Source organism: Schistocerca cancellata, chromosome 6, assembly GCF_023864275.1.
Source record: "Schistocerca cancellata isolate TAMUIC-IGC-003103 chromosome 6, iqSchCanc2.1, whole genome shotgun sequence".
Lineage (NCBI taxonomy): Eukaryota > Metazoa > Arthropoda > Insecta > Orthoptera > Acrididae > Schistocerca > Schistocerca cancellata.
Window position 1 is genome coordinate 417900204 of NC_064631.1, and position 72089 is coordinate 417972292.

Genomic DNA, 72089 nt, shown 5'->3' on the forward strand with positions numbered 1-72089 from the left:
TCACTAAATATATACAGATAAATTCAACTGGGACAGGTCAATCAAAACACTTCCTATATCTAACATGAACACAAATAATTAATGATCAAATATCAAATAACACTAAACAGAAAAGCGTATATTTCACCTGTGCTAGCAAGCTTTCATCTCGCTTTACTCTGCGCTCAGCGTTCTGTCTTTCGGCTTTATTTGTGGATCCAATTACATCACTTGCGAGTCTTTCCTCTCTTTTCCAAGCGTCAGTTAGATTAGCTCGTCGTAGTTGACATGAAACAGAGAACAAAATTATTTTAGCAACGTCCAAAAACGTGTCCTGTCACGGATTGCCCATTTTAACATTTTTAACTGTTCGGATAATAAGTTGCCGTGTCTTTAAACCCAGAATAGATTATCAATGCAGCCAGCCGCTATCTCTGTGTAATGTCTTGTCTGTATAGAGGTGTATCTGTTGTCTTTAAGATCCCTTCACCTTCACACCTAAGTCTATACAGTAAAGTAAGGCCCTCCCAGTTCTTGGCTGATCCGTGATAAGACAGGCGAAAAATTAGACTAATGGAGGATTATTAGTATTATCTCTATTTTCATTCGCTCACTCTCTTTCTCTCCTTTATCTATGTACAGTTTTTAATATAATATTTCATTACGTGAAATCAGCCAATTAGAATCTTTAGTGGAGCCCTTCGTCTTGGTAATCAGCGGCTGGCTTGCTGTAAGAGATCTTTACATTTATTATTACTGTTAAACACTGCAGTCAGTCAGGAGAATCAATCGTTTGGACAATTTGTTCCTTTTACGAAATATTGCGAATTCCAGATGTGTACGAAGCCTTTTTGGACGATTTAACACAGACTCAGTGATTGCAGGCTCTCTTCGACAGAACTGAAACTTCCCCACTAATTACAGGGCCAACGTGATCAACAAATGATTCAGAAAAAACTCATTCATTCATTCACTCCAGAACAAAAAAGTCACAAACCTTATTTATGGAGGAAATCGTGTATTAAATCCATCTCCATTACATGTCCAAATCTCCGGTGATTCGCGCCTTAATTATTTTCCTTTTACAATCTCTTTCTCTTCAAAACAAACCGCTAGCGGCACAAATGTTAATTGGCTCGCTTTTGCGAGAAGAAAAGCAGAATATGTATCTCTCAGAAACACGTCGATCCCTCAACAGATACTCCCGAAGCTGTCCTAGTTACCACTCTAACAACCATGGAGAATGCATATATGCATCTCTGTTATTTCAAATAATAAATGCATTAGAAAATACTTTGGCGTCGATGAGCTGTCGCCGCATATATTACTAGAAAATCAGATCAGATAACTTTCCCAAAGTGAATGAATGTGGATCGTTTGATTGAAAATGATTAATTGGTGCGTGGTAGAGGGTATTTGCTGTGGGGACATTACAGTCTCTTTAATTTTCCTGTAGGCAGTATCTATCTTACCCCTAGAGATATACGCCTCTACATACTTACATTTGTCCTCTAGCCATCCCTGCTTAACCATTTTGCACTTCCTGTCGATCTCATTTTTGAGACTTTGTATTCCTTTTGGTCTGCTTCATTTACTGCATTTTTGTATTTTCTCCTTTCATCAATTAAATTCAACATCTGTTCTGTTACCCAAGGATTTCTATAAGCCCTCGTCTTCTTACCTACTTGATCCTCTGCTGCCTTCACTATTTCATCTCTCAAAGCTACCCATTCTTCTTCTACTGTATTTCTTTCCCTCATTCTTGTCAGTCGTTCCCTAATGCTTTCCCTGAAACACTCTACAACCGCTGGTTCTTTCAGCTTATCGAGGTCCCGTTTCCTTAAATTCCTACCTTTTTGCAGTTTCTTCAGTTTTAATCTACAGCTCATACCCAACAGATTGTGGTCAGAGTCCACATCTGCCCCTGGAAATGTCCTACAATTTAAAACCTGTTTCCCAAGTCTCTGTCTTACCATTATATAATCTATCTGAAACCTTACAGTATCTCCAGGCTTCTTCCATGTATACAACCTTCTTTCAAGATTCTTGAACCAAGTGTTAGCTATGATTAATTTATGCTCTGTGCAGAATTCTACCAGACGGCTTCCTCTTTCATTCCTTACCCCGTTTCATATTCACCTACTACGTTTCCTTCTCTTCCTTTTCCTACTATCGAATTACAGTCACCCATGACTACTAAATTTTCGTCTCGCTTCACTCTCTGAATAATTTCTTTTATCTCATCATATTTTCATCAATCTCTTCGTCATCTGCGGAGCTAGTTGGCATATAAACTGGTACTACTGTGGTAGGCGTGAGCTTCGTATCTATCTTGGCCACAATAATGCGTTCACTACGCTGTTTGTAGTAGCTTACCCGCATTCCTATTTTTTATTCATTATTAAAACTACTCCTGCATTACCCCTATTTGATTTTGAATTTATAGCCCTGTATTCACCTGACCAAAAGTCTTGTTCCTCCTGCCACCGAACTTTACTAATTCCCATTATATCTAACTTTAACGTATCCATTTCCCCTTTTGCCCGCCGTGGTGGCCGAGCAGTTCTAGGCGCTACAGTCTGGAACCGCGCGACCGCTACGGTCGCAGGTTCGAATCCTGCCTCGCGCATGGATATGTGAGATGTCCTTAGGTTAGTTAGGTTTAAGTAGTTCTAAGTTCTAGGGGACTAATGACCTTAGAAGTTAAGTCCCATAGTGCTCAGAGCCGTTTGAACCATTTCCCTTTTTTAAATTTTCTAACCTACCTGCCCGATTAAGGGATCTGACAGTCCACGCTTCGACCCGTAGAACGCCAGTTTTCTTTCTCCTGACAACAACGTCCTCCTGAGTAGTTCCCGCCTGTAGATCCGAATGGGGAACTATTTTACCTCCGGAATATTTTACCCATCATCATTTAACTATACAGTAAAGCTGTACGTCCTCGGGAAAGAATTACGGCTGTAGTTTCCCCTTGATTTCAGCAGTTCTCAGTAGCAGCACAGCAAGGCTATTTTGGGTAATGTTAGATGGACAGATCAGTCAATCATCCAGGCTGTTGCCCCTGCATCTACTTTGGCTGCTGCCCCTCTTCAGGAACCACACGTTTGTCTGGCCTCTCAACAGATGCCCCTCCATTGTGGTTGCACCTACGGTACGACTATCTGTATCGCTGAGGCACGCAAGCCCGCCCACCAACGGCATGGTCCATGGTTCATGGGGGGGGGGGGGGAGTGTGGTGCGTACCATACCTCGGATATATTTAGCGCTATGATCTATTTCTGGTGGAAATTTCATTACTTGATTTGCATAATGTTTGTGTGTGATGCTCAAACGTTGGAAATATGTTTTATTACAAGGAAGGATCATCGTAAGGTGAAGGTGAGTGTTTTAGCGATCTGTTTGACTCCTGTGCATTGTTAAACAATTAATTTGAAAGGTTAGGGCAAATGACTTATTTCAGTCTCTTTTTGATAACGAAATTGCATCAACTTTCCCTTTATCTTCATCATTAGCCAATAGGGACACTGTGTTCTGAGGAGAGATGAAATTCTTCATCTGCATGTTTTGTGACGTTGGTTTACACAGGCAAGCAGGGCGTGGCCTCTTGAGAAAGACAGAGACAGGAAGCGAGTCTTAGATATCCCGATCAGCAGAATGCCGCCACTTGATGCTTTGCTTGTGGGGCGCGAGATCAAAGGAGGTATTTATCATCGTGGTCTCTAATTAATTAGGACTTTAGGTGATTTTGGCCTTCGCTTCAGTGCCCTGACGATATAGACATGCACGGGAGGCCTCAAACGGTGGCTACTATACCGCACTTCATTCCATTCATGATCTGTAGCCCACTATTGCAGGGTTTGACAGTGCAATATGACTGGCGTTTGTTTCTCGATCTGTACAAAATTGTTTGACACTGAAGTGACGGTCGGTTTCGAAATGTGTCATGAACTTTTAGATACGTAATTGTTCTAGTTTTCCCATCTCCGCTTAGAAACTAGTGTGCTTCGAAAAGTGAGGAAAATAAATAGTAAGAGCCTTAGCATCCCTGCCTATGGCAGCAAATATAAACAGCTTACTCAGGGTTTCGATGTGCGATCAGAATAAAAAAGCGGCACAATTGTTTAAATAGTCCATACTGCCTTGGCACCCACAATCTCTATATATAAACAGTATTCCATACAGTGCAGTCAGTTTCCCAACTAATTCTTTAACTGAATAAGTAAATTATACTCCAAACATAGCCTTGTCTCGCTTAAATTATTTAAGGAAACAATATTCTACACACTGCAACCGATTTTTTGTCAAATGGCCAATCAACTGAGTCTTTTTCCTGTCAGTTTCCTGGTGGGAGAGGGGGGACTTGGGCTGGGAGGTTTTCCAGAGTGGGGATTTAATTAATTCATCGATTTCATTAATTATTTCATAGAACTGATATCAAAAGTGTGCTTGTATCAGCGAGGCGAGTTTCCAGAGAGATGGGGGAGAACGAGGAGGAGGGGAGGGGGTCACAATAAGTTAAGGATCTGTCAATAAAAAGGAAGGATTATTCCCAGAGGGTCATAATCTGTCAATAAAAAGGATGGATTATTCCCAGGGTGTCTTAATCCTCTTAGCAGAACAATAAGTTAAAGACCTGTCAATCAAAAGACAACAGTATGTTTGCCCCTGAATGCATACTTGCCCCTGAATGTAGGCAACCCGCAATGTGGGGTGACGACGTCTTTGCCCTACTACTGACATCATCACGACACTCTTTTCAGTTACACATCATATGTATTTAAAGCAGTAGTATCAGTTACCTTCTGCCTCCTCATGCCGTTCATCAGTGTTGGTTCTTCCACCTTTTAGAGGCAGTTTCTCCAAACGAAAACAAGAAGGCATTCCGAACCTCTGCCCACTCGTCCACCCTTCTTCGGTAGATCGTTGGTAGAATGTGTGTGACTGCTTCTGCTGGAAGTCTTCATCCACTATTCCCATTGTCTTCTATTCAGATTCACGCAATGGCTGTGATTGAACCCACATCCTTCTGCTTGCCAGTCTAAGATGATGTCCGGAGACACTGTCCATAGACCACATCATACTGAACCAAAAACTGGCCTTCAGTTTCCGCAATTCATTGTTTCTTGAGATGCTCCAAGAACACTACTTCCAACACCAATTTAGCGATCAGGACTGGTGGGTTAAGACGATCAATCGGTGGCCCTTCCATCTTTCTGACGAACAGGTTCCATTTAGCAACGTATAAATGTCTGGATTTCCTAATGGAAATCATGAACTGTTTCTTGATTTGGAAATTTTGACAAATACGACATCTTCAACTACAAAATCACAAGACACTTAATTTTTTAAAATAGGACATACGTAAAACTATTGATCTGCTCTGTTTATATGAAAAATTCCTACCCCTACAGTTTTCGAATTACACTCTTTAAACTCGTTACATTGGCAATAACTTTATAAACACGTGTAAAAGTAACTTTAATATAAGCTAATATACCTTAGCATATCCTGGAAATTTTATGTACGTCTTTCAATTAATTACGAGAAAACTATTGAATCGATTGATATATAATTCGGTGGGTATGTATAACTCTGTGAATACTGTGTACACTGAAATAAATTAAAATGTATCGTACAAACCCAAAGTTACCAAAAAATAATTTGCGTAATATAGAAGCTCGCCATGATTGCTTGATCGTTCTTTCGATAGGTGCGCCCTCCTGCAGGCTTGTAAACTATGATCGCACCCGAAGGCGACCAATCAATTGTTTTCTTTCAGAAGTACATAAGCCATTAAATGTAATTCCTCATTTTCTCGTTGTTACTCATACTGAGGGCTGGACTGAAGCTGCGTGATTTGGAATGATGTCTTCGTGGGGGTACTGTAACTTTTGTACATTATTATCGAAATTATACATGACAAAACGTGACATAAATACTTAATGAGACAAGTAATTACTTAACATTCAGTCGTAGTTCAGTCGCTGGTCGTGGGACAGTGTGAACATAATCGATGATTCAAAACCGGAAACGCAGAAAACATCCGCAGAAGGCTCTGTCAAATTCTTGTGAAGGAAATTGTTGTGCTACATGCGAAGAACTCCTTGACACCGACGATATTTCACTAGCGGTAGTATTCCAAACCTTGAGAACTCTTTTAAACACGTTTAATAGTTCTTCGATTCGGGTCCCTCACTGCTTGACTACTGGACAAATGTAGGAAGGGATGGAATTTGGATCCTCGCTGAAGCAAAGCTCTGAAGCTGAAGGTAAAGCATTCTTGAATTATCAATAAATCAATAAAGGAGTTGGAGGCTGAGCCGCTGTTGAAATCATAGCGTGGAGAAGCGTAGCTTCCCCACATAACAGAAGCCTACGTGCTCAGTTAAATGAGCGATGATCTTATGATCACCGATGAATTCTTATGGCACAGTTTCATATGCAACAAGGATCACCGCAATTTGTTACTGCGATTTCGTGTAAAAAATACGGAGAAAATGCTTAAAAATACAGCCATAGCCGTTGCAAGTATCGCTCGCATTCTTTCATTCGTCGATGATAATTAGGAAAGCCACGGGTATTTCAGAAAGGCCCAACGGGGGCTTGAACACTTCTTCTCTGTGGTAGGTCCATTGCTTTAAACAGTGTGCCACACCACGGCATAAATCAGTGCAAAATCGTGAAATTTTGCGCGAAGACTGTTACTAATAATAATAATTACTATAATTATAGTAATTATTATGTCTTACATACTACACTAAGTATAAAACATTTTGTTTAATCGGTTCCAAATACAGTAGTGCTACATAAATGAACCGTAAATAGCAAAAAAAAAAAAAAAAAAAATGTGGAGTAAATTACGATGCAAACATACAGAGTACTCAAAGCTGGAAGTGGAGAAAAAATAGGAGACATATCAAGGCTCCAATTTTTAATAAGAAACGTAGTTCTTGGTATAAAGCAGTAGCCGCGTCTGGATATTTCGCTTTCACAGCCATTAATAAGGTAGGTCAGTTGCCCTAGCGCACATCAGTTCGCAAAGAAGTCGCTTTTTCCGGACAACAATAAAAAAGACTCCTCTTTGAGGCCAGAGCTAGTTGCAAAGTAAACTGTTCCCATATATTTCCTGCAGTGCAGATAAGCGGTAGATCTGCCAGCGACACGTTACAGCGAGCTGTGCGCCATCACTTGTAACGTGTTTCACATCCGGTGCAGTGCCGTACTCTTGCCCAAGAGGACGCCATCATCATTTAACCATACAGTAAAGCTGCATTACCAGCACAGCAAGGCCGTTTTGGTTAGTGTTACAAGGCCAGATCAGTCAATCATCCAGACTGTTGCCTCTGCAACTACTGAAAAGGCTGCTGCCCCTCTTCAGCAACCACACGTTAGTCTGGCCTCTCAACAGATATCCCTCCGTTGTGGTTGCACCTACGGTACAGCTATCTGTATCGCTGAAGTACGCAAGCCTCCCCACCAACGGCAAAGTCCATGGTTCATGGGGGGAAAGGAAAACTATGGCCCCCATATTCATATCAGTGGTATCAAATTATATAATTCGCATGCATGAATACCTTTAGGGTTTTAAAATAATCTACCTTCAAAAAGATATTGAGTGACTCATGTTCAAACTTGAGATACAAATCGTAAGTTCTTGGAATATGACACATTATCAAACTCACCGAATCAGTTATACAAAAAAAGTGGCAGTTTTAGAATATTGCTCCTTATTGCAGAAAGTTATGCGGACTGATGTTCCTGCATTGTTAATGGCGCCCGTTTCGGTCCGTCCCGAACACTCATACACTTACCGTGTAACTCCTGCTTGATAACATAATCGATAGTAACAAGAAATACCATATTATGCTACTGGAACTGCTATTTAATAAAAATTATAGTGGGTGACATATGTCGAAGATGAGGAGCGTTGTTGATAAAATAATATTTGCTAAATTTGAACTCCTCCATTATCAGGTATGACTACAACCCTGCATGTCAGTCGCTATAAGGAAACTTAAAGCTAAACAAATAGAAAGTGGCGGAAGAGGTGGAGAGAATTAATTGAGGCCTTCATAAGGAACCATCGCACCTTTTAGTTCAAAGCACGAGAGAGCTAAATGTAGATGGCCTTAATGGGTTTTGGAACCTAATGCTCACGCTGTCTAATGCATAGTACCCTCTCGTTCGGCAATTTTGTTGATAGCCCCATCATCAAGTACGAATACTCACGCTTCTGATCAGAAAGAAATCAGTGATCAGGATTCACCTCAGATTGTATTCCTTCTCTCCTCTGCCGCCACCGCGCTACAACAACTTGGAGAGTCCGATACACCTTCCTAATGTCACTGGCTGTTTTGATTACAGGGAATGTGGTTTGAGCAATTTTTATGTTTTCAATGTGGATTTGGTTATTCGACTCATACTTATTGTATAAGCAGATGACATAACTTGCAATGAAGCTCCACATCAACTGCACAAGGCATTTGATATTCATTTCTGTGTTAGTACCTTATACAGTTTACTAAGCATCTTGCAGAAGAAGGCACATGGCGGGAAAAGCTTGTAAAGGGCATTGAGCGTAGCGTTTGTCATCTCCTGGCACAGTACTATCTTTTACAAATAGGCCTCTCGTAAAGCCCTGCCTGTGAGAGTTATTCCACGGGGCTGCCCTTTCACAAATAGCAGCCTCAGTTCGCTTCTTTTTCTGCCTAGTTTGTCGACAGATATTCACTGTTAATGACTGTTAGACGTGGTGCTGGTAATTCTGAATCTGAAGAGTCAGGGGAGCTACGGAACCCTGTTCAGAATGTGTAACGGCAGGAAAACAGCGCAAGATTTTACACGCATGGGAGCATTCGGATGTAATGTCAGCCTATGCATTTCAAACGAGTTTACACACGGACGCTTTGTTCCTTTACTACGTGAAAACGACACATAATGAGTTTTAGTCGCCCTGTACACTGCCAAACGAAACGTTCGATATGCGCTCGTTTCTGCCTTTTTTCCCTTTTTCATTAAACATATGTGTTTGGAATACGAGGAAAGTAATTACGGTGCTGTAACACAAACCGGGGGTGCCCTTTTCGACTTTCCAGAATTTTACATTAGGATAGGGCAGCGATAACCCTCATTACATTTCGGAACATTGACAGTTTGTGAGTGCTCTTTCAATTCTCTTTCTAGCACAGGAAACGCCTGTCGTAAATCATGGCAAAGGCAGGCAATAACAGCGCAAATGAAGAAGTAAATGATGCAAATGTAATCGAAAAGCTCCGAATCGTACACAATACCCGGTATAAAAAGATCGGACGTGCCGTCACGAGCTTCATGTCGGTACATAAATCCAATCAGATTAAGCGGCAATGAGTTGCAGATTTCTGCAAAAGCTATTTAACTTCTCTGTGCAAGTTATTTTTCCATCATCTGGTACAGAATTGTGTAAACAGAGTTGTGATTATTTGTATACTGGCTATTCGAGGTAAATATTGTGAATCAGAGCAGTCGTTAGAATGTGTACGAATAATCATCGGTACGCACGCAACAGCATGCTCTACGAATATATATTCCAAAACGCCGCGCATAAAAATGGGATTCTTCCAGGGCTCATACCTCGGGTTCTGTTGGTGATAAAGACGTAGGGTCAAGTGTTTTCGATAGCACTTGGGCTCGGGACAATTTGGGTACACCACAGAAGTATCATATTAGTGTCCGAAAACGCAGGATCAAGGTATGAATATTACACATATCCTTTTGCTTTGACAAATGGTTCTTTCTGCATCTGATGTGCTCTACTGTCGGGCTTAAGAAGCTTAAGGAGGCACGACTAAATCATGGGTGGTTCCTTAGAATACCCATAAAAGCGGTTTTTTTGCTATTTTTCCGTATCAAAACTGAGCCGCGGATTTCACGATGGCTGTGAACAACTAATGGCTCAAATTTTTACGATATATTCCTGAGATACCGATCTCCAACAATTTTGAAAATTTTCTTGATTTCTTTATCCGTTTACGAGGTACAGAGATTCAAAGTACCTGCTTGCATACGTAAAAAACATACCTAAAATCCGGTGTGAGGCGGAAACGTAAGTTGTAAAGGTATTTAGCAAGGAGAAATGTGCTGCAAAGTGTCACAGTTATTATCAGAAGGGTTCTGGGAACCCCATGTGCCGTGCGGTTCTAGGCTTTACAGTCTGGAGCCAAGCGACCGCTACGGGCGCAGGTTCGAATCCTGCCTCGGGCATGGGTGTGTGTGATGTCCTTAGATTAGTTAGGTTTAATTAGTTCTAAGTTCTAGGCGACCGACGACCTCAGAAGTTAAGTCGCATAGTGCTCAGAGCTATTTGAACCATTTTGAACCCCATGTTGTGGTACTTGAGCCGTAGTAAAATTTGCTGTTTTGAAGAGCGCGCCGCAGCGCGTAGTGTAAAGCAGTCGCCTTCCGCTTCTGGCGATGGCGCCGCTGTGGCAATCGCAGCTCTGGTGTCTCCCTCTGGTGGGAAAGGGGAAAGGATGTCTGTTGTGGTGCATTTAAGGGGCACTATGAGCTCGGCAAGGAGCCGAGTGGGAGGCAGTTGGTCAGCCAGGGAGTCGGTCAGTCTGAGTCTAGTCAGTTGGTCAGCCGGCTTGGTGTCGGGCAGTCAGTGTCTGTCTGTCTGTCTGTCGGTCTGCCGTACGTTAACAGCTTCCTCTATCATGTCGGATTCGGTGTTAACGAATTTATAGAATTAAGGTAAAGGCCGAATTCCTGAAATATGTATTTTTATCTGCCTATCATCTTGCGAGGCGGTATATGTGTAATGTATAGCATGTCGTACACTTTATGTAAGTCTGAATTTCATGGGTTTTATTTAGATAGTCATTTTTAACAACTTGCCACCCTTCCACCGTAAGAGCCCTTTTAAAAACAAATTGCATTTTTGGTGGCAAATAATTTCTTAGTGTGAGTGTTTGTACCATTTCCATCTCTCTTACGGGGTGCATAGTTAATGTGTTTGTGTGAGTTGTTGAAATTTTTAGTTTAAAGTAATCTGGTGTGTTGCAGATTTGCACCAGTGTAGTTTCCAGAGGTCGTCGTCAGTGGTCGTGACTACGGCCGTGTTGAAAGGGAGCGGAAGTTTCTCAGCCCGAAGGTTCAAAATGGTTCGAATGGCTCTGAGTACTATGGGACTTAACAGCTGTGGTCATCAGTCCCCTAGAACTTAGAACTACTTAAACCTAACTAACCTAAGGACATCATACACATCCATGCCCGAGGCAGGATTCGAACCTGCGACCGTAGCAGTCGCGCGGTTCCGGACTGCGCGCCTAGAACCGCGAGACCACCGCGGCCGGCTCTCAGCCCGAAGGCTCCTACTGTAAAAAAAAAAAAAAAAAAAAAAAAAAAAAAAAACTGATTGTAATTTTAAATCTGTTTTTGAAAAGGCTTTTAGAAATAAAATTCACATTTGTTAAAGGTAATTTATTTTCCATCAGTTACTTCCTGGCAACTACTTCCACGCTCACCTAGTGTGGTTAAATGTGTTAATGTTCTTGGTGAATCGCTAGTAAATAAAGTAAATTCTTTAAGAAAAGAGTTTGAAAAATAAAATTACGGTTCAGTACTTACGCACATAAAAAATTTTCGTTTACGTAAAATCTGGTCCGATGTGTAAAATTAGTTTTACATTAGTTCAATTTCACATAAGTAAGGGACATGCACTTCTATGGCAGGGAAAATAAGGGAACCAGCGGAAGCAAATAAACAACGTGTTGGCGGCCGCTGTGGCCGAGCGGTTCTAGGCGCTCCAGTCTCGAACCGCGCGACCGCTACGGTCGCACGTTCGAATCCTGCCTCGGGCATGGATGTGTGTGGTGTCCTTAGGTCAGTTAGGTTTAAGTAGTTCTAAGTTCTAGGGGACTGATGACCTCAGATGTTAAGTCCTATAGTGCTCAGAGCCATTTTGAAACAACGTGAACAACGTGTTGGTCCACCTCTGGCCCTTACACAACCCGTTATTCGGCTTGGCATTGACTAAAAGAGTTCTTGAAAGTCCTGAGGGATATCATAGCAAATTCTTCCCATTGGCGCGTTCGATCGTAAAAATTCCGAGGTAGACGGAGGGCTCTCTCCATAATGCTGCAAACGTTCTCAATTGGAGAGAGATCCGGCGACCTTGCTGGTCAAGAAGGGCTTCGTAAGCGCGAAAACAAGCAGTAGAATCTCTCGTCGTGTGCGGGCGGGCATTATCTTGCTGAAGTTAGGCTCAGGATGGCTTGCTGTGAATGCCAACAAAACGAGGCGTAGAATATCGTTGACGTACCGCTGTCCTGTAAGGGTGCCACCTGTGACATCCAAATGGGCCCCTGCTATGAAATGAAATGGCACCCCATGCTATCACTCGTAGCTGGTGGGCCGTAAGGCGGGCGACAGTCAGTTTGGTATCATACATCTGTCTGGAGCGTCTGCAGACACGTCTTCGGCTTCAGAATCTCATTGGCTGAAGTAGACCTGTTTTCAGTGATGAGTCTCGCTTCGAACTAAGCTCCGATGACCAGTTAAGTCTCATAAGATTTCACACCCTGATGACCAGTGAAGATGTTTCTCGAGACGCCCTGTATAGTGTTGAGGAACCATTTTATTCATAACAGCGACCCATTTGGTTGTCATCTGCGGCACCCTTACACCATAGTCGTACGTCGACGATATTCTACGCCCTGTTTTTTTGCCCTCCATGGCAAGCCATCCTGGGCTTACATTTCAGCAAGATAATGCCAGCTGAGCTTTTCACTCTGCAGCGGAGTGTGCGCTGATATGAAACTTCCTGGCAGATTAAAACTGTGTGCCCGTACGAGACTCGAACTCGGGACCTTTGCCTTTCGCGGGCAAGTGCTCTACCATCTGAGCTACCGAAGCACGACTCACGCCCGGTCCTCACAGTTTTACTTCTGCCAGTATCTCGTCTCCTACCTTCCAAACTTTACAGAAGCTCTCCTGCGAACCTTGCAGAACTAGCACTCCTGAAAGAAAGGATACTGCGGAGACATATCGGCGCACACTTCGCTGCAGAGTGAAAATCTCATTCAGAAAACATCCCCCAGGCTGTGGCTAAGGCATGTCTCCGCAGTATCCTTTCTTTCAGGAGTGCTAGTTCTGCAAGGTTCGCAGGAGAGCTTCTGTAAAGTTTGGAAGATAGGAGACGAGATACTGGCAGAGGTAAAGCTGTGAGGACCGGGCGTGAGTCGTGCTTCGGTAGCTCAGATGGTAGAGCACTTGCCCGCGAAAGGCAAAGGTCCCGAGTTCGAGTCTCGGTCGGGCACACAGTTTTAATCTGCCAGGAAGTTTCATATCAGCGCACACTCCGCCGCAGAGTGAAAATCTCATTCTGGAAACATCCCCCAGGCTGTGGCTAAGCCATGTCTCCGCAGTATCCTTTCTTTCAGGAGTGCTCGTTCTGCAAGGTTCGCAGGAGAGCTTCTGTAAAGTTTGGAAGGTAGGAGACAAGATACTGGCAGAGGTGAAGCTGTGAGGACCGCTCGAGAGTCGTGCTTCGGTAGCTCAGATGGTAGAGCACTTGCCCGCGAAAGGCAAAGGTCCCGAGTTCGAGTCTTGGTCGGGCACACAGTTTTAATCTGCCAGGAAGTTTCATAATTCCAGCTCTAACACGGCGAGAGTTTCTGCTGCTTGCCAAAGCCTGCCTTGGCCAGTAAGGTCGCTGGATCTCTACCCAGCTGAGAACGTTCGGAGCCTTATGGGCAGGGCCGTCCAGCCATCTCGGTATTTTAACGACCAAACGAGCCAACTGGACAGAATTTGGCGCGACATCAGGACATTCAACAAGTCTATCAATCAATGCCAAGCCGAATAACCGCTTGCATATGGGCCAGAGATGGAGCCTGCGTTATTGATTTTTTCTGTCTGTGAAGCTCTTTCTCCTGAATAAATCATCCAGTTTTTCTGAATTTGAAGTCATTTGCTTTTCTGTACATGTAGATAGCATCTACCGATTTTTTGTTTTATTTTAGACTGTATATCATTGTACGACACATAGTTCAGGAGATTTGGAGACAAAAGTCCACGGCAAAATTCGCTGCAGAGACAGGTGAGGATGAAGGATGAGTCGGACCAACAAAATATTAGAATTAATATATACTGGGGCAACGTCGGGTACTCAGCTAATATACTAATAATAATTTGACAGAGTAATGCTTAGTACATCACTGTACCACAACTTAGAAGAAGAAGAATAATTTACACACTATTAAATCGAATTGTACAGCCTCATCAATAGCAATATTCCACTTGGCACTACGACAATGCTTACTGTCACCAGACTACGGCAATGCGGCCATGCAAACGTGGGGAATGGTTTTTCTTCCAGAGGTTTCAGCGTACGATCAGAAAAATCAATATTGCTGTTATTTTTATTTTCTTACTGGAGCGCCTTTCCTTTTCTGTCTTTCGTTTAGTTTCCTGGTTCTACCTGCAGACTTAGCTGTGAGAGCTGAAATAGTGAAGGCAGAAGAGGATCAAGTAGGTAAAAAGACGAGAGGTGGTAGAAATGCTTAGATAACAGAAGAAATATTGAATTTAATTGAAGAAAGGAGAAAATATAAAAATTCAGTATATGAAGCAGGCCAAAAGGAATACAAACGTCTCAAAAATGAGATCGACAGGAAGTGTAAAATGGCTAAGCAAGGATGGCTAAAGGACAAATGCAAGGATGTAGAGGCATATATCACTAGGGGTAAGACGGATAACGCCTACAGGAAAATTAAAGAGACTTTTGGAGAAAAGAGAACCACCTGTATGAATATCAAGAGTTCAGATGGAAAATCAGTCCTAAGCAAAGAAGCAAGAGTGGAAAGGTGGAAGGAGTATGTAGAGGGTCTATACAACGACCATGTACTTGAGGGTAAAATTATGGAAATGGAAGAGGACGTAGATAAAGATGAAATGGCAGATAAGATTCTGCGTGAAGAATTTGACAGAACACTGAAAGACCTAAGTCAATAAAAGGCTCCGGGAATAGACAACATGGCATTAGAACTACTGACAGCCTTGAGTGAGCCAGTCGTGACAGGACTCTACCATCTGGTAATCAAGATGTACGAGACAGGTGAAATACCTTCAGACTTCAAGAAGAATATAATAATTCCGATCCCAAAGAAAGCAAGTGTTGACAGGTGAGAAAATTACGGAATTATCACCTTAATAAGTCACGGTTGCAAAATATTAACACGAATTCTTTACAGAAACTGGTTAAAGCTGATCTCGGGAAAGATCAGTTTGTATTCCGTAAAAATGTTGGAACAAGTGAGGCAATACTGACCCTACGACTTATCTTAGAAGAAAGATTAAGAAAAGGCAAACCTATGTTTCTAGCATTTGTGGACTTAGAGAAAGCTTTTGACACTGCTGACTGGAATACTGTCTTTCAAATTCTGAAGGTGGCAGGGGTCAAATACAAGGAGCGAAAGACTATTTACAATTTGTAAAGAAGTCAGATGGTAGTTATAAGAGTCGAGGGACATGAAAGGGAAGCACTGGTTGTGAAGGGATTAAGACAGGGTTGTAGCCCATTCCCGATGTTATTCAAGCTGTACACTGAGCAAGCAGTAAAGGAAACAAAAGAAAAATTTGGAGTAGGAATTAAAATCCACGGAGAAGAAACAAAAACTTAGAGGTTTGCCGATGACATTTTTATTCTGACAGCGACAGCAAAGGACCTGGAAGAGCAGTTGAACGGAATGGACGGTGTCTTGAAAGGAGGATATAAGATGAACATCAACAAAATCAAAAGGAGGGTAATGGTTATGTAGTCAAATTATTTCAGGTGATGCTGAGGGAATTAGATTAGGAAATGAGACATTTAAAGTAGTAGATGAGTTTTGCTCTCTGGGGAGCAAAATAACTGATGATGGTCGAAGTAGAGAGGATGTAAAATATAGACTGGCTATGGCAAGGAAAGAGTTTCTGAAGAAGAGAAATTTGTTAACATCGAGTATAGATTTAAGTGTCACAAAGTCTTTTCTGAAAGTATTTGTATAGAGTATAGCCATGTATAGAAGTGAAACATGGACGATAAATAGTTTAGACAAGAAAAGAATAGAAGCTTTCGGAATATGGCATTTCAGGACAATGCTGAAGAGTAGATGGGTGGATCACATAACTAATGAGGAGGTACTGAATAGAATTGTGGAGAAGCGGAATTTGTGGCGCAACCTGACCAAAAGAAAGGATAAGTTGGTAGGACTCATTCTGATGCATCAAGCGGTCACCAATTTTGTATTGGAGGGACGCGTGGAGGGTAAAAATCGTAGAGGGAGACCAGGAGATGAATACACCAAGCAGATTCAGAAGGATGTAGGTTGCAGTAGTTACTCGGAGATGAAGAAGCTCGCACAGGATAGAGCAGAATGGAGAGCTGCGTCAAACTAATCTGTGGACTGAAGACCACAACAACACACATTGAATGGAATAAACTTCCTAAAAATTAATATGCTTTCTGATGCTTTCTGCCAACAAATCGTCAAATACGATCAGACTGTCAGTTTGACGTCATAAAAGATAAAGACTTCGCAGAAACAGCGCTGATCCAAAATTTGGCAGTACAAGTAAACATGAAATTTACATTCAAGACACTCAAACACCTATTAGTAGTCTTCTTGGTCTGCAGGTGATTCTGATGAGAACAACCCTACCACTAAACTGTTGACAGTAACTTATTCTCTGGGCCACCTTCCTGTTCATAACGAATCCTACTCCATTTATATCATTTTCTGATGCTTTTTATAATACCCTATACTTACCTGCCCAGAAATCATTGTCTTCTTTCCCTTTCACTTCTTCAGTGACTCCTACTATATGTAGATTGAGCTTCAGTATCTCCTTTTTCCGATTTCTTGCTTCCCAGCCATGTTCAGATTTCTGACATTCCATGCCCCGACTCGTTGAATATTATCCTTTCGTTAGTTATTCAATCTTTTTCTCATGGTCACTTTCTAGCTTGCCAGTTCCGGGGATCGGGACTAGACCAGAATCTTTGCGGATGGAGAGCTCATCATGACACTTTCAATTAGAGGCCACGTGACCTGTGGATACATACTATGTGTCTTTAGTGCAGTGGTTTCCATTGCCTTCTGTATCCTCATACCGTTGATTGCTGATTCTTCCGCCTTTAGGTGCAGTTTCCCAACCCATGGACAAGATAGGGCCCTGAACCTCTAGCCGCTCCTCCGCCCTCTTTGACAATGCCCAAGGCTGAATGAGGGAGACTTCTAATGCCGGTAGTCTTCGGCCACCATTGCTGATGATTTTTATTCAGAATTTAAGCGGGGGCATGATTCGAAACCAGAACTAAGGATGTTTTGATTACTAGCCAAAAACGCTGCCTCTAAACCACGGTGTTAGCGCACCTGTCTTTCCTACACCTAACTTACAGTGGTAAAATATCTAAGAGCACGCGTCTTTAGAGAGTTACTGCGGAACTACTGCATAAAGCTGGCTTTCCTTCAACTAGCTTTGTACAATGATTTCGCAGAGAACCTCTAAAGATGCGTGCCCCTAGATATTTTACGACTGTAATCATTTCCAGTGATTAATCGATTGTTCCCAAAATCATTTATACATGTTATCACCAGAAGTGGTCCTATGTTATTACCTTCGGAGCTGCCAGGCTGATCTGAACAGGATTTAAATTATATGGCTTGGGAAGTGTTTTGCTTGCCGTGGTGTGTATTTCTTGCGAAAAATTGTAAATCACTCGTTGATCTTAACATTTGATCCCTTGTTAGTAAGACTTAAAATATCTCACGAACAACGATAGTTCAGGTATACATGCCGACGTCGCAAGCTGAAAATGAGGTGATAGAGAAAGAACATGAGGATACTGAAACGGTAATACAGTACGTAAAGGGACACGAAAATCTAATAGTCGTGGGAGATTGAATTGTGGTTGTACGGGAAGAGTAGAAGAAAGCATTATAGGGGGATATGGAATTGTTAGTAGGAGTGACAGAGGAGAAAGGCTAATAGAGTTCTGCAATAAATTTCAGTTAATAATAGCGAATACTCTGTTCAAGAACTACAAGGGCAGGAGAAATACTTGAAATATACCGGGAGATACGGGAAGATTTCACTTAGATTACATCATGGTCAGGCAGAGATACCGCAATCAGATGTAGTATTGTAAGGCGTACCCAGGTGCAGACATGAGTTCATATCACAATTTAGCAGTGATGAAGGATAGGCTGAAGCTTAAGAGACTAATCAGGAAGTATCTTTGCGCTGAGAAGTGGGATAAAGAAATACTAAGGAAAGAAGAGTTACGCTTGAACTTCTTCGAGGCTACAGATACTGCGATGCGTAATAGCTCAGTAAGCAGTTAACTTGAAGAGGAATGGACATCTTTAAAGAAGCCACTCACAGAAGATGGAGAGAAAACATAGGTGCAAAGAAGGTATCTACGGAAAACCATGGGTAACAGAGGAAATACTCAGTTGATTGATGAGAGGAAGAAGTACAAAAATGGTCAGGGAATTTCAGGACTACAGAAATGCATGTCACTTAGGAATGAAACAAATCGGAACTGCAGGGAAGCTAAGATGAAATGGCACCAAGAAAAATGTGAAGAAATCGAAAAAGAAATGATTGTCGGAAGGACAGACTCAGCATATAGAAAAATTAAAACAACCCTCAGAGAAACTAAATGCAAGGGTGCTAACGTTAAGAATGCAATGGGAATTCCACTGTTAAATGCAAAGGAGAAGGCAGACAAGTGGAAAGAGCCCACTGAAGTCTTGTACAAGGATGAAGACTTGCATGATAACGTGATAGAGAATGCAGTTGATGTAGAAGAGATGGGGGATCCAGTATTACAACCAGAACTTAAAAGAGCTTTGGAAGCCTTAAGGTCAAATAAAGTAGAAGGGATAGATAACGTTCCACCAGAGCTTTTAAAATCAGTGGGGGAAGTGGCAACAAAACGACTATGAGCTGACATGTTCGAGAATCATCGAACAATCAGCTTAGCAGCTCAAGTTCCTAGTTACTCACAATAATAGGAAAAGAAAATTGAGGATGTGTGAGATGACGATCAGTTTTACTTTAGGAAAGGTAAAGGCTCCAGAGGGGCAACCCTGACGTTCCGGTTGATAATGAAAGCAAGAATAAAGAAAAATCAAGACCCGTTCATAGGATTTGTCGACCTGGAAAAAGCTTTCGACAATGTGAAATGGTACAAGATGTTCGAAATTCTGAGAAAAATAACTGTGATATACAATGTGGACAATAGCGAAAAGGGAACGAGGTACTCGGATTGTAAAGTGTGTAAGACAACGATGCAGTCTTTCACCCCTATGTTCTATCTATACATCAAAGAAGCAGTGGCGAAGTAAGAGAAAGGTTCAAGAGTGGAATTAAAATTCAAGGTGAAAGGATATCAGTGATACTTAACAATCATATACAACCGTTCGCTCGACGAAAGATCCGTACCCAAAGACTGGAAAGTTGCACAGGTGACACCAATATTCAAGAAAGGTAGTATGAGTAATCCACTAAATTACAGGCCCATATCGTTACCGTCAATATGTAGCAGGATTTTAGAACATACATAGTGTTCGAAAATAATGAATTATCTCGAAGAAAACGGTCTATTGACACACAGTCAACAGGGGTTTAGAAAACGTCGTTCCTGTGAAATACAACTAGCTCTTTTTTCACATGAAGTGTTGAGTGCTATTGACAAGGGATTTCAGATCGATTCCGTATTCTTGGATTTCCAGAAGACTTTTGACACTGTACCATACAAGCGGCTCGTAGTGAAATAGCGTGCTTATGGAATATCGTCACAGTTATGTGACTATATTTGTGATTTCCTGTCAGAGAGGTCACAGTTCGTAGTAGTTGACGAAAAGTCATCGAGTAAAACAGAGGAGATTTCTGGCGTTCCCCAAGGTAGTGTTATAGGCCCTTTGCTGTCCCTTATCTATATAAACGATTTGGGAGACAATCTGAGCAGCCGTCTTCGGTTGTTTGCAGATGACGCTGTCGTTTATCGACTAATAAAGTCATCAGAAGATCAAAACAAACTGCAAAACGATTTAGAAAAAATATCTGAATGGTGCAAAAAATGGCAGTTAATCCTGAATAATGAAAAGTGTGAGGTCATCCACGTGAGTGCTAAAAGGAACTAGTTAAACTTCGGTTACACGATAAATGAGTCTAATCTAATAGCCGTAAATTCAACTAAATACCTATGTATTACAACTACGAACAACTTAAATTGGAAGGAACACATAGAAAATGTTGTGGGGAACGCTAACCAAAGACTACGTTTTATTGGCAGGACACTTAGAAAATGTAACAGATCTACTAAGGAGACTGCCTACAATACACTTGTCCGTCCTCTTTTAGAATACTGCTGCGCGGTGTGGGGTCCTTACCAGGTAGGACTGACTGAGTACATCGAAGAAGTTCAAAGTAAGGGGGCACGTTTTGTATAATCGTGAAATATGGGAGTGAGTGTCACAGAAATGTTACAGGATTTGGGCTGGAAATCGTTAAAAGAAAGTGGTATTTTGTTGCGATGGAATCTTCTCACGAAACTCCAGTCACTAACTTTCTTCTCCGAATGCGAAAATATTTTGTTGGGACCAACCTACATAGGGAGAAACGATCACAAAGATAAAATAAGGGACATCAGAGCTCGTACGGAAAGATATGGGTGTCCATTCTTTCTGCGCGTATACAAGATTGGAATAATAGATAATTGTGAAGGTGGTTCGATGAACCCTACGCCAGGCACATAAATGTGATTTGCAGAGTATACGATGTATATGTAGATGTAGATAAGAGTCGCTGATGATATTACTATCTTCTGTGAAAAAGAATAAGAATGACAGGATCTGCTGAATGGAATGAACGATCTGATGAGTACAGAATGTGGACTGAGAGTAAATCGAAAAAGGACGAAATTAATGAGAAATAGCAGGAATGAGAACAGGAGAAGCTTAACATGGGGATTTATGATCACGAAGTAGATGAAGTTAAGGAATTCTGCTACCTAGGCAAGAAAATAACCCACGAGAAACTGGGCAAGAAGGACATACAAAGCAGACTAGTAATGGCAAACAGGGCATTCCTGGCTGAGAGGCGTCTACTAATATCAAACATAAGCATTAATTTTGGGAAGTAATTTCTGAGAATGTACGTTTGGGGCATAGCATTGTATGGTAGTGAAACATGGAATCTGGGAAAACAGGAACAGAAAAGAATCGAAGGCTTTGAGATGTGGTGCTACAGAAGAACGTTGAAAATTAGGTGCAATGAGGAGGCTCTCTGCAGAATCGTCGAGGAAAGGAATGTATTGAACACACTGACAAGAAGAAGGGACAGGGCCGTAGGACATATGTTAAGATACCACGGAATAATTTCCGAAGTAATAGACGGTGCTGTGAAGGGTGGAAGCTATAGAGGAAGGAATACATGCAGGAAATAATGGAGGAAGCAGGTTGTAAGTGGTTCTCTGAGACGAAGAGTTTGACATAGGGGAGGAAATCGTAGCGGACCGCATCAAAACCGTAAGAAAACTGACGACTCAAAAAAAAAAAAAAATGTAGGGGGGGGGGGGCGCAGAAGCTAGACATTCAGTGCTAGTACCGCAGGTGAATGTAATTCGTTCAGGACCGAGCAATATTTATAAGAATCTATTTCGGAAGGTGCTGGAGTATTCGTCGTCAGTATGGGATCCTTATCAAATCAGACCAACAGAGTGGCTCGTAAAGAGAATATTTCTTTGAATGTGAGTGCATGAAGGAGACGTTCGTTGCACTTTAGTGGTAGACGCTACAACAGAGGCATTGTAAAAATTACACCCCACGAAGAGCCTCACACCATACTATCTCCACCCATATACGTATCAGGAAAGCACCATGACGGGAAAACCAAAGAAATTCGTGTTCATATGGAGGCTTGTGGACAATTCTTCCCGTCCTTCATTTGCGAATGGAACACGAAAGAAGGCAGTTAACGTTCGCCAATTCTTACGATATTTAAATCTCTACCTAGAATGCAAAAAAGGGATATTTCTCACAAAAATTACCTTTTCCTTCCGGTAGAAACAACTTTTCAACTATCGGGCGTCGGTTTAGTTACAGTATTGAGGCATATTCAATATTATACTATCTGCATTATCAAAACAAAAATTATTGAAGACAGGAAGTATCGTCCTATAAGGGGCGATCAAAAAGTTTCCGTTCCATGTCCGTGCAGTGCAGAATCGGTATGCCAATCAGGCAAAATCACGTTAAGCAAGCATTGAGGTTGAAGATAACAGTCTGGTAAAATACCTTGTCCTCTTGCGTGAAGAAGTCCGTAACGACCTGTTGCACATCCTCGTCCGACAGGAATCGTCACCCTTCACGGCCTTTTTCTTTCTTTTTTCTTTTTAAAAAGAGGACGGAAGTGTGACAATCGCACGGGCAAAGATCAGGATCATTGTGTGCTCGAGTGTCTCCCACTTGAACTGGCGTAGTTCCTGCGCTGCGACATTTGCAATACGGGGAAGCTGCACTAAGGTGTGTTTCGATAGAATGCTGCCCTATAAACATTCTCATTCTCCGATGGATGTCTAACCGGTTTTGTCCTGCAGCAGCCAAGAAAAGAATAACAGCACGTTGGTCCTGTTTGCACGCCTTTGGTAATAACGCCATCATAGTTCAGGTTTCCGCACTTCCCGCAAGCACGTCGGAAAGATAGGAATGCCGCACTAGTCCCTTGGCTACATGTCAGTGCTTATGCACTGATCAGTCAGAACGTTATGACCACCGACCTAATAGCCGGTATGTTCACCTCTGGCAGGGCGGCGACATGTCGTTGCATGCAAGCATGAGGTCTTGGAAGGACGCTGGAGAGAGTTGACACAACATCTACAGACACAAGTTATTTTTTCCTGTAAATTCCAGGGAGGGAGCTATGAGCTCTGACGTCACAATCAATCACATCCCAGAAGTGTTCAGATCTGGCGAGCACATCAATTGGAACTCGCCACTGTGTTCCTCGAACCACTCTATCGCACCCCAGATCGCGTGACAAGGAGCATTATCTTTTTTTAAAAATGCCACAGCCGTCGGGAAACATGATCGTCATGTCGGCGTGTACGTGGTCTGCAACCGGTGTTCCATACTCCTTGGCCGTCATGGAGCTCCACTGCACCCATGGATGCCCACTTGAATGTTTCCCAAAGAATGATGGTCACCGTCAGCTTGTCTCCGTTCTGCAGTACAGGAGCTGTTCCCCTGGAAGACGACAGATTCTCGCTCTCCCATCAACAATATGAAGAAGGTATCGTGATTAATCAGACCATGCAACACTCTGCCACACAACGTCCAGTGCCGATAGTCACTTGCGCATTTCAGTCGTAGCTGCCGATGTCGTGGTGTTAACACTGGCACATGCATGGGTCATCTGGTGCAGAGGCCCATCCTTAGGAGTGTCCGGTGCAATGTGTGTTCAGACACGCTTGTGCTCTGCCCAGCATTGCAGTCTGATGCTAGTTCCGCCACAGTTCGCCGCCTGTCCTGTTTTACCAGTCTGCCCAGCATATGACGTCCGACATTGCGGTGGCCGCCCAATCCCATGACGTCCGGATGTGGTTTCATTTTGGTTTCGACCCGTGATGAAGACACTCACCACAGCAAATACCCGATAAGTCGAGCAGTTTCCGAAATGCTCGTGCCGAGCCTCCGGGCCATCAGAAACCGCCTTCGGTCAAACTCACAAGGGAACCTCCCCATCGCACCCCCCTCAGATTTAGTTATATGTTGGCACAGTGGAGAAGCCTTGAAAAACTGAACACAGGACAATGGAGAAAACAGGAAGAAATTGTGTGGAACTATGAAAAAATAAGCAAAATATACAAACTGAGTAGTCCATGCGGAAGATAGTTAACTTCAAGGAAAATGCGAGCGCACGAGCGCCGTGGTCCCGTGGTTAGCGTGAGCGGCTGCGGAACGAAAGGTCCTTGTTTCAAGTCTTCTCCAAGTGAAAAGTTTAATTTTTTATTTTCAGACAATTGTCATCTGTCCGTCCGTCCGTCCGATGCGAGGTAACTGCGCCGTAGTTTAGGGACGCTACACCTAAACAAACATCGAAACAGTCGACTACAGCGCACGGAAGAGAGAGTATTCCTGCTAACGAGGCTCCCTGGCTGGCAGTTGACTGTTCGCTACTTTGGATGAGAGTGCATTAAATACGTAACATGTATTCCGTGGGCAATATGAATCCAGCAAATATAGCTCGCGACTTCAATAACAAGGTCAATGAATATTTTCCGAACTGCAAGTTTGCGGTGCGGTCGCGAAACACAGACACTAAACTTATTACAGTGAACAGAGACATCAATGAACGAACGGACAGATAATAATTGTCTGAAAATAAAAAAATCAAATTTTTTAGTCTTGGGAAGACTTGAACCAAGGACTTCTCGTTCCGCAGCTGCTCACGCTAACCACGGGACCACGGCGCTCGGGAGCTCACCTTGTCCTTGACGTTGCATATCTTGCACATGGACTACTAAGTTTGTATATTTTGCTTATTTTTTTCATAGTTTCACACAACTTCTTCCTGTTTTCTCGATTGATTTGTGTTCAGTTTTTCAAGGCTTATCCACTGCGCCAACTTATAACTAAATCTGAGGGGGGTGCGATGGGGATGTTCCCTTGTCAGACAGATCGCGCTCCTTCCCCATTTTACACACGGGCAGCACGGTCACAGACACTACATGCACTGTGCGTGTGTCTGACTAGCAGTTATTGCTCGCCAGGTGACACTGCTATCACCTGGAGGGTTCGTTGGTCATAAAGTCCTGGGTGCAGTTACACGGATACCAGCCCCGCGCTGCCTTGCATACACGCTGCAGCAACGTCCTCTGACGGAAACTTTTTGATCCCCCCTTATTGGTAGCCAGTTGGTGCTCTACGTTCCCTCCACGTTGGGTTGTAAACATCATAAAAAACTCTCTGTCTCTGGCTGGGTCACAAGTACCACCAATTTCGCTTTCTTATACCTCCTACGGCCTTGATCACACTTGGTCATAGCAGATGAAACTGACTGACTGCAAAATAAAACTCGCTACGTTGACATCACCACTCCGAATTAACCTTAAATCTGAACACAATGCTTTGGCCAACAAAACTGAACGGTGATTCAGCTTCACGGAAGGAAGCAAGTGCACATATACGTGCCTGAGTTGAAAAATAATGGTTTCTTATTCCGTTTCCACTGAGATTAGTAATTAATGTTTCAGTAACAAGGTACAACGCTGACAGAGTTAATTAAACAAAAGGTAATTGAGTAGTTAATTGGAACAGTACTGCACAAATGCTGATTAGGTCACTAAGTAAAACATCAGCTGGTGGATGAATGACTATAATATTATGCGTTTCTGGATAACTCATCATCTGGTATTTTGAAATAGAGGATATGTAGCCATGTATAAAAGCAGCAGCAATGAGATGGCGCGTCACAAAGATATCCATAAGTTACAAATAAAAGACATATACCAAGCACAACGCATTGTACAGATGAACTGAAGTTATATGCTAGATGCATACCGGTCAGAGACTGATTGACGGTTCGTCAGTTATACCAGCACCAAGAAAAAATTTTATCGGTAGGGGGCGGCAGTGTACACTTACTGGCGCTACATAGCGTCAAGTGAGAAACGAATGGAAATGTGCTACAATTTTTAAAAATATATAAAGTTATATTGAAAAGCGTCACGGATTTAACGTGACGTATCTCATGTTTAATACGTTTTTGGTTAGCTTTTCATAGCCTATTAGGTCACTTAAAGAACGAGATAGGCAGATTTGTAACGGCCCAGTCCTTTTACCTTGCTTTAAAAATACATTCGTAAAAAAAGTAATTAAATTCATTTTGATTTAATTGAATAAATCTTGCTCATATTCACCACCTTTACAACATGCTTGATGAAAAATGTTCAGTGTGCTTTTTTGTGGTTTGTTCAAATAAATGAAATTCTTAAAACGTACCACCTTCCTATAAATTTACGAGCACCAGACATAGTTATATCTATATATGATACTTATGGATGAGAGAGCGATTGATTGAATTTCATACAAATATTTTAGTCAGATGCATCATGTTTTCAGTAAATTTGTTGAAAGAGATTATTATTACGTCCAGATTACCACTCTGGGTTGAATGTCATAAGGGAAATTTATTTATCACGTTATCCAGAATCCACTGCGTAATTACGTTAGGCATTTAACTCAAGGGGAATAATGTGGTGTTTCACATTTGTTCTCGGATACACTACACATGAAGCAGGTATTGCAGTACAACCAGAAAAATCGAAACGACAATGTAAAATACGTACATAATTCATTGATGGCTTAAAAGAGCCAATGTAGGAGTAATATAGATCTTGAGACAATTTTACATACCTAAAATAAGAATAATTTTAAAAACTGTCCAGGCATTTACAATGTCCTGGTTTCTCAATGACAAAATTTGTAACTACTTCTCTTACCCTCCGGACTTCACAGAACTTTTTCTGCTTACTTTGCAGGACTAGCACTCATGGAATAAGGGATATTGTGGATAAGTGGCTTAGCCACTTCCAGGACTGCTAGTCCCACAAGGAATGCAGGAGAGCTCACGTGAAGTTTGGACGGTAGGAGAAGAGAAGTTGAGTAAGAGCCCTGCGCAAGTGTGAGACGCAAAATCGTGAAGCATTCCACATTTTTTGGTTTCGTTAGTGGAAAAAGATGGTAGACCACTTGCCTGCGAACACTAAGGGTTTCACGTCCGCGTCCAGATCCGCCACACAGTTTTAATCTGCCAGGAAGCGTCAAATCCGTGTACACACATCTGCAGAGCGAATATTCAGTCTGCATTATTGAAATCTGTGTAGTTATTCCCATTGTCAGTGTTTAGAATACAGCGATGAGAACAGCTTTCGATTCTAGTGCAACACTAATTCTTGGTAGACGTTAAGGTTGCAGTGTCTCTCGTTTCTCTAAATTGATGAGAAGGGCGATTTATTACCTTCTACAGCTATTTATATGTACAATCCATTTCTGTCATTGATATTGCACCTATCAGCTGCCCGCAGGTAAAAAATTGCAAAGTACCTCGACCTCTTGAAATTGTACTGTGATTGTTGCAGATCATTCTTGAACAATGACCGATGATCTTCTCTGGTGTCGATGTACCAAGCTAATGATTGCCAAAACGTTGGTCTTTTTCTGTGTTCCGTACCTAAGTTGACAAAAACGGAATCCTTATGGGATCACTTCGTTATCCGTCTATCTGTACGATTAGTAATATCCCTTTTTCACTGGTATGGGTAGAGGTATAAAGTTCAAAATTATGCCAAACCCGGCCGGCCGGAGTGGCCGTGCGGTCCTAGGCGCTACAGTCTGGAACCGAGCGACCGCTACGGTCGCAGGTTCGAATCCTGCCTCGGGCATGGATGTGTGTGATGTCATTAGGTTAGTTATGTTTAATTAGTTCTAAGTTCTAGGCGACTGATGACCTCTGAAGTTAAGACGCATAGTGCTCAGAGCCATTTATGCCAAACCCTAAAGTCTCCGATCTCTTGGCGGCGAAAATAATTTTAGCTTCTAGGTCAATGAAATAAAAAGGTACGGCAATATGTGTCAAATATTTTGATATTCGCAAATTCACTAATCGAAATCTACAAATGAAGTAACCATACACTGTTCGAGCCTGGTGGTCTTGCGATATAAAACGTGGTGGTGGTAAGTTCCTATGGGACCAAACTGCTGAGGTCGTCGATCCCTAGGCTTACACACTACTTAACCTAACTTAAACTATCTTACGCTAAGGACCCGTACCTCCAGTGGGGGGAGCCGCGCGAACCGTGGCAAGGCGTCCCAGATGGCGCGGCTTCCCAGCGCCTTTGCGATATACAAGGTGTACAACTTTGCTTCCGTCGTTTGTCGATAGGTGGCGACAACGGTAAGTAGCGGTCGAAAGAAGCAGACTGCAGACGTCAGGCAGTTAGCTTGGACCTCAGTCAACATAACCTCATTCAAACGTTAGTCGATTCGTGTCTGCATCATAAAGTTGTTTTTGTTTGAAAATGTCAGTCTACGAGCCTAATTCTCGTCATTTGCGGGAGGTGTTACTGGTTTGTTTCAATATGAAGAAAACAGCGGCTGAGTCTCATCGAATGCTCTCAAGTAAGTATGGCAAGTATGGTAAGGACGCTATTAGTGAAAGAACATGTCGGTTTCAACGCTTCAAGAACGGTGATTTTAACGTCGTAGCCCGGCGTAGTAGTGGAAGAGAGAATTTTTCGAAGATGCAGAATTGGAGACATTGCTGAGTGAAGACTCGTGTCAAACTCAAGAAGAATTGGCACCATTAAATGGATGTGACAGAGTAAGCCATTTCAAAACGCCTCAAGGCTATGGGCATGATTCAGAAAGAAGGAACTTGGGTCACGTGTGAGCTGAAACCAAGACACGTTGATCGGCGTTTGTGTGTTTGTGAACAGTTGCTTCAGAGTTAAAAAAGGAAGGGATTTCTGTATCGCATTGTGACCGGGGACGAAAAATGGGTTCATTACGATAACCCTAAACGGAAGAAATAATGGGGATATCCTGGCCCTGCTTCCACATCGAAGGCCAAACCGAATACTCACGGCTCCAAGATCAAGCTCTGCATGTGGTGGGACCAGCTCTGCGTCGTGTACCATGAGGTGTTAAAACCAAGTGAAACATTCTATCGTGCTCGTTAGCGAAAGCAATTAATGCGTTTGAGCAGAGCATTAAAAGAGAAACGGCCGCAGTACAGCGAGAAACACGATAAAGTGATTTTACAGCACGACAACGCTCGACCCCACGTTGCAAAAGAGGTCAAAACGTACTTGGAAACGTTAAAATGGAAAGTCCTACCCCACCCCCCCCGTATTCTCCAAAAATTACTTCCTCTGACTATCACCTGTTTAGAGCAATGACGCATGGTCTGGCTGACCAACACTTCCGATCTCATGTAGAAGTCACAAATTGGATCGATTCGTGGATCGCTTCAAATGATGAACAATTTCTTCGACGCGGGGTTCGTACGTTGCCTGAAAGATGGGAGAAAGTTGTGGCCAGCGATGGAAAATACTTTGAATGATACATGTGTAACCAGTTTGTTTCATTAAAGCCTCAAATGTTGGGGAAAAACGGCGGAAGCATAGTTGTACACTTTGTAGGAAGTATCAGGAAACAGAGAGATCGCTGTATCGAATCTCTGTCAGATTACGAGTTTTTCACTCTTCTTTGTAAACTAGCCTTCAACTCTGAACGATGTAAGGAATCGCCAGAAACAATACATGGTTCGGATTCCACGCTAAATTGCAGGTCAGTTTTCTTTAGTTGGGTAACGGAGGCCGGTTAGGTAAACGCAAGCTGACGAAATGGCATCCAACAAAAACAACTGCATCAGGTCACTGAGCCACTTGAGATCATTACTAAAATTTTTACGTTTTTAAATTTTTTTTATTTATTTTTATTTTTTATTTTTAAAGACTGGAGGCTAGTCGACCTTTCTGGCGCAACAGTCCTAAGCATCTTTATGAGCTACGTCGAAGGGAGCTTCCAACAGTTCCACAAAAAGTACTTCTTTTCTTTCATACTTGTGTGTAGGCTTCATCAAATGTTTCTGAAAATCTTTCCTTTTATCACAGAGTTTGAATAATTAATCAAGGTCGTCGTTAGTTCTTTCGGTTGGAATTCGTGCATTTTTACCAAAAAATTGAAACTTTTTAAATCACTAATACTGCGCTTTCCCTTTTTTGTAATTTTACAACTTTTGTACGAGAGCTGTTTGGAAAGTAAGGTACCGTCGCTGACGATACAGAAACCAATATAAAAACAAAAAATCTTTTATTTTCAAGAGTTAGCTACACCTTCCAGCTACTTCTCTACGTAGTCGCCGCTTCGGCTTAGATATCTGTCGTAGCGTTATACCAACTTTCGAACAACGTCGTCACAGAAGGCAGCCACCTGTGCTTCCCGATAATTGTCTACGCTAGTCTACAGCGCGTTGTCTGTACCCAAGTGTCTTCATATCCAGCGTTTCCTTTGAACAGAGACGATACTCAGGACGAGCCAATTAGGGCTGTGTTGTGGGTGATCGAACACTTCCCATCGAAAAGGTTGCAGGAGCGTCTTCACTGCCCCTGCAGAGTACGGCTGAGAATTGCCATGAAGAAGGAAGTGCTTGGCAGTTGTGTTGTGTGAGTCATACTTGGCGGGAGACGCTTTAGTTCTAGGGACCTTTACTCGCTCACAGTGCGCTCAGAACTCAAAACAGCGACGGACTTACTAGAGACACTGTCCAAAACGTCTGTGCACAGAGTCGTCGGATTTTCATAGTGGCTTTCATTTCGCGCCCGATCGGACTTTAATTTCCCAACAGCCATCGTATTATACAGTAAATCGTTGTACTTCGCGTTTACAGGGTAGTCTGGCACCAATGATGTGATTGGAAACGTAACTTGCTGGAGAGTCATAAAAATATTCTCTTAATTTGTGGCCGCGCGGGATTAGCCGAGCGGTCTAGGGCGCTGCAGTCGTAGACTGTGCGGCTGGTCCCGGCGGAGGTTCGAATCCTCGCTCGGCCATGGGTGTGTGTTTGTCCTTAGGATAATTTAGGTTAAGTAGTGTGTAAGCTTAGGGACTGATGACCTTAGCAGTTAAGTCCCATAAGATTTCACACACATTTGAACATTTTTTAATTTATGTAATAGTCTACCGGAAGAATCTGATGCAATTAGATCTAGGTGGAACTAGGAGTTCACAAAAGTAGCATATATTGGTAGAAACGATAAATGAAAAATCTTTCATGAAAGACAACCTCTCTGTGTACAAAACTAGAAAGTTAATCAACATGGTTCAAATACAGATGTCATAAAATACATTGATTTATTAATAACAGAATAAGTCTAACAATAACAGTGTAAGTTTAATTACTTGATGAAAAATAGCGTAAAATAATTAACTTGGTAAGCATTAAGTGTTTTATTTTTTCATTTTAATAAGCAGTAGAAAACCTTAGACTGATGGAAGTAAAGACCGCATGTACAATGTGGTCATAATTAAACTTCAGCTACTTGAGAGGGCTCGCTTGTAAAATGAGTGACGCGCGGGATTAGCCGAGCGGTCTGGGGCGTTGCAGTCATGGATTGTGCGGCTGGTCCCGGCGGAGGTTCGAATCCTCCCTCGGGCATGGGTGTGTGTGTGTCTGTCCTTAGAGTAATTTAGGTTAAGTAGTGTGTAAGCTTAGGGACTGATGACCTTAGCAGTTAAGTCCCATAAGATTTCACACACAAACAAACAAAAATGAGTGCTCGCAGGAAACTAAACTTTGTGGGAACATTTAAAAGGGCCTGCGTAAGAGAAATACCGAATAAACCATTCAAAGAAACACATTTTAATTTCCATATGCAGGGCCATCGTTTGTTAATTGTGTACCATGTTTACGTTAGAGGTTACAAAAGTTGCTCAATGTGATGACTGTCTGCATCCACGACAGCCTGCAACATCACTAGACATACCATTCCAAACGGTAGTCCATGGAAATCTCAGACGTCGTGACACAGTTCGTGCACTGGTTCAAGATCGTGCATTGTGACGAGCATTCTCAGTCATGGCAACAGCGACTTCTTCAGCAATTTGTGACGCAACTGGACGTTGCCTCTCCCAGGAAAAATTGCCAGTTCATGAGAACTTCCGAATGTTCTTCAACGCCGTATTGCCTTAACGCGTCGATACTCGCTAGCAGCAGCAGCATTATTGCTGTTTTGATGAAACAGCGTTGCGGGTAAGGCTCTTTTCCCCTTGTCCAGAACCATGTCGATAGTCTGCAGCTGTAATGCACACTGATGCTTGTGGTTCAGCTCTCCGTCGCCGGGCCAGTACCGGCGCCTGACAAGTCATGACAGTAATACTGCTAACAACGCAAATCCTGCAGCGCATAGTTTGAACATCATTTCTGTACAGTTTGGTAACCATATGATAAAATAATGGGTTGGTGCATAAGTCGGTAGGGTTTTCACATAAGATCAATAAACACAACAGATACACATAACAGAGACTTTAGTCATTGATAATGTATTCTCCTTCACTATTTACAACAATCTCTCAAGGCTGGGGTAAGCTTCGATTCCGCGACTGTAGAATTGACGTGGGTTTAAGGAGAGGAACTCGTCGAGCCACGCTAGGAGTGTACTTTCGTCCGGAAAGGAAGTTCCTCGAAGGTTTTTTGAAAGAGAGCGGAAAGGGTGAAAATCTGAGGCCGCAAAATTAGGTGAATAACGCGGATGCGAAATGACTTCCCTACCCAACTCCTCTATAATGTTTTTGTCAGTTTTGCAGGATGCGGGTGGACGTTGCCATGGAGTAGCGTCACTTAATGCAGTCCTCCTGGTCGTTGTTCCTGGACTGTGTCTGCAAGACGACTCGGTTGTTGATAATAAACGTCAGGAGTGATGGTTACACCTCGGGGAAACAATTCCTAGTACATCACACCTTCACTGTATTACAAAATGCATAACATTAGATTTCATAGATGCGAGCAGACCTTTGTACGAGGAGTTGCTACTTTGTTTGAACGCAACAATTCATTTCTTTTTCTTATGTTAGCATAAAGACACAATTTCTCGTCACCAGTAGCCATACAGTATAGGAATGGTCGGAGTTGTTATAGAGCCAACTGATGGCGAAAACACAAAGATGCACGAATGGTCACCCGCTGATTTTTGTGATTTTGGCTTAGAGTTTGCGGTACCCATACACCCGCTTTTCGAACCTTCCGCATTTCAAGCAAATGTTGCACGATGGTGGAGTGATTACATGTAATCACATCTGCCAATTTTTGAGTACAGTGATATGGATCATTGTGGATTAACGCGTTTAAACGATCTTCATCAAACCTCGAATACCTTTTTGAATGTGGAGAGTCATTAATGTCAAAGCGAACTCACTATCTCCAAATGACAAAACGTAAACACAAAGAGCAACAATAAAAATGAGAGTCGATAAATAAACCCTTTTTTTTGAGTCATCAGTCTTCTGAATGTTTTGATGCGTTCCGCCACGAGTTCCTCTCCTGTGCCAAGCTCTTCGTCTCAGAGTAGCATTTCCACCCTACAGCCTCAATTATTTGCTGGATATATTCCAGTCTGTCTTCCTCTACAGTTTTTGCCCTCTACAGCTCGCTCTAGTACCATCGAAGTCATTCCCAGACGTCAACCATCCTGTCCCTTCTCCTTATCAGTGTTTTCCACATATTCCTTTCCTCTCAGATTCTGCGCAGAACCTTCTTATTCGTTACCTTATCAGTCCAATTAACTTTCAACAATCGTCTGTAGCATCACATCTCAAATGCTTCGATCCTCTTCTGTTCCGGTTTTCCCGCAGTCCACGTTTCACTATCGTACACTGCTAAACTCCATATGCACATTCTCAGAAATTTCTTCCTCAAACTAAGACCTATGATTGATGCTAGTAGACTTCTCTTGCCCGGTAATGCCCCTTTTGCCAGTGCTAGTCTGTTTTTGAAGTCCTCCTTTCTCCGTCCGTCATGCATAATTTCGTTGCCTACGTAGTAGAATTCCTTAACTTCACCTGCTTCGTGTTTCTCAGTCCTGATGTTAAGTTTCTCGCTGTTAACATTTCTGGTACTTTACATTAATTTCGCCTTGCTTCGATTTACTGTCTATATTCTGTGCTGATTACATTGTTCGTTCCATTCGACATAGTCTGTAATTATTTTTCAGTTTTTCTGAGGATAGCAATGTCAAACGCTAGGTGTTTTCTTTGATTTAACGAAGGCTTTTGACTGTGTTGACCACAAAATATTACTGCAGAAGTTGGACCATTATGGAATAAGGGGAGTAGCTTACGATTGGTTCGCCTCTTACTTTAAGAACAGAAAGCAGAAGGTAATTCTCCACAATATTGAGAGTGATAGTGACGTTCAGTCCCAATGGGGCACTGTTAAGTGGGGCGTTCCCCAAGGGTCGGTGCTGGGACCACTGATGTTTCTTATTTATATAAATATGGTGATTCAAAAATATTTCTGTTTGCTGATGACACCAGCTTGGTAGTGAAGGATCTTGTGTGTAATATTGAAACATTATCAAATAATGTAGTTCATGAAATAATTCGTGGCTTGTGGAAAATAATTTGATGCTAAATCACAGCAAGAGTCAGTTTTTACAGTTTCTAACTCACAATTCAACAAGAACCGATATTTTGATCAGACAGAATGGGCATATTATAAGCGAGACGGAACAGTTCAAGGTCTTTCGGATAGATGGTAAGCTGTTGTGGAAAGCCCATGTTCAGGATCTTTTTCAGAAATTAAATGCTGCTTTATTTACCATTAGAACAGTACCTGAAATAAGTGACAGTTCAATACGAAAAGTAGTCTACTTCTCATATTTTCATACGCTTATGTCATATGGTATTATTTTTTGGGGTAATTCTTCTGATACAAAAAGGGTATTTTTGGCTCAAAAACGGGCTGTTCAAGCTATATGTGGTGTAAGTTCGAGAACCTCTTGTTGACTCCTATTCAATAGTCTGGAAATTCTGACATTGCCCACACAGTATATATTTTCTTTAATGTCGTTTGTTGTTAACAATATTAGCTTATTCCCAAGAGTTAGCAGCTTTCACTCAGTTAATACTAGGCAGAAATCAAATCTGCATGTGGAATGCACTTCCTTGACTCTTGCACAGAAAGGAGTGCACTATTCTGCTGCATCCATTTTCAATAAGCTACCACAAGAACTCAAAAATCTTAGCAGTAGCCCAAACGCTTTTAAGTCTAAACTGAAGAGTTTCCTCATGGCTCACTCCTTCTATTCTGTTGAGGAGCTCCTGGAAGAGCTGAAAAATTAAGCAAATTCCAGTGTTACATTGTTGATTTTCTTTATTTAAACTTACGAATTGTCGCCTGAATACGTTTCTTATATTTCATTTTATCTGTTTCTACTATCGTGTTTTAATTTCATGTATTGACTCGTTCCATGACCATGGAGACTTCTCCTTAATTTGGTCCCACGGAACAATAAATAAATAAATAAAATAAATCAGTGAATCTTACCATTGACATCCTCTCACATTGGATTTTAATTCCACTCTTGAATATTTACTTTATTACAGTCATTGCTTCTTCGATGTATACATTGAACAGTAGGGATGAAAGACAAAATCCGTGTCTTGACACTTTTTAATCTGAACACTTCGTTCTTGGTATTCCAGTCTTATTGTTATTGTACGTATTGTATATTATACGCCTTTACCTACAGCTTACCCATTTCTTTGTCAGAATTACGTACATCTTAACCATTTGATACTGTCCAACCCTCTTGCCAAGTCCGCAAAACCTATGAATGATGTTTGGTCTTTCGTCAGTCTTGTTTCCATTATCAGCTGCAGCATCGGAGCCCATTGGAGTGCCAACGTGCAAGCAAGGGCGCTACGAAATTATGCTCCAGTCTAGTAGTTTCCCGTCTACAATGGCAGAAGCAGCGAAGGCTTAATTATAACCACCCCGTAAGTAACAACTTGCAAACAAGGGCGGTACGAACTTGTGCTGCAATCCAGTAGTTATCCGTCTACAATGGCACAAGCAGCGAAAGCTTAATTGTAGCCACCCCGTACGAGTTGGCGGTGCGACCGTTCATCCTAGAGCACGTACGTACTGTACGTTTATAACCACCCCGTAAGTACCAACATGCAAGCAAAGGCGCTACGAACTTATGCTCCAATCCAGTAGTTTTCCGTCTACAATGGCACAAGCAGCGAAAGCTTAATTGTAACCACCCCGTACGAGATGGCGGTGAGACCGTTCATCCTAGAGCACGTACGTACTGTACGTTTTGCAACGTCGCCGCGAGAAATTTGTGGCGCCCGCGTGGGCGGGCTGACCTTGGCAGCGGATCCGCACGCAGCTTGGCAGTCGCGGAATGAGGCCGCCAGCAGGTGCACGGCGCGCGCAGCCGCAAATAGCACGACCCACTACCCCACACACGCGGGCCGGCCGCGAGCGGCGAGGCGGCGGCTCCGTCATAAGAGTGCCGCGGCAGGGAACTGCCTGCTGCTGCACCTACACTCCGCAGGCCACCTCGCTGTGTGTGGCGGAGGGTACCTCTGGCACCACTGTTACTGTTTCGTCTCAGGTCCATTCGCGAATGTTGTCTGGGTAGAGCGACTGTCTACAAACTGCCGTATGTCTGATGACGTGATAGAAGAAGAAAGAGCAGTCAACAGGAACGAGATAGGGGATCCAGTATTTGAATTTAAAAGTGGTTTAGAAGACTTAATATCAAATAACGCAAAAAGGATAGATAGCACTCCATCGCAGTTTCTAAAATCTATGGGGGAAGTGGCTACAAAACGACTATTCACATTGGTGTGCAGACTACTCCCGTTGGTGTCCAGAACGTCTGAGACTGGCGATATAGTCAGACTTCCGAAAAATCATCAACTACATAATTACGAAATTGCAGGAGCCGGCCAGTGCGAGTATTATCGCACAATCAGCGTAACAGCTCATGCATCCGACTTGCTAACAAGAATAATATGAGTATATAGAAGAATGGAAGAGGAAATAGAGGATTCGCTACATGGCGATCAGTTTGACTGAGGTTGGTGTTGATATTGGAAGCAAGAGTGACGAAAAATCAAGACTCGTTCATAGGATTTCCGGACCTGGAAAAAGGGTTCGAAAATATCAAATGATTAAGATGTCCGAAATTCTGAGAAAGAAAGGGATAAGCTGTAGGTAAAAACGGATAGTATACAATATGTACAACAACCAAGTGGGAACAGTAATACTGGAACATCAAGGACGAAATGTTCGAATTAATAAGGGTGCAAGACAGGGATGTTTAATCTAAGCATCCCGAAAAAGCAAAGGTGGGCGTAAAGCAAACGATCAGGTGTGACATTAAAATTCAAGGTTAGAAGACATCACTGGTAAGATTCGCTGTTGACATTGCTATCTTCGAAAAACTGAAGAATTACAAGATGTGTTGAATGGAATGAGCAATCTGATTAGAAGACTGAGAGTAAATCGAAGAAAGGTGCAATTAATGTGAAGTATCAGAAATGAGAACAGGGAGAAAACTTCAGCACTGGGAATCACGAAGTTGGATTCGACTGATTTGGGGCGAGGAACGAAACTGTGAGGTCATCGGTCTCATAGGATTAGGGAGGGATGAGGAAGGAAGTCGGCTATGTCCTTTCAAAGGAACCATCCCGGCATTTGCCTGAAGTGAGTTAGAGAAATCACGGTAAACCTAAATGAGAATGGCCGGACGCGGGGAATCACGAAATAGGCGAAGTTAAGGGCTTGGTTTAAGAATCATGATAGAAGGTTGTATACATGGAAGAACCCTGGAGATACTAAAAGGTATCAGATAGATTATATAATGGTAAGACAGAGATTTAGGAACCAGGTTTTAAATTGTAAGACATTTCCAGGGGCAGATGTGGACTCTGACCACAATCTATTGGTTATGACCTGTAGAGTAAAACTGAAGAAACTGCAAAAAGGTGGGAATTTAAGGAGATGGGACCTGGATAAACTGAAAGAACCAGAGGTTGTACAGAGTTTCAGGGAGATCATTAGGGAACAATTGACAGGAATGGGGGAAAGAAATACAGTAGAAGAAGAATGGGTAGCTTTGAGGGATGAAGTAGTGAAGGCAGCAGAGGATCAAGTAGGTAAAAAGACGAGGGCTAGTAGAAATCCTTGGGTAACAGAAAAAATATTGAATTTAATTGATGAAAGGAGAAAATATAAAAATGCAGTGAATGAAGCAGGCAAAAAAGAATACAAACGACTCAAAAATGAGATCGACAGGAAGTGCAAAATGGCTAAGCAGGGATGGCTAGAGGACAAATATAAGGATGTAGAGGCTTATCTCACTAGGGGTAAGATAGATACTGCCTACTGGAAAATTAAAGAGACCTTTGGAGATAAGAGAACCACTTGTATCAACATCAAGAGCTCAGATGGAAACCCAGTTCTAAGCAAAGAAGGGAAAGCAGAAAGGTGGAAGGAGTATATAGAGGGTCTATACAAGGGCGATGCACTTGAGGACAATATTATGGAAATGGAAGAGGATGTAGATGAAGATGAAATGGGAGATACGATACTGCGTGAAGAGTTTGACAGAGCACTGAAAGACCTGAGTCGAAATAAGGCCCCCGGAGTAGACAACATTCCATTGGATCTACTGACGGCCTTGGGAGAGCCAGTCCTGACAAAACTCTACCATCTGGTGAGCAAAATGTATGAAACAGGCGAAATACCTTCAGACTTCAAGAAGAATATAATAATTCCAATCCCAAAGAAAGCAGGTGTTGACAGATGTGAAAATTACTGAACAATCAGCTTAATAAGCCACAGCTGCAAAATACTAACACGAATTCTTTACAGACGAATGGAAAAACTAGTAGAATCCGACCTCGGGGAAGATCAGTTTGGATTCCGTAGAAATACTGGAACATGTGAGGCAATACTGACCTTACGACTTATCTTAGAAGAAAGATTAAGAAAAGCAAACCTACGTTTCTAGCATTTGTAGACTTAGAGAAAGCTTTTGACAATGTTGACTGGAATACTCTCTTTCAAATTCTAAAGGTGGCAGGGGTAAAATACAGGGAGCGCAAGGCTATATACAATTTGTACAGAAACCAGATGGCAGTTATAAGAGTCGAGGGACATGAAAGGGAAGCAGTGGTTGGGAAGGGAGTAAGACAGGGTTGTAGCCTCTCCCCGATGTTATTCAATCTGTATATTGAGCAAGCAGTAAAGGAAACAAAAGAAAAATTTGGAGTAGGTATTAAAATCCATGGAGAAGAAATAAAGACTTTGAGGTTCGCCGATGACATTGTAATTCTGTCAGAGACAGCAAAGGACTTGGAAGAGCAGTTGAACGGAATGGATGGTGTCTTGAAGGGAGGATATAAGATGAACATCAACAAAAGCAAAACGAGGATAATGGAATGTAGTCGAATTAAGTCGGGTGATGCTGAGGGTATTAGATTAGGAAATGAGACACCTAAAGTAGTAAAGGAGTTTTGCTATTTGGGGAGCAAAATAACTGATGATGGTCGAAGTAGAGAAGATATAAAATGTAGACTGGCAATGGCAAGGAAAGCGTTTCTGAAGAAGAGAAATTTGTTAACATCGAGTATAGATTTAAGTGACAGGAAGTCATTTCTGAAAGTATTTGTATGGAGTGTAGCCATGTATGGAAGTGAAACATGGACGGTAAATAGTTTGGACAAGAAGAGAATAGAAGCTTTTGAAATGTGGTGCTACAGAAGAATGCTGAAGATTAGATGGGTAGATCACACAACTAACGAGGAGGTATTGAATAGGATTGGGGAGTAGAGAAGTTTGTGGCACAACTTGACCAGAAGAAGGGATCGGTTGGTAGGACATGTTCTGAGGCATCAAGGGATCACCAATTTAGTATTGGAGGGCAGTGTGGAGGGTAAAAATCGTAGGGGGAGACCAAGAGATGAATATACTAAGCAGATTCAGAAGGATGTAGGTTGCAGTAGGTACTGGGAGATGAAGAAACTTGCACAGGATAGAGAAGCATGGAGAGCTGCATCAAACCAGTCTCAGGACTGAAGACCACAACAACAACAAGGGCTTCTTCTACATAGACAGCAAAATAACCGATGAAGGACGGAGGAAGGAGGACATCAAAAGCACACTAGCAGTGGAAAAAAGGGCATTGCTGCCCAAGAGAAGTCTACTAGTATCAAACATAGACCTTAATATGAAGAAGAAATTTCTGAGAATGTAAGTTTGGAGCATAGCGTTATATGGTAGTGAGACGTGGACTGTGGGATAACCGGAACAGAAGAGAATCCAAGCCTTTGCGTTGTTAAAAATTAGGTAGACTGATAACATAAGGAATGAGGGTTTTTCCGCAGAATCGACGGGGAAAGGAGTATATGGAAAACACTGACAAAGAGGGACGGCATGATAGGACATATGTTAATACATCACGGAATAACGTCCATGGTACTAGCTGTCATCCTCCCCCCCCCCTTCTCCACCCTCCCATGAACCAAGCACCTTGCTGACGGTGGGATGGCTTGTGTGCCTCACCAATACGGATAGCCTACGGATAGCCATACAGCAGGTACAGAGGGGTGGTGTATCTGTTGACAGGCCAGACAAACGTATGGTTCCTGAAGAGGGGCAGCAGCCTTTTCAGTGGTCGCAGGGGCAACAGTTTCGATCAATGAGTGATCTGGCCTTGTAACATCAACCAAACCGGCCTTGCTGTGCAGGTACTGCGAACAGCTGAAAACAAGGGGAAACTACAGCCATAGTTTTTCTCGAGGACATGCTGCTCTTCTGTATGATTAAATGATGGCAAACTCTTGGGTAAAATACTCCTGAGGTAAAATAGTTCCCCATTCGGATCTCCGGGCGAGAACTACTCAGAAGGATGTCATCAGGATCGGAGCGTACAATGTTAGATCCCCCAACCGGGCAGGTAGGTTCGAAAATTTAGAAAGGGAAATGGATAGGTTGTAGTTAGATATATTGGGAATTACTGAAGTTTGGTGGAAGGAGGAAAAGGACCTGGTCAGGTGACTACAGGGTTATAACTACGAAGTCAAATAGGGGTTTAATAATGAATAACAAAACAGGAAAGTGGGTAAACTGCTATGGGCAGCATAGTGAACGCATCATCGTAACCAAGACAGACACGAAGCCCACGCCTACCACAGTAGTACAAGTTTACATGCCAGCTAGCTCCGTAGATGATGAAGAGATTGAAGAAGTGTCTGATAAAAGAAATTATTCAGATACTTAAAGGATACGAAAATTTAATTGAGATGGGGGCCTGGAATTCGATAGTAGGAAGAGGAAGAGAAGGAAAAACAGTAGGTGATTATGGACTAGGGAAAGGGATCAAAGAAAAGTTGTCTGGTAGAGTTTTGCACAGAACATAATTTATTCATCTCTAACACTTGGTTTAAGAAGCATAAAAGAAGGGTGTATACGTGGAATGGGCCTAGAAACACCGCAAGGTTTCAGGTTGTTCATATGACGGTTAGACAGAGATTTAGAAACCAGATTTTAAATTGTAAGACATTTCCAGGGGCAGATGTGGACTTTGACCGCAATTTATTGGTTATAATCTGTATATTGAAACTGAAGAAATTGGAAAAAGGCAAGATATTAAGGTGATGGGACCTGGATAAGTCAAAAGAAACAGTTGTTACTGAGATCTTCAGAGAGGGAATTAGGTAACGGTTGACTGGAACAGAGGATACGATTACAATAGAAGACGAATACGTAGCTTTAAGATATGAAATAGTGAAGACAGCAGAGGATAAAATAAGTAAAAAGACAAGCTCTAGTAGAAATACTTGAATAACACAAGATAAGATGAATTTAACTGATGAAATGACGAAATTTAAAAGAACAGCAAATGAAGCAGGTGAAACGGAATACAAACGTTTAAAAAATGAGACTGACAGGAAGGGCAAAATTGCAAAGTAGGAATGGCTAGAGGACAAATGTAAGGATGTAGAGAATATTTCACTAGGAGAAGGATAGATATCACCTACAGGAAAATTAAAGGGACCTTTGGGAAAAAGAGAAGCAATTGTATGAATATCAAGAACTCAGATGAAAATTAATCCTAAGCAAAGAAGGGAAAGCTGAAAGGTGGGAGTATGTCTATACAAGGCGAAACTGAAAGTAATGTTATAGAAAGTGAAATGGATGTATATGAAGATGAGATGGGAGATACCATGCTGCAAGAAGAATTTGACAAAGCTCTGAAAGATGTAGTCGAAACAAAGGGGAATGGGTGTGTGTGTTGTCCTTAGTGTAAGTTAGTTTAAGTTAGATTAAGTAGTGCGTAAGCTTAGGGACCGATGACTTCAGCAGTTTGGGCCCATGAGACCTTACCACAAATTTCCAATTTCGAAACAAAGCCCCGGGAGTGGACGATATTCCGCCAGAACTGCTGACAGCCTTGGGAGAGCCAGCCGTGACAAAACTCTTCCATCTGGTGTGCAAGATGTATGAGACAGGCGAAGTACCCGCAGACTTATAGAAGAACGTACTAATTTAAATTCCAAAGAAAGTAGTTGCCGACATGTTTGAAGATTATCGAACCATCCGTGTAATAAACCATGGTTCCAAAATACTGACATAAATTTTTTACAGAAAAAAGGAAAAACTAGTAGAGCAAACCTCGGGGAAGGTCAGTTTGGATTCCAGAGAAATGTAGAAACATACCAGGCACTACTGACCCTACGACTTACCTTAGAAGATAGGTTAAGGAAAGACAAACTTATATTTATAGTATTTGTAGAGTTACAGAAAGCTTTTGAAAATGTCGACTGGAATACTCTGTTTGAAATCTGAAGGTAGCAGGGGTAAAATAAAAGGAGGAAATTGCTATTTACAACCTGTACAGAAACCAGCCGGCAGTTATAAGAGTCGAGGGACATGATTAGGTTGTTGAGAAAGGAGTGAGATGGGGTACATTATTTAATCTGTAGTCCGCCCCGATATCTGAATGGTCAGCGTGACGGACTGCCGTCCTAATGGGCCCGGGTTCGATTCCCGGCTGGGTCGGGGATTTTCTCCGCTCAGGGACTGGGTGTTGTGTTGTCTTCATCATCATTTCATCCCCATCCGGCCCGCAGGTCGCCCAATGTGGCGTCGAATGTAATAAGACCTGCACCAAGGCGGCCGGACCTGCCCCGTAAGGGGCCACCCGGCCAATGACGCCAAACGCTCATTTCCATTTCATTCAATCTGTATATCGGCAAGCAGCAAAGGAAACCAAAGAAAAAAGTGGAGTAGGAATTATAGTTCAGAGAGAAGAAATAAAAACCTTCAGATTTGACAATGACATTGTAATTCTGGCAGAGACAGCAAAGGACTTGGGAGAGTAGTTGAACAGAGTGGACAGTGTCTTGAGGATATAAGGTGAACCTCGACAAAAGCAAAACAAGAGTAATGGAATGAAGACAAATTAAATCAGATGATACTAAGGGAATCAGAACGAGTCACTTAAAATAATGAGTTTCGTTCTCTGGGCAGCAAAATAACTGATGATTGACAAAGTGGGGAGAATATAAATTGTAGACTGACAGTGGCAAGAAAAGCATTTCTGAAGAAGGGAAATTTGTTGAGTATAGATTAAGTGCTAGGAAGTCTTTTCTGAAGGAATTTGTCTGGAGTGTGGCCATATATGGAAGTGAGACATGGACGATAAACAGTTTGGATGAAAAGAGAATAGATGAAAAGAAGAATACCGAAGATTAGATGGGTCGATCACATAACTAATGGGGAAGAGCAGAATAGAACTGTGTCACAACTTGACGATAAGAAGAGATCGGTTGGTAGGACACATTTTGAGTCATCAAGGGGCCACCAATTTAGTACTGGAGGGAAGTGTGTGGGATAAAAATAGTAGAGGAAGACCAAGAGATGAATACAGTAGATAGACTGAGAAAGATGTCGGTTGCAGTAAATGCTCGGAGATGAAGAGGCTCGCACAGAATAGAGTGGCATGGGGATCCACATCGAAACAGTTTTCGGACTGAAGACCACAATTGGGGAAATTATAGAGAGTAAATATCCAGCAAATAATTCAGGACGTAGGTAGCAGGTGATACTCAGAGACGATGAGGCGGGCGCAGGAGAGAAATTGGTGGCGAGCCTCCTCATACCAGTCAGAACACTGAAACCTTAAAAACGACTGAATACTAAAATAAAAAGTGAGCTTCATTTTCACTGTCATCTGGGTTTTGATCACTTCGTGAGACATACGTGCTAGGCCGTCCGACTGTTCTCCGAATAAACGCTCTCGGAAACTTAACAGTAGCCATTTGTAGTGACTGCCTCTGGAGTCTGATGAGCGTCTCCGTAACACTCTCGGTGCGAATGAACTATCCGACGATGAAACGTGGCGCTATTCGTTGAACTCAATCTCTTCTGTTAATCATACTCGGTAAGGATCCCAGACTGATAAACCATACACAAGAAACGCTCGAACAAGTGTTTCGTAAGTCACTTCTTTCGTGGATGAATTAAAATTTCCTTATGATTATTTCAATGAATGTCGGCGTGGCATCTGCTTTCCATACAAATAACTTTATGTGGTCATTCCAATTTAGGTCAGTCCAGACGGTTACTTCTAGATGACGAGGTGCGGCTATAAAATAACTGTACTGTTGCTGTAAAACATTTTATTTCAAAAATATTCGTCTTTTAGTTATTGTCATCCTCAAGATACTCCCCTCCTCAATCCTTACAAGGCTCCATGCGAATTTTCCATTGACGTAAACAGTGCTGGATGTCTTCTTCTGTGAGTTCTTTAATGACGCGTGCCGCTTTTCTTTCATTGCTTTAACGGACTCACATCACGTTTATTTCAATGCAGATTTAACGGTTGGGAATAGATAAGTCACAAGGAAGTATGTCAGGCGGTGTGACGCTGGGATGCTGTCCTTTGCTAGAAACCTCTTAACAGACAATGCGGTATGAGTCGGTGCGTTGTCCTGAACTTTTTTCCACAGATCATGTCATTTTTTTCTTATTTCCTGACTGAGATGAGCAAGAACCTCAAGGTAGTAATGTTGATTAACAGTTTGACTTTCAGGAAACCCCTGAAGATACACAACTGCACGAATACCGAAAACAACAGTCATCATCACTTTCAATCTTGATTTGCACATCCAATCTTTTTTCACTCTCGGTGAAGTTGGGCCCTTCCAGTGCATGGATTGGCGCTTAGTTTCTGAAACTAAAAAATCATGGTTAGTTACGTGTTATCACTCTTCCCAAGAAATTACGATCACTTTCAGTGGTGTCCAAAGTGTCAATACAAACATTTTCATGAGCTTATTTTTGTTCAACTCCTTCTTCATGTTGCGATTTTTTTCCGCCAGTGTATAATAGCTCCACATTTTGCAGTCATTTACAACCGGTCGCTCGACGAAAGATGCATACCAAACACGGGAAAGAAACACAAATCACATCGATACTAAAAACAGGAAATGGAACCAATCCGCTGAGTTACATACCCTCATTATTGGATTAGGACTGTGGTACATATACTATGTTTGAACATTACGAGTTGCTTGGAAGGAAACGATTTACTAAAAATAGCTAAAGTGGATTCAGAAAATATCATATTTGTGAAACACAGTATTATAACTTTTTATTATCACGAAGTAACAACTGCAATCGAGAAGGGGACTCAAACAGATTCCATATTTCTCGACTTCCAGAAGGCGTTTCACAAAGTTCCCCACAAACGACTGCTGATCAAATTGCATGCCTATTTGCTGTGTCTTAGTTGTGCGACTGGATTCGTGATTTCATGTAAGAAGGGTCACAGTTTGTAGTAAGTGACGGGACGTCATCGACTAAAACCTATGTAATATCTAGCGTTCCCCAAGGAAGCCTTTTAGGGATGGTGCTGTTACTGTTATACAGAGTGGGTCACTACTTATTGCCACCAAGAATAACTCCGAAAGTATGATAGAAGCTGAAAAGTTTGTGGGACAAAAGTTGCATGAGACAACAAGGGCCGTCATATGATGTTGGTTTTTATTTGCTAGGTGGGTTCTTTTCAGATAAATGAAGGTCAACTTTTTTTTATGATAGCGGCTATCGATACGAATACAATGATGTGTAACAGTAAGGTCTTTGAACGTCAACGAAGGTCACAAAGGTGGCATGAACGTCCATTTACAGAAGGTGTTCGAAGTGATGACCATTGTATCAATGCAGTGCTGCAATATTCTTGCCATGGATTGAGTGGTATTCCTTATCACATAGGCACTTACCGAAGCACATGCTCTGACAATTTTCTCTCGCGTATCTTTAGGTGTAGTTGGAACGCCTTTATAAACAATGTCTTTTACGATTCCCCAAAAGAAAAAATCCAGAGGCGTCAAGTCTGGCGGACGAGCTGGCCACAACTCACCTCCTCCGCGTCCAATCCAACAATCTGGGAACTGTCTCTGCAACTCATTTCTAGCCATCAGTGAAAAATGTGCCGGACACCCATCGCGTTGATACCACATTCTGTTCCTTGTTCCTAAAGGTATTTCTTCCAATAACAGACCTAATGTTTCTTGCAGAAATGTAGTGTACTTCCTACCATTAAGATTTCCTTCGATGAAGTAGGGGCCTATAATTCTGTCCTCCAGAATCCCACACCATACATTCACCGACCACGGTTTTTGGTGTGCAACTTGCCGCAACCAACATGTATTTTTAGTTGCCCAATAATGCATGTTAAGCAAATTAACATTTCCATGGTTCGTGAATGTAGCCTCGTCAGTAAATAAAATCAAATTAATAAATGAGTCATCCCTCTGAACCTGAAGTTGAGACCATCGGTAGAATTCAATGCGACGCATACAGTGCGTACCAATTATTCCTTGGTGGAGACTGATATGGTAAGGATGATATTTATGGCGATGGAGAACACGAACAACACTTCTCTGGCTCATGCTAGATTCCCTTGCGATTTGACGCGAACTAACCCAAGGATCTCGAACCGCAGTGGCAGGAGTAAAAATTTCCGTTTCCTCGTTAGTAACTTTCCTTTGCCGCATTTGTTTCCGATGGGTTGAAGATCCAGTTGTTCTCAGTTTATCACACACATATTTAAAAGTATGACGTGTAGGGTCAGTACGTTTAGGATATCTTTCAGCGTATAAGTCTCTAGCTCTCACTGAATTTCATTGACATTCTCCGTAAATGAGAAGCATCTTCGGAGGAATACACGATTCACATTTTCTTGATTCGACGACGCTAGTCTTACCGTTCCTATTAGTGTTGTATTGCGAAACCGTCGAATGGTGTTTACATGTCAATGGCACGTTAGTTGGATATGCCGTATTCGGCGAATATTTACTATTTGCCCGATCTACGAGAGAGAATTGTCAGAGCCTGTGATTCGATAAGTGCCGAAGTGATAAGGAATACCACTCAATCCATGATAAAAAGAATGCAGCACTGCACTGATGCCAATGGTCATCACTTCGAGGGTCATCACTTCGAACACCTTCTGTAATTGGACGTTCATGCCACCTTTTTTACCCTCGTTGACCTTCAAAGACCTTACTGTTATGCATTATTGGATCCGTCTCGACAGCTGCTATCAGAAAATAAGTACCAAACTACAGCATACCATTTAAAAAAACTAAGTTGATCTTCATATCTCTTGCTCGACCCCACCTAGCAACAAAAAACCAACATCATATTACGGCCCACGTTGTCCCATACAACATTTGTCACACAAACTTTTCATACTTCCGGAGTTATTCTAGGTGGCTATAGTTAGTGACTCACCCTGCCTATAAAAGATTTATGAGGCTGTATGAGCAGTCAGATTGTTTGCAAATGATGCTGTCATTTACAGCCACGTATAGTCGTCAGAAAATCAAATTGCAAAATGATGCGACAAATGGCAGCAGACCCTGAATAATGAAAAGTGTCAGATGAATCGTAGTATGTTTTATGATTATTTCGAAACAGCTGCCGGTTGCAGCGATTTATTAGCATGTCGAAGAAATAACGGAAACATACGTATGTAACAGATGTAGTGCCGCCCACTGCGACTGGAAGTTACATTGGCGCCAGAGATGAAATTCACCCACAGAGTCTTGTGAAGTTCGTCGTAAAAATAAAATTATAACTTTCAGTTTCCAACATTTAAATACAGTTATCTTCCACTAAAGTAGCCCAATGAATGAATAAAACAGGCTATCGGTACAAAGAAGTAGAACTGCAAACAGGACTTTCCAGCGACTTGAGACATCTCTTGGAAGAAAGTCTAGAAAGACACGCATGGAAAATAACGAACAAAACTTAATGTCCTTTACATGACTGCAGGTGAGGTTTCAAATGGGATTACATAACATCGCCCCAAAATAAAAATAAAAATCAAGGGAAAATGTAAATCAGAAGTAAAAACACAAAAGATACAGGCTGGTTCCATGATGACATTACAAACTTTCAGGGATAATGGAGAAGACTAAATCTATCAGTTCGAGGTAAGGGACCGTGGTCCGAAAACTACCGAGTTGAAAGTCATAAGCAGAAATCTTTCTGATACCTCTGATAGTTGGGCGCTTATTATGCAAGCTCTTTGCATTCCGTATTTTGGGAGGAGATTGTATGGACCAGAACAAGTAAAAAGTATCCAGTAAATATGAGCTGAAAAGTGCATACCTTAAGAGCTATGAGCACTTGCTCACCATCGCTACGGAGGCACGCGTCTCTTCTACTAAATAAGCGCTCACAGCTCTTAAGCTATGTATTTTAGAGCGCATGCATAGTAGACAATATTTTCTTGTTTCGGTCCACACTATCTCCTCTTAAATTATGGGACGCAAAGAGATTGTAGTATAAGAGGTCAACTGTAAGAGGTATCAGAACGATTTTTGTTTATAACTTTCTACTCGGTCGTTCCTAAATGAGGATGCCTTACCTCAAATTGATGTATTTACCTGTCTCCATCATCCCTGAAAGTTTGTAATATCATCACGGAACGACCTTGCACAACTTCGAGAAGGTGAAAATATCTGTTGAAGTCTACTAACCAACAGAAAAGAAAATAGAGAGTGAAATGTGAAATTAGAGGATATGCTTAAGGGCAGAACGCCGTAATTAGATATTTACTCGAAATAACGCACGGCAGTATAACTCCAACAGTGGTCTCTTTGTATTGCCGCCTAAGCAGAAGTCTGGAAAAAGATTTTTGTTGGTATACATCTGCTTAACAAGTGTTGAATTGAAACGGCCACCATTTCGAAAAAAATTAGCAGACCTTTTTGTAGGCAGAGAGCACGATAGATTAAAAATCACGAAATAAAAATTCACGTAACAGAAATAAAGCTGAGAAACTAACTTAATTTAAATTTTTTGTCTATAGTGTTTCACAACTGCTTTGACTCGACATTCATGGTTACCTCATAAGGAAATGGCTTGGTTCAAATGGCTCTAACCACTATGGGACTTAACATCTGAGGTCATCAGGCCCCTAGACTTAGAACTCTTTAAATCTAACTAACCTAAGAACGTCACACACATCCCGGATTCGAACCTGCGACTGTAGCAGCAGCGAGGTTACTGACTGAAGCGCCTAGAACCGCTCGGCCACAGCGGCCGACAAGGAAATTACAAGAGGGACCAGTTCAGTGTGTTCTAAGGAGAGACGTTAATAGTTTTACGGATAACTGTTAGTGGAAACATCAGAATTCGTTGGTAGAAGCCGGAGACAAGAAAGTAATCCTGTAGACGATAGTTTTGACAGAAACTGAAGTAAATGACTGTAATGGTGGCCGACGCAGCAGACATTTGTAAGTACTCGATATCTATTTCACACGCTTGCTAGCAGGGAGCTGTCCAACGGCTTCAGCATTACAGTACCGGGTGGTTAAAATTAAAGTACAGTTTCTCACTGAGGTCCAATGTGGGCTGCAGTTATTGTATGACAGCGGAGCTAGGTAGATATGCCAATGCGTTAATGCGGAACTGCTTTACGCTGGAAAAAACTGGTTCCAGTTTTGGTCACCAGGTGGAATTCTGAAACTGTGCATCATCTCGTCGACATCCCCGTTACTCATGTTCACATCGTAAGAGGCAGTTAATATTAAAATCCAAGGTATTCTTTTGCGCTTGTTTGACCTTCTCTGCCCAGGTCCCTTTCCTAAACCATTACATATTATGAAAATATTTCTACACATCTTTCTTGCTAACACAGCTCCAGATTTGCATCTAGTGGCCAAAATCTGAACTAATTTCTTCCAGCGCGAATCGATTCCGCATTTACTAATTTTCGCTGCCATACGATAATTGCAGCCAACACTGGGTCTCTGTGAGAAGCTGCGGTTTAATTATAGCGATCCGTTATTATCTTACTGTACCTGTTCCTCACGTTACTGCACTGATACAAGGCTTCCTGGAGGGCGAGGGGGACTGCTCGACACATTTATTCGTGCCGATTTTGGATGTCGTGCCAACAGACGCCACTGCTGTGAACGGCACTGGCCGTGTGACTGTGGATCGCGGCCTTCCACGTGAGGACAGCGTGTATTGATCTGAATCTGAGTCGGCGAAATAAAGGTCAGTGAGTCAGGTGCAGTGTCACGTCAGTTGCAGACGCACGCAATAAAACACAGGCGGCGGCGCGGCGATGCGTTCCTAGCGTGCAGGACCTCCATTTCAATCCAGGGTGTTCCATCCCGCTAAGGGCTTTCTTTATATTGAGTTGTGTGTAGGTCAGTGGATGCTGATAACGTACCTGACGAGGAGAATAAGGAATCCAATGCGCCATCAACCTCAGCGTCCTTAATTATAAATCACTAACTCGATTTCAGAATTATATTGACAGCCATTTGTCATGATGCTGTCGATGAAACCGAACGAAAATTCTCCTAAAGCGTTTTACTGAGACAATGGGAAAGCTAACAAAGGATTTTAGAATGTTATATTAAACCACATGAATTTGCTGAATGAACAGTGCGAGAGCCTCCTAATTTTCAGATCCCACAGATATTTATTATTTTCGGGCATAGTTTCTATCTGTAAGCGTAGGCTTCCGCGGCCGTTGTCTTCTTCAATGCGCCATCAACCTCAGCGTCCTTAATTATAAATCACTAACTCGATTTCAGAATTATATTGACAGCCATTTGTCATGATGCTGTCGATGAAACCGAACGAAAATTCTCCTAAAGCGTTTTACTGAGACAATGGGAAAGCTAAAGTGGAGAGGTCAATTTTATGAACAAACTGACGGTGTAGCTATGGGCTCACCCCTATCGCCTATCGCAGCAGAAATCTTCATGGAGGCATTTGAGGAAACAGCCCTCCAGTCCGCACCATTACGTCCAAATTGTTGGCTTCGCTATATCGATGATACTTTCGTCATTTGGCCCCACGGAAAAGAGGAGTTACAGAACTTCCACAAGCACCTTAACCAACAGCATAGGAAAATTCAGTTTACAATGGAAACAGAGAAGAATGGGGTGCTGCCTTTTCTCGACGTGGAAGTTTATCGAAAATCTGATGGTAAACTTGGCCACAAAGTGTACAGGAAACCTACCAGTACGGACAGGTACCTTCACGCCTCCTCCCACCATCACCCCACGCAGAAGTAGTCCGCCCTGCACACGCTAACGAAGAGAGCGTACAGGATAAGCGACGAAGAACATCTGAAGACAGAACTTGAACGCCTCAGGTCCATCTTCGGAACTAATGGCTATGGGAAGCAGACGATAGACAGCACCATGTCGACAAGGGAGAAGACTAATAGGGAAGAGGAGAAGGAGGCACAGAGCATTGCTATGTTACCATATGTACAAGAGGTCACCGAACGTATTGGCAAAATTCTACGAAAAGCCGACATCAAACCAATTTTCCGAAGCAGAAACAAAATATCAGACATGCTCGGTTCTACCAAGGATGCAGTTGACAAACTACACACAGCTGGCGTGTATGAAATTGGTTGTGTGTGTGGATTAGTCTACATAGGTGAGACGGGACGTCCGATTAGCATAAGGCTCTCGGAACATGAAAGATATATCCGCCTGAAACAACACACTAAGTCAGCAGTGGCGGAACACCGAGACGAGTGTGGGAAACCAATATTTTTTCAAGAAGCCCGCGTCCTGGCGAAACAGCCTCTCACTTTCAAAAGAAAGATTAGAGAGGCGATAGAAATAGCCAAAAGACCCGCCGACATGAATAGAGAGGACGGGTACAAGCTTCCGAGGTCTTGGATGCCTGCAATAGCAGGGCTACGGAGCGGCGGCAGAGCCGTGGCGGCCCAGGCAGACACGCGGAGAGCCGCAGTAGTGGTCGCGAGCACACAAAGCAATGGCACGCCGCAGCCGGCTTCTGGACAGCATGTAAACAGTGTGACGTCACAGCCATCACCTGTTCGCTATTCGTCCGTCTCCTCCAATGGGGTGGATTAATATAAAGACCAATAGAAAACAGCTATTTCAGCCAATGACAGTTAATAAAGGAAACACCAATAAAGCATACCTTTCACCCCTCTTCCTCCTCCTTTTACAGCCAATCAAGCAACGACACGGTTTTCTCGTGCAGCTATTTAAGGAACCAAGTGTGTTTCATTTAGCAGTTTAACGTACGGCCCTGATGAAGGCTAGCTGCAACGCTGGCCGAAACGTTGGCGCATTTTAAATTATGACGATGCGGTCTGATACCCTGAAGAATTTTATAGTTTCTACCTATTTTACTGTGACTATACGTAGTAACATGTATGAAGCTGCATCCACTGGTAAAAAATAACAAGGTCCATTGAAAAAATAAGACTGGACTGTAATGGGTCTTGTAACAACAACAACTGTACATATTATAAATTTTTTTCTTTCTGAATTTCGAGAGATTAATGTAAGCAATGTTTTGAATTTCTTTTTCTTTTCGTATCGTTATGTTAAAGAAACTATAAGCAACTTTTGAAATGAATATTATTATTTATGTTAGATTTCAAGTAATGTGGTAATCAAAGGGAAGTTTACTTGATGTTAAAACTAATGTAAGATGTGAAAATTGCATTTATACGCTTGGTCCATACGTAGGAAAGGTATTAATATATGTGTAGTAGAAAACCTGTGGTGAATACCCTACCTGTAGGGGAGTGGGAAAAGGTGGAGGCAGGCGAGCGCGGGAAAACGCACACTGGCGCGGTTCGGCACAACGGGCTCAGTATTACAGTCGGAGTTGGGCATCTGTCAGAGGAACACGTACCGTATCGAGGAGGCTATCCAGGAAAAGTGGATTCCATTGAGCCTCGGATGTGCCGATTCCGACGACTACATGGCATGGCTATATTCTTAGGCACAAAATTGGAAAGATTACGACGCTAAGAAGAAGGAAAGTGCCGATGCAGTGAGAGCCTTAGCCGTGCTTGCATGTGTGCTGTGCTTCTCGCTATCTCGCTGCCCGCCATCCGCCGCCCCGACGTGCACAGGTCAAACATTTTTTTCATCTTTAGAATTGTATCTGTGTGGACCAGTGTCGAAACTGTTTCTAACTGTTCAATAATAACGTGACTTTTACCAGAATTGCCTCAGCCATTACTTATCCTGATCACTGACCTAGACAGGGTCCTTACCACATATTGTGCAACCTGAGTATCCCGAACTGAAAGTTTAAAGTTAGTGTTAATGAGAATTATCAGCAGACAAATCTATGCTATAAAGAAGTTTAAAGTTCTGTGTGTTAATGCAAATGTTAGTAAAGAACAACAGTTTGATTAAATTGGAAGATAATTTTTTTAATTGAGCTAGCAATGACACTTAATTAATTTGAGACAGAAAGAATGATAGTTAAATAATCCAGAAGTGAGACAAAAGAGTAGTAATCCATAGGTTAATAATTCTGAGTGTTAATTTACTTTCAGTACTTAATAGTTTCAGTATAACGACCATAACAGTTTCATGCCCCCCCCCTTTTTTCTTGTCTGTTCTTTCAAATCTTGAAGGGTACTGATCAGATTTGAACAGCAAAGTTAAGTTCTATATTAAACCTAAGTGTATTAGTGTTTTTCCAATTTTAATAGTGACATTGTATGTGTGCTTTCAAAATTGCTAATTCTAGGGTAATCTATGCCCGATTTCAGTCTGATCAATATACAAAATGCAGTTAGTAGTAATCATTGCTGTGTGGTGTTGTGTAATTTTAGCTCGTCCAAATTAGTACAAAAGAAGAAAACCTTAGTTCAGTAGATTCTTTCTGGTTCCAAATTTTGCCATAAAACGCAACATTACTACGTGTTATTATGCTTGTACATGCACCCACTTGTACAAGGAAAAACTCACTCAATGCCTAATTAGGCTGGCGACCGTATTATTAATCATTGGTAACCTCTGCTGTGTGTACTTCTTGTCCATGCGAATGCAGAGTTGTACTTTACCATTGCTTGACGCATCGCTGTAGTTACTGACTGGATATAAGTCCGAATTGCTTCCAATTAGGTACACGCGGTCAACTTATGTACTTAAATCCTTGTTTATAAGGTGAAGCCCGTGAACTTATTATAGTACAGGCTTTAAAGAGCTAACGTACGCCCGAGCGGGCAGTAGTGTTACAAGTGGCTTCCCGGTGACAGGACTCGAAAAGCAATAATATTTAGCAAAGTAAATTGCAGTGTGCGTCAAGTATAGTAGTGTGGTACAATTGGCATTTAGTATGGACAGAAACGTAGACGGGGTAGATGCGCCAAGCGAAATGGAGAATGCGGCTGGCAGTAGCCGGAGTTTACGTGGCCAGATAACAGATGGCGTTAGCGGAAGACAATTGGCGTACATACAATACCATGAACACATCAACGAACAGATTGAAATGTCGAGATCGTCTCGAACACAGCAAGGGACAAAACAGGAAGTAGAGGGTGACTTTGTAGATGATAGTGGGTACGTGAACGAATCCACTGACATATTTGATTCACCACAGAAAAAGAAAGAACCGAAAGAAACTTATGAAGTAGGACCGGAACACACGGATTCCGTAGAACAAAACAGTGTAAAAATTTTAAGCATGAACGACTTATTTGAACAATTAACCAAACAAATTGCAGGACAGACTGAGCAACTTAAAACACAGAGCCATCAGCTCAAAACACACGTTGCAAAGCAGCTTAAAACACAGAGCCATCAGCTAAAAACACACGTTGACGAGCAACTCAAAACACAGAACGAGCAGCTTAAAACACACGTTAATCAGCAGCTCAAAACTCAAAGTGATCAGATTAAAGCACAGGTTGAAGGACAGGGAATTAAAATTAGTAAACAAATAGAATAGGTAGAACAAAAAATGGGTAATTTAAGTGCTGTGGTAAACAATATGAAATTTGAAATTGATACCATTAACAAAAATATGGATACTATGCAGGAGGAAATTGGAAACATTAATAGTAGATTTGATGTTGAAATTCTCAACATCCAAGAGAAAGTAGAACCTCTGGTTGAAACTAAGGTAGACGAAAAAGTTTTCGGTCTTAAAACTGAGATCATAAACGAATGTCAACACGGAATATCACAGTTGAAAAAGGTAGTTTTAGACACTGAAAGGGATTTAGGTAAAAAAGTAACCGGATGTGTTCAAAATTGTGGACAAAATACTACGAAAATTCAAGGCAAAATTTTCGATCTGGAGAGTAAAATTAAAGATAGGCCTGGTGTTGTCTGTAATGGCACACCAATTACGAAGCTATTAGAAGGTGAGGAACGCTTCGATCCAGCCAAGAAACATAACGGGTGGCATCCGTTAGATTTCATCAAAAATTGCGAGAGAGTATTTCCTGAGCACTTGTCTGATCAGGAAAAGATAAATGTAGTAATTAGCGCCTTAGCAGGTGACGCTAAGCGCTGGGGAATCAATTTAAATACCGAACGAATGACGTTCGAAGAATTCAGGCAAAGATTTACGGAAGAATATTGGTCTGAACAAAAGCAGGACCATTTATGGCGCGAGTTTATCATGGCCAAACAGCATGATAACAGGGTCAGGAATTCTTTGAAAGATTTCTGCGAGTATTGGTACAGGAAATTGACGCATTTAAGGGGTAGAAGATCAGAATCAGAAATTATCTGGGAGCTATATAAAAAGCTTCCGGAGGATTCAAAGAGGTATGTAGGAAGCAATCATCGTAGCTTCCAAGCATTTCTAGAAAGGGTCGAAGACGAAGACCATTGGGGCGTAAGTCGTGCCAATTATCAAAACTTTGGTAACCATAATAACCGAAACAATGACGAAAGAAATGACGGCGATGGATTTCGCGTCAATGTAATACAGAGAGGAAGAGGCAGAGGAAGAGGCAGAGGAAATTATCCAGGTCGCGGTAGAGGGTATACCGCGCAAAATAATAACGACGCGGGAAACTAATTTCCGCGAACATTGCGGGCCAAACGGAAGCGGACAATACATACAGGCCCCGATTTAAGAAAAGATACCGGACCGACAGTAATATAATGAGACAGGTTAGAGACAGGCATGAAACGACGCAACGTGTTGTGGCGAAACAAGCGTCAGGTGCGAGCCAGAATGAGTCATCTCTGCCGCACAGAGCGCTACATGTTAACAGGTGAGTGGAGCATCAGAGGGCAACGACCCAGCCTAGCAGAACATCTGTTCGGAAAGAAGCCGCTAGCAATATGGCAGCAGTAGGTACGAACATAGCCGTCAGAGCTAATGAAAATTTTACGAGTGATAATTCCGTGGCAAAGGAAACAATAAATGAGACTGTGAGTACACAGAGAGGTGCGGTTAGCAGTGTTTGCAATGAGGTAAAAGGCGAAAATGAATTAGCAGAAGTAACTGATTGGCGTGTGCAGATCGACGATCTGTACAAGGGCCTAAAGCAAGGTGAGTGGGAGGATTTTAAGAAGGCGTATGAGGCGAGGAAATTAGTTGGTGGAAAGAGAGATAATAGGGACATCAATAAAGTGATGTGGCCCAAATTTGAAGAGGGGAGAATAAATAGCGCCGCGCAAAGTACGCGTGCTGCCGATAGGAGGAAGGTTAATGATAGGAAGGATTTGGAGGATGAAATCCTCAGCATTGACGAAGAAATAACTTCTGCTAACAAGCTGCTACCGAGAGGCACCGTGGAGAAGGGGCAGATGATTACCTGAAAGTAATTAAAGTCCACGATGATTACACTGAATATGAAGCCACAGTAGATGTAAATAAAACTGATGATGAGGCCGTTTTGCCAAAAGAGGAGATTGAATTAAAATCCAAGCCTGATGACAATACTGAGGAAGAACTTAGTGCCTGTCTCAGAAAAGCTTTTAAGTTAGAACCTGAAAGCGATCCGGAATGGTCGGATTCCGACGATAGTTCAGATGATGAAAGGTACGCAATTACAGACAAAAATGAATATACTAACTTTCCCTATTGTGCAAAAGTAGCGTACGTAAGTGAAGCTGTTGCTGAGGAAGAGAGTAGTGATGACTCTAGTGAAGATGAATTTTCAGGTGTAAAAGAAAGTGAATATACTTTTACTGAAAGAGGATATGAGAAAACTAGTAAAAATAGTAGGAATGCAGTTAATTACGATATTGTACCTAATGATGAAGAAGTTTCTAAACAAAATCCAGACGTTGAGACCGAACAAAGAAAGAAAGAACCACCTGACGACTCAGTGTTTATTTTGCGAAGAGTTCAAGTAAGCAAAGACTTTGAACTCCAGAGGCCTAAAAAGCCACCAGACTTATGTGACTGTTTTATGAACCATAAAAGACTGCCTTGTTAATAAAGAGACTGGGGGCAGGGTGCTGTATTTGTATATATTATTATTATTATGCATGACTTTATTATTACTGTAACTCAGTGTTATCTGAAAGTGAATTATTGTTTTGTTGAATTAGAGCCTGGGGCAGATTTATATCGGAATTTGAGAATGTCATGGACACATTACATCATGAAACTACAGGATTCCCACCGGAAGAAATTTTGTTAGGCAGAAGTAGTAAAAGTTTAATTGAAGAAAAACTAGAGTTTCCACCTTGTACAAGTTTGGGATTGAATCAAAAGAAAGAATTGGTAATAAAAAGGGCAAAGCAAAAAGCTGAATCTAGGTCTAGAAGACACGATAAAAATCTAAAAGTTTCAAAATTTAAAATTAGAGATTATGTTCTTTTAAAAACCCACGAAAAGTCTAGTGAACTAAACCATGAAATTTCCAAATTTAAATATATTTATAATGGACCATATATAATACAGAACATTCCACATGATAATGCTTACTACCTGATCTACCCGAAATCCAAAAGACCTTTAGGTGTAAGAAATATTGTGGACCTAAAACTGTATGTTCCTAGGAACGAGTAATTGTGCTGTATCTTATGCTGAACCCAAGTTATTTCAAATGTAACTAATCTTTGTAAATGTCTGTATACCCTTGAAAGTGTGCTAATGTAGTTATGTGAGTTTCAGATTACCAATTGTACTGTAACGGTAAAAATGTATGGAGAAAAGGACTGAAAAGAAAGGATAAATGCTATCAGCCAGATAAAAGATGGGACTGTCAAAAATGAAAATGGGCAGTGTATGAACCATAATATGAAGGACTGCCAAATACCAATGAGGGCAGATAAATAGTCGATGGAAAATTGTAAATGTAATCCAGGGGATGTGACAATATGAAGTGAAAAAGACTGCCCAAATCCGCATAATAGGCAGCAAATATGTGTAGTTAATTTTCTGAATATATGTGTGTGTTTTGTTTAGTAAGTAAGGAAATGGACTGCTATTCAAAGCAAGCAGCAACAAATTATCTTATAGTGTATACGAAATATGCATTTGTTTTTGTAGTTAAATGTTTGTATTCCATAATCTGAAATTATTTCTTTGAGAAATTTAGAAAAAAATGATTAAATTACTATTTTAATAATGTTATGATGGGAAGTTAGACTGTGCAAAAGGCACTTGAGTAAATGACAAGTAATTATTCTTGATACGTTAAAAAAAAGTGTAAACCTATATACAGTGAGTAAAAGGAAATATGTAGTGTAAATCTTTTTGGACATTTAAGTAAAGATTCGGAACCACTGTATAATGGTAAGATTTAGTGTTCCCATAAAATTTAGACTTAAGAAAATTTTTTGGAAACAGGGGCATGTGTAACAACAACAACTGTACATATTATAAATTTTTTTCTTTCTGAATTTCGAGAGATTAATGTAAGCAATGTTTTGAATTTCTTTTTCTTTTCGTATCGTTATGTTAAAGAAACTATAAGCAACTTTTGAAATGAATATTATTATTTATGTTAGATTTCAAGTAATGTGGTAATCAAAGGGAAGTTTACTTGATGTTAAAACTAATGTAAGATGTGAAAATTGTATTTATACGCTTGGTCCATACGTAGGAAAGGTATTAATATATGTGTAGTAGAAAACCTGTGGTGAATACCCTACCTGTAGGGGAGCGGGAAAAGGTGGAGGCAGGCGAGCGCGGGAAAACGCACACTGGCGCGGTTCGGCACAACGGGCTCAGTATTACAGTCGGAGTTGGGCATCTGTCAGAGGAACACGTACCGTATCGAGGAGGCTATCCAGGAAAAGTGGATTCCATTGAGCCTCGGATGTGCCGATTCCGACGACTACATGGCATGGCTATATTCTTAGGCACAAAATTGGAAAGATTACGACGCTAAGAAGAAGGAAAGTGCCGATGCAGTGAGAGCCTTAGCCGTGCTTGCATGTGTGCTGTGCTTCTCGCTATCTCGCTGCCCGCCATCCGCCGCCCCGACGTGCACAGGTCAAACATTTTTTTCATCTTTAGAATTGTATCTGTGTGGACCAGTGTCGAAACTGTTTCTAACTGTTCAATAATAACGTGACTTTTACCAGAATTGCCTCAGCCATTACTTATCCTGATCACAGGGTCCTTACCACATATTGTGCAACCTGAGTATCCCGAACTGAAAATTTAAAGTTAGTGTTAATGAGAATTATCAGCAGACAAATCTATGCTATAAAGAAGTTTAAAGTTCTGTGTGTTAATGCAAATGTTAGTAAAGAACAACAGTTTGATTAAATTGGAAGATAATTTTTTGAATTGAGCTAGCAATGACACTTAATTAATTTGAGACAGAAAGAATGATAGTTAAATAATCCAGAAGTGAGACAAAAGAGTAGTAATCCATAGGTTAATAATTCTGAGTGTTAATTTACTTTCAGTACTTAATAGTTTCAGTATAACGACCATAACAGTTTCATGCCCCCCCCCCTTTTTTCTTGTCTGTTCTTTCAAATCTTGAAGGGTACTGATCAGATTTGAACAGCAAAGTTAAGTTCTATATTAAACCTAAGTGTATTAGTGTTTTTCCAATTTTAATAGTGACATTGTATGTGTGCTTTCAAAATTGCTAATTCTAGGGTAATCTATGCCCGATTTCAGTCAGATCAATATACAAAATGCAGTTAGTAGTAATCATTGCTGTGTGGTGTTGTGTAATTTTAGCTCGTCCAAATTAGTACAAAAGAAGAAAACCTTAGTTCAGTAGATTCTTTCTGGTTCCAAATTTTGCCATAAAACGCAACATTACTACGTGTTATTATGCTTGTACATACACCCACTTGTACAAGGAAAAACTCACTCAATGCCTAATTAGGCTGGCGACCGTATTATTAATCATTTTAAGTGCTTTATCTGAAAACTACCTTGAGCAGTTAAACAGAGAACCGACTCGTGGCGATAACATATTAGACCTTCTGGTGACAAACTGACCCGAACTATTTGAAAAAGTTAACGCAGAACAGGGAATCAGTGATCATAAAGCGGTTACGGCATCGATGATTTCAGCCGTAAATAGGAATATTAAAAAGGGTAGGAAGATTTTTCTGTTTAGAAAAAGTGACAAAAAGCAGATTTCAGAGTACCTGTTGGCTCAACACAAAAGTTTTGTCTCAAGTACTGATAGTGTTGAGGATCAGTGGACAAAGTTCAAAACCATCGTACAATATGCATTAGATGAGTATGTGCCAAGTAAGATCGTAAGAGATGGAAAAGAGCCACCGTGGTTCAACAACCGAGTTAGAAAACTGCTGCGGAAGGAACTTCACAGCAAACATAAACATAGCCAAAGCCTTGCAGACAAACAAAAATTACGCGAAGCGAAATGTAGTGTGAAGAGAGCTATGCGAGAGGCGTTCAATGAATTCGAAAGTAAAGTTCTATGTACTGACTTGGCAGAAAATCCTAAGAAATTTTGGTCTTATGTCAAAGCGGTAGGTGGATCAAAACAAAATGTCCAGACACTCTGTGACCAAAATGGTACTGAAACAGAGGATGACAGACTAAAGGCCGAAATACTAAATGTCTTTTTCCAAAGTTGTTTCACAGAGGAAGATTGCACTGTAGTTCCTTCTCTAGATTGTCGCACAGATGACAAAATGGTAGATATCGAAATAGACGACAGAGGGATAGAGAAACAATTAAAATCGCTCAAAAGAGGAAAGGCCTCTGGACCTGATGGGATACCAGTTCTATTTTACACAGAGTACGCGAAGGAACTTGCCCCCCTTCATGCAGCGGTGTACCGTAGGTCTCTAGAAGAGCGTAGCGTTCCAAAGGATTGGAAAAGGGCACAGGTCATCCCCGTTTTCAAGAAGGGACGTCGAACAGATGTGCAGAACTATAGACCTATATCTCTAACGTCGATCAGTTGTAGAATTTTGGAACACGTATTGTGTTCGAGTATAATGACTTTTCTGGAGACTAGAAATCTACTCTGTAGGAATCAGCATGGGTTTCGAAAAAGACGGTCATGTGAAACCCAGCTCGCGCTATTCGTCCACGAGACTCAGAGGGCCATAGACACGGGTTCACAGGTAGATGCCGTGTTTCTTGACTTCCGCAAGGCGTTCGATACAGTTCCCCACAGTCGTTTATTGAACAAAGTAAGAGCATATGGACTATCAGACCAATTGTGTGATTGGATTGAGGAGTTCCTAGATAACAGGACGCAGCATGTTATTCTCAATGGAGAGAAGTCTTCCGAAGTAAGAGTAATTTCAGGTGTGCCGCAGGGGAGTGTCATAGGACCGTTGCTATTCACAATATACATAAATGACCTGGTGGATGACATCGGAAGTTCACTGAGGCTTTTTGCAGATGATGCTGTGGTGTATCGAGAGGTTGTAACAATGGAAAATTGTACTGAAATGCAGGAGGATCTGCAGCGAATTGACGCATGGTGCAGGGAATGGCAACTGAATCTCAATGTAGACAAGTGTAATGTGCTGCGAATACACAGAAAGATAGATCCTTTATCATTTAGCTACAAAATAGCAGGTCAGCAACTGGAAGCAGTTAATACCATAAATTATCTGGGAGTACGCATTAGGAGTGATTTAAAATGGAATGATCATATAATGTTGATTGTCGGTAAAGCAGATGCCAGAATGAGATTCATTGGAAGAATCCTAAGGAAATGCAATCCGAAAACTAAGGAAGTAGGTTACAGTACGCTTGTTCGCCCACTGCTTGAATACTGCTCAGCAGTGTGGGATCCGTACCAGATAGGTTTGATACAAGACATAGAGAAGATCCAACGGAGAGCAGCGCGCTTCGTTACAGGATCATTTAGTAATCGCGAAAGCGTTACGGAGATGATAGATAAACTCCAGTGGAAGACTCTGCAGGAGAGACGCTCAGTAGCTCGGTACGGGCTTTTGTCAAAGTTTCGAGAACATACCTTCACCGAAGAGTCAAGCAGTATATTGCTCCCTCCTACGTATATCTCGCGAAGAGACCATGAGGATAAAATCAGAGAGATTAGAGCCCACACAGAGGCATACCGACAATCCTTCTTTCCACGAACAATACGAGACTGGAATAGAAGGGAGAATCGATAGAGGTACTGAAGGTACCCTCCGCCACACACCGACAGGTGGCTTGCGGAGTATGGATGTAGATGTAGATGTAGATGTAACCTCTGCTGTGTGTACTTCTTGTCCGTGCGAATGCAGAGTTGTACTTTACCATTGCTTGACGCATCGCTGTAGTTACTGACTGGATATAAGTCCGAATTGCTTCCAATTAGGTACACGCGGTCAACTTATGTACTTAAATCCTTGTTTATAAGGTGAAGCCCGTGAACTTATTACAGTACAGGCTTTAAAGAGCTAACGTACGCCCGAGCGGGCAGTAGCGTTACAGTCTGCGCTACGGAGTGACGTCTGAGAAACAGCATTAGCCTCAGAAACAGCGCTACGAAATGTGGGCCGCGAACTTAGATGTATTTGTGGAATGCTTCAGTTTCTACTGAAGTAATGAAATGTAAACTGCTATTCTGCTACTGCTAGAACGTTACTGCTAGATTCTGTATTTTGTCCATCTTTTAAACAGACGCTGGTGACAAATAAAATTCAAGCAACTGTCACATCGAAGCACATATGGAGCTCAGAAAGCACAGAATAGAAATTGTTTTTTGGAGTTTTCTGCTGAAGAGAATGTTGGAAATGAGGTTAAATTTGTCTAACTTTGGCTCTGAGAAAAGTTTTAATGAGAAAGCAAGATCTATCTTGTAGATGACGCAGTAATTTCAATAGGTAAGCAACCCGAACAGAAGAAAATCGAAGCATCTGAGGTATGATGCTACGGAAGAATGTTGGAAAAAGGTGGTCTGATATTGTAAGGAACGAAGAGGTTCTCCACAGAATCGCTGAGGAAAGGAATATATGGCAAATACTGACAAGAAGAAGGGACAGGATGATAAGATACCGGTTAAAGGTCAGGAAATAACGCCCATGCTACTAGAGAGAACTATAGAGGGTAAAAATTGTAGAGGAAGACATATATTGGAATATATCCAGCAAATGATTGAGGACATAGGTTGCAAGTGCTACTCTGAGAAGAAAAGTTTGGCACAGGAGAGGAATTCGTGGTGGGCAATGTCAATCCAGTCAGAAGACAGATGACTAAAAAAAAGCAGATTTAAGAAGATTTCATCTGCGAGGTGGTAATTATCTTAGTGCGCTGAGTCTAGAAAGCATTGGAATGAGCCATCTTAACTACACACTTCTATACTTTTAGTCAAGTCACTACCCTTTGAGATTTATATAAAAGTAGGAAAATACTGTGGGTCCCAGTTGCAAATATTCTGCGCATGTAAAAGAATATTACCTCACCAAGTTAAAGTAGTGCGAAATGTGATTTATAGAAAATGTAAGCCAGTTCGCTCACCGTGCCTTCCATTCCGCAAAGCTGAGATATGGCGAGGAAAATGAATCGAACCTTCACGCCATCAGTTTTTGAGTCTTGCTGCGTAGTTGGAGTTCCAAACAAACAGTCAGAAGAGCTTCAATCCTGCCAATAATTAATATTAATACATATCACGTTACACGTACCGAGGCACCTAAAACTGAAGCTTCTATCTTGGCGAAGGAGAGGTGATTTCGCTTTCTTTTCTTCAGCCAACGTAGACTGATAAATGTTGCGTTCTGTAATACACTTTAATTCTTTCTGGATGAACAATGGGGATATACTCGGTATGTGCGACAGACGGATTCCAGTTTCCTTTGCGAAACTGTAGCATTCATAAACATGGGAAAGAATTAATTAGAATTTGCTGGCTGTTTCAAGCCATGTAAATTCAGCAATTCCAGATGCAACTCTATAATGAATTCAGTTTCTTTGTAACGACAAGAGAAACACTCACAGAGTCTTACCTACCACATTTCGAGGGGCGAATATTTCATAGACTTGTCTCGCGAGGGAAACCATTAAGCCCTGCTTCTGTTCCTTTTGTGCTACAGGAGCGAGCATTAGAACCAACGACAGTATTGGCATTGCTTAAACACACTCACACTTTTACTTGCAAATCACTCACTGGGCAAAAGTAACTAAGCGAAAAATACAAATCTCAAAACCTCTGTCATAGAAGTATGAATTTGTTGTTTCGCTCTGTAATGGACTGGGCGTAAGATCTGAGTGAGAGGTAGTTGTCGTTTGGTTTGGTCTGTAGCATACAATAGATGTGAGCGCGTCGATATTTGTAGCATAGCACGAATCACATCAATTGCTGCTTTAGAAAGGATTACCGATACTAAATTAATCATTTATATCAGGATATTAGCTGAGTCGAGGTACCTGCGTGAGTAAATTTCTCGAAGGACGCTGTATACAGGAATTTTACAGATCATATATTTTCGTGGAACAAACGAGACAATAAATAATACGAGATAGAAATTTTCACTCTGCAGCGGAGTGTGTGCTGATATGAAACTTCCTGGCAGGTTAAAACTCGCTGCCGGACCGAGACTCTAGCCCGGGATGGTGAAGACGGGCGCATACTTCCCTGCAGAGTGAAAATTTCATTCTGGAAACATCCCCCAAGCCGTAGCTAGGCCATGTCTCCGCACTATCCTTTATTTCAGGAGTGCTAGTTCTGCAAGGTTTGCAGGAGAGCTTCTGTAAAGTTTGGAAGGTAGGAGACGTGGTACTGGCGGAAGTAAAGCTGTGGGGAGAGGTCGTGCGTGAGTCCTGCTTGGGTAGCTGAGTCGGTAGAGCACTTGCCCGCGAAAGGCAAAGGTCCAGAGTTAGAGTCTTGGTCCGGCACAAAGTTTCAATTTGCCAGGAAGTTTAAATAAATGATAAGTTTGCTACACGTAACTAAATGTTCTAACTTACAGCTTTCATCATCTGCATGATAAACTGATCCAACTACAGTTTTCATCATGCCATTAAACGCTATGTAATTATAGCAGTGAAAATGAAGATTTACGACCCACTGTTTCCCCCATCCCTGTTCCATTCACGAATGCTGCACACGAAGAACGACTGTCTCTCAAATAAATTCCGTATGGGCTGTCTTCTCTCTGATTTTCTGGTCGTTGTTACTTCGTGAGGAAGTAGAGGTTGCCCGACTCTTCTTCGAACCTACGGTCTCGGATTTCTACAGTAATCCTCTCCATGATATACAACGCTTCTTTTTAGCGACTGCCCTTGGAGCATGTTGAGCACCTTCGAATAGCTCTCTTGCCGCGATCCCGAGACGAAACGTGCCACTCTTTGTTGGATCTTCTCTGTAACTCTACTTGGTAAGGGTCCAAGACTGATGATAATAATCAGTCGAACACGTGTTTTGTTAGACACTTTTTTGCAGAAGAATTACATTTCCTGTTATTCCTCCAATTAACTTAATGTGCTATAACGTCATTTTAATCTTTTTAGTAAAACCCCCAACTACAGTAACACGAGATAGTTTTTTTTTCATCGCTGTACTACGACGAAAAGTATAAGCAGAGACAATAAAAGATCCAGAGAGAGCTACGAATAATGATTTTATAATTAATAATAAAGAAAGAATATGTTTGTCTTTTTGTATAGATAAAAGAAATAATGTCTTTTTGATCTCGTTATTCTGTTGGATGTCGTCCAGATTAAACGTGATATATATATAATGTTCTGTTAAACAATAATCCCTCTCAACATGGTTCGTATCGTGCTAATTATTTCAAAATTACCTTCCAAAAAATTAACAAAAAATTAATTCAATGATGTGAAATTTGGCTATCTTCAAAACGAAATTGATTCTTTACGTGTAAAATTTCTGAGCACCATATGGCTACGGTTTGTTCACTGCCATTTTTAAAACTGAACCTGCAGAATTAAGTCTGAATATTGCGCTATATGAGATTTTCGTGAAAAGAATACCGTTTAATAATTTCGCTGATGCGCATTTATCAAAGAGATCGATTCCGTAAAAATTATGAGCCTAGCTGGCATGTTGTAATTCCATAAAATCTGAATGAAAACTCGGCGCAAAGATTAATTTTTTTCTTTATTACGAATGACCGCTGTAACGGAACAAAATCGTGTGATGGAAATGCAGTTTTCCTCCTCCTGCAAAATCGCTTTTGCATCACACAATTTTCAGGAAGGAGGTGCTTAATTTAGATTTGAATTTTTACTTACTTACTCTTTTTTAAAGCCTCCAGTCTTTCGACTGTTTTGACACTGTCCTCCATGGGTTCCTCTCACACGCAATTTTTTTTTTATCGCTACGTAACTGTTACAGCCAAAATGCACTACAGCCTGTCTTTTATCCTCTAGCCTTGATCAGCTTCTGTTTTTCCCCTGCACTAACCTTTTCAGCACCAGGTTGCGTGTTCCTGGATGCTATTAGTGTCACACCAACCTGTTCGTTCTTCTGGAAAGGGTGGACTTCTCGTCTATTCTTTTTACAACTTTTTAATTTCGTATTTTATTTGCCCACTAAATTTTTAAAATTCTTCGGTAGCGTAGCATTTCAAATGGCTCCAAAATTTTATTCAGTCGAGGAAAAGGTAGCAACTGGCCGCATTCCTCTTCCCACAGACATACGATTGTAACGCAGGTGGTAGAATCCCACCTGTCTAGGAATGAAGGCTGGGTTGTGTAACACCCTAATGAACCCCAAAATCCAATTAGGAAAGACCATCAAGATGTAAAGTAGGGAAAAGTTATCCTGACAGGTACGACAACTTTGGCGATGATGTAACACCAGAAAGTCGTGATAAACACCAAGATTAAGCATTACAGAGTGTGTTTTGGTAGAAAGAAAGAAGAAAGATAGGTCATCTTCAGTTATTTGCCAAGCATCTAAGTAATAATTGCAAATTAATACCATGAAAGTTAAGTCCAAAGAAATTTCGGTCTGAGATAACTTTTATGTGGAAGAGAGTTGTAAACGCAACGAAGAAATTCAATGCGTCTACAATACTCATTCACGGAAAAAGTAAGTCGCTTGCTAACTATCGTGCTATCAAGTCATACGAGAGCAGCTCTTGCCGTAGTTGAGCGAACGGAGCGCGACGAGATTGTTTTACTTTCAAGAGTCGTTGTTGCGTGACGTAGACGCGCGGATTTTGTGAACTGATATTCGGACTAGAAACTTGAACCGAGATGGTATGCTGACTGTGTATACCGAGTTGTTGGACTTTATTAACGGAAGTAGGCAATATTGGACTCAACATTCATATAAGTGAACTTATAGAAAGGAATGGACAAAGTTTCAAAAGACTATAATACACATTTAATCTCGAGTATAAGACACTGACACGGATACATGAAGAAGATACAGTTACGCCGAGGGTTAAATCTGTTACGTCACTATACTTGAAACTAACAGAACTGTTAAACCTGATATAACTGTCACTATCTTGAAACTAACAGAACTGCCAGTGCTAATTAACCGTGTGTGAATGTGGCGTGATGTTTATAAAGTATTTAGCGAAAAGGAACAATAAAATTGTTCATCAAAAGTGGAAATTCAACGTGTCGCCTCCATCATTCTATGAATATTTGGTAATTGCTCATCAAAAGTTAATGAATAGTGACTATTTAACTTGGAAGTAAATTCGTGGACCATTAGTTGTGACAAGGAAAGTTTGGACATACGACGCAAGATAATTAAGACATTGTTAAAGAGTATCTGTGGATCTCGCGTCATATAGAGCGAACAAATTTACTTACCAACGAACAAAAACGACCAATACGATCTGCAGTTGAACTTTTTCCTCGCTTTTGGTGATGTGGACGATGCGCATGAGGGAAGATTTATCAATTACTGCACTAAAGTGTTAACCGGGCACACAATAATTCAACATGAAACCATAAGGTATAATCAGAGTGTGCAGTTCGCATTAATAAGGAAACTGCGCGGACTCGCAATCAAACTTTAATCATTACGCAAGGAACGATTTCTTAAGAGCTTTTTCAGATCTTGTTACTCGTTAACCGACGGAGACATCCATCATCGCGCATCGCGTCTCGACTCCACCGACCGAGCTGCAGCAGTAACAGCTCCACGGCGTCAACAACACCAGCACGTGGCGGAGAGGGGACGTCACAGTTGCCATTTGATTTCATAGCAGTATCCATCTGATTGTCATCTGCGACACCATTACAGAACAGCGGTTCGTCGACGATATTTTACACCCCGTTTTGTTGCCCTGCAAGCCATCCTAGACTTATATTTCAACAAGATAACGCCCGCGTGCACACTATGAGATTTCCTACCGCTTGTCTTCGTGCTTGACAAACCCTGCCTTGGTCACCAAAGTCGCCGGATCTCTGCCCAATTGCGAACGTTTGGAGCATTGTGGGCAAGCCCTTCCAATCATCTCAGCATTCTGACGATCTAACGGACCAGTTGGACAGATAGGCAGGATATCCTTCAGAAGAACATCAGCAGCTCTATCAATCACTGCCAAGCCAAATATGTGCTTGCATAAGGGCCAGAGGTGGACCAACGCGTTATTGCCTTGCTCTGTTTGTGAAGCTATTGCTCCTGAATAAATCATCCAGTTTTTATGGTATGGTAGCAGCTGTACGAAGTGGTAAGTTGTCGGGCTAACATTAATTCAGACATGTCTCTAAAACAGGTTTATTAACATGAAATTCCTTCTCAACATTTACTAAAAGCAAATGCTGGACAAACCCTTTCTTTAAAAGGTAAACAATACAATACCTACATTAAATGTTGAACTTGATCCAATATTGATGGCAAATAGCGGTGATACAACGATGTAAGACTTAAGCTCAAGGCCATTAAACGACATCAATTAAAAGTTTCAGCTGAAACTAGGTGACCTCTTGACATTAAAATTCCCAAACATATTTCAAAGGCGTATAGAAAATACTTTAACAAAATTTATTATGACAAATTGACAGCAACTGAAATTTCAAAACAATCTTATGATGCATTCAGTTCAACAACAGAACTAAAACTGCACAATAACAATTACAGCGGGACCCCTACTTACAAGTTTTACGCACATCAGTTCCAGTCATGACACAATTTAACATTTACTCAAGTACTGCGTCGCGTGGAGTGGCCGTAATGTTAGAGGCACCATGTCGCGGATTGCGCGACCCCTCCCGCTGGAGGTTCGAGTTCGAGTCTGTGTGTGTGTGTGTGTGTGTGTGTGTGTGTGTGTGTGTGTGTGTGTGTGTGGGTGGGTGGGTGTGTGTTGTTATTAGCATAAGTTAGTTTAAGTAGTGTGTAAGTCTATGGACCGATGACCTCGGTAGTTTGGTTCCTTAGGAATTCACACACATTTGAACATTTGAACACTCAAGTACGGTACAGAAGTACCAGACAATATCAAAACAAGCTTAGGTGCAGAAGGCCTTCAGATGAACACCAAATAACGAGACGTAAATTGTTGAATTACAAAGGTGATCACTTAACTCAAAGATGGATCTGCAGCATTAGATTTCATCCACGGACCTCTCAGTGGGCCGTAAGCTTGCAATCGTATTTTATTTTCACTTCAGTCCTGTGTACACTTCTTGGAGGTATATTATACACGTCATTTAACTAGCATGATAAATCCAGAAACATAAATCAGTTACCACTGGTCCCACACATACACACAACACAAATGGCGTCCACAAGGGAGGATTCACTGACAACCTTTACAACATGACCAGATAAACAGATTAACAGCTGTTGAGTAGTAGAACTACTCAGCTCCGCATGGAGTGAACAACTATTCGCCCATAAATGCAATCAGGGTGCAGCGAGAATGTACAGACCTTCCAGATTTGCTTTGACCGATAATCTCTTCCGGGCAACGGATACAGCATACGAAAGCGTAGATACCATTACAGTAAGCAGCATCGAAAATAATGTGTGCTCCGTTGTTCCTATTCACGTATATTTCCATCCCTTGTTAAAAGACAGATTTATCGAAAGTATGACGACGTATTTATTGCCTTTCATCTACATATACATCTATGCCCTGCCAGCCACTCGTGGCTGAAGATACCCTGTTACCACTACTTGTAATTTCCTTCGCTGTTCCACTCGCAAGTAGAGTGAGGGAAAAACGAGTGTCTATATACTCTCGTATGAGCCCTAATTTCTCAGATCTTATCTTCCTCTTCCTTACGCGAAATGTATGTAGGCGGCAGTAGAATCGTTCTGCAGTCAGCCTCTGATGCCGTTCCTCTAAATTTTCTCAACAGAGTTCCTCGAAAAGAACGTCGCCTACCCTCCAATTGTTCCCATTTAAGTGCCCTTTATATTCATCTTCAGTTATTAGAGCAAAGCACATGGCTTATTTTATTTTGAAGTTCTGTACTGTTGCTCCCTGTTGACGCAACGTTTTAAGTCTCCTTTACACAGCAGCCCTTCTATGATGACTTCCCATATTACATTTTTGTGCGACCTTTTCAGCAAAAGTACTAATTATGTTAGACATGCCTTCTCTTCATATTGTGCCTGCTGTCTGACGAACAAATATCTCGTTAAATAACACGCACTCTGTCGACGAAATTTCTGAAATTTATGCAGGAATATTTTCTGCGTATTTTGATATTAAGGACCTATGATCTCCAATAGTCAGGTACAGAATAATAATAATTATGATTTATAGGTTTTTCCCTTTGCCCCCCACCCCCACCCCTACGATTATCTTGTTTCTGTGAAAATATCTTCACATCACTAAGATAGCCTGTAATATGCAGTCCCAAAAGTACACTTTTAACACGATGTTACATCTGTTGTGCTGTTATGTCAAGAGAAAGATACACTGTTCAATACAAAAAAAAATCAAAACTTTTGCTTTACAGGTATTGCCCGCGAAAGGCAAAGGTCCCGAGTTCGAGTCTCGGTCGGGCACACAGTTTTAATCTGCCAGGAAGTTTCATATCAGCGCACACTCCGCTGCAGAGTGAAAATCTCATTCTGGAAACATCCCCCAGGCTGTGGCTAAGCCATGTCTCCGTAATATCCTTTCTTTCGGGAGTGCTAGTTCTGCAAGTTTCGCAGGAGAGCTTCTGTAAAGTTTGGAAGGTAGGAGACGAGGTACTGGCAGAAGTAAAGCTGTGAGTACCGGGCGTGAGTCGTGCTTCGGTAGCTCAGATGGTAGAGCGCTTGTCCGCGAAAGGCAAAGGTCCCGAGTTCGAGTCTCGGTCGGGCACACAGTTTTAATCTGCCAGGAAGTTTCATGTAAGGACCAGATTGTAAACACCACTCGACATTGGACGCCCGATGGCTGTAACGACTGAATCTTCTGTGCATGATAAGGGTGCAGTTGCTGTGCATGTAAGATTCTCGAGACAGTTGTCTCCAGAGCTCGAGCAATGCAACAACTACGGGTGGCATGATTGTCAAAAATAGCAAGTAACACATTCTCTTCCAGATGTTGCGCCATACGGCTCACGGCCAGTATTCGATTTCTAGTAGGCGCCTATGTACAAATGTCAAGTACTGCTGTGAAGTTGCGTCGCTGCGGGAACAGCTCTGAATGTCGTTATCGACAGCAGCTACCATGAACCTGTAGCATAAGTTTGTTTGCACATAGCGCATATTCTGATAAGCCAAACCTTAAGACCACTGCCCACCAGGACGTTGGATGCCGCCTGGTAGCGTTGCAGGCACGTGACACAGTAGCAAAAGTTTGTAAGCATAACAGACACGGATGGAGGATCACCCTAGCTAAGATATGGGATGTAAATTGGGAAATCCATTGAGATAAGCGACTTTGACAAAACACAGATTATTATTAACAGAG